The sequence below is a fragment of the Hemiscyllium ocellatum genome, chromosome 35, assembly GCF_020745735.1.
Source record: "Hemiscyllium ocellatum isolate sHemOce1 chromosome 35, sHemOce1.pat.X.cur, whole genome shotgun sequence".
Taxonomy (NCBI): Eukaryota; Metazoa; Chordata; class Chondrichthyes; order Orectolobiformes; family Hemiscylliidae; genus Hemiscyllium; species Hemiscyllium ocellatum.
The window spans coordinates 15,586,792-15,658,880 of record NC_083435.1 but is presented as its reverse complement, the minus strand read 5'-3'; the positions used below and the strand labels follow the sequence as shown (position 1 = coordinate 15,658,880).

At 48.9% G+C, this 72,089-nt stretch overlaps 1 protein-coding gene across 2 annotated transcripts; it reads right to left on the bottom strand.

Annotated features, from left to right (window-relative positions):
• Positions 1-16,573: 16,573 nt before the first annotated feature.
• On the bottom strand, positions 16,574-58,939 carry LOC132832665 (E3 ubiquitin-protein ligase TRIM39-like). Of its 2 annotated transcripts, XM_060850744.1 has the most exons (6): positions 58,098-58,939; positions 46,929-47,024; positions 33,644-33,877; positions 23,514-23,536; positions 19,277-19,389; positions 16,574-17,246 (listed from the first exon to the last, which is right to left on the bottom strand). In XM_060850744.1, exons 1-6 carry the CDS (start codon positions 58,506-58,508, stop codon positions 16,693-16,695), a joined length of 1,431 nt encoding a protein of 476 aa, XP_060706727.1. In that variant the 5' UTR covers positions 58,509-58,939; the 3' UTR covers positions 16,574-16,692. The 2 variants fall into 2 exon arrangements, with proteins under 2 accessions (XP_060706727.1, XP_060706728.1); XM_060850745.1 differs by lacking the exon at positions 33,644-33,877.
• Positions 58,940-72,089: the final 13,150 nt, after the last annotated feature.

Below are 72,089 nucleotides of genomic sequence, written 5' to 3'. Positions count from 1 at the left end.
CCTGTCAGGTAATTCTGTGGCCCAGAGCGCTCAAACCCTTGGAGGACAGTCATACGGACTGGGCAGGGTGGTCGGTGTTGGGTTTGCCATTTCCACTGCCTCAGGGCGAGTGCCAGGAGCTCCCTCTAGTTCGCTCCTTCCTGCAGCAGGAGAAAACAGAACACCATTTCTCTAGGCCACTCCAGATAGCATTCAATAATCAAGCACATTGCTGGGAGCCTGGAGTCACGTGTAGGCCCAGACTGAGTAAGGGCGGTAGGTTCCCTTCCCTAAAGGACATGAGTGAACCAAAAGGGGTCTTGATGATGATTGAGCTTCTGGTGACATCACCGGGGAAGCCAGCAGGAACATCCAATAAAACGGGCAAATGCTTCATAATGATCTGACCTGTCTTGTAGCTGGAGCTCCAGGAAGACTTATTTCTAAGTATGAGTTTGTCTTTAATGAATCGAATCAATTATATGAACTAATAAATTAAAAACCAATTTCAGAAATTAGTGTCCCAGGATCTCAACCTGGTCATGTGGATGACTCACTCAGAAATATTACTGCCATGCTACCGCCTCCTCAGTGTGATCAGTCTAAATTTGGACTCCATGGTGGCTAGTTTCTATTGAAGTATGTGGTGTAACAAGCCATGATTCTCTGCAGCTGACTATATTGGTAGAGTGGTCCGAACACTAACCGGGGTTAGCTGCTGCCCATTGTAAGGGTTACTGCTGGCATCACCTTCAAGGTGCCAATCTAGCGAGCCACACGCAATCCGACTCCTCTCCTGCAGGGTGACGACATCATTCTCACACTGCTGTGCTGTGTAATCAGTACCACATCTGAAAAAAAACCCATCTGATTCACCGATGTCCTTTGGGGAAGGAAACTGCCATCCTTACCTGGTTTGGCCCAAATGTGACTCCAGACCCACTGCAATGTGGTTGACTCTTTACAGCCCTCTGGGCAGTTAGGAACAGGCAATAAATGTTGGCCTAGCCAGTGACAAACACTTCCCATCAGTGATTTTTTGTTTAGAAAGGCAGTCACAACTACCCAACTGCTGACTGTTTTGTAGCAGCCTTCAGATCACAGTGTCATGTGTGAGGCACTGTTTGTCGTAGGAGGTTTCTGGCAGTGTCTCAGCGAGTGTCGGGATTGGTGATGTCCAGTGTGATGGAGGAAAACCAGCCCGTAGGCTTTTAGAAGAGGGCCTTGCCTTAAGGGGATTGCACTCTGCTGCGGTATCAATGGTGCAATATTGTTGCTGAGACCAAAACAGGATCTTCATGCTTGACCTCACTCCTTTCAGATCCTGCAAGATAGAATCCATACAGAGTGGAAACAGGCCCTTTAGCCCAGCAAGTCCACAACGACCCTCCAACCCATTCCCCCTACCCTGTTACTCCACATTTACCCCTTACAAAAGCACCTAATCTAGGCATCCCTGAACACTATGGGGAAATTTAGCATGGCCATTTCACCTAACCTGCAGGTCTTTGGACTGTGGGAGGAAACCCACGCAGATACGGGGAGAACGTGCAAACTCCACACAGACAGTCACCCGAGGCTGGAATCAAACCCGGGTCCCAGAGACTGTGAGGCACCAGTGCTAACCACTGAGCCATTGTGATCCTGATCTGTTCTTCCACCTGTAACCATGTGATAACATCATACTGGGTTACGCACTTGCCCACATTAACCCTTTCAAACACTCCCCGCCTAATATTACAAGGGACAGCTCTTTCAAATCAAAGTCTGTCAGACTGTCAGATTCCAAATAAGCAAGCAACGTGGTTGACTCTTAACTGCCCTCTGGGCAGTTAGGAACAGGCAATGAATGTTGGCTTAGCCAGTGACAAACACTTCCCATCGGTGATTTTTTTTCAGAAAGGCAGTTACAACCACCCAACTGCTGACTGTTTTGTAGCAGCCTTCAGATCACAGTGTCGTGTGTGAGGCACTGTTTGTCGTAGGCACTGTTCGTTTATTCTAAGAAAATGAAACTTGCTGGGACTCAGCGTGGCCAACTTTCAGTTCAACAGAGGTCTGTGTTTTAAAATTACTAACTGCCAGCCGATGTGTACAATCCAGGATTAACCGTGTCAACTCATCACATCAAATCCAACACGGTGTTGTCTTTCTGACAACAATAAAACATTCTGGTGACATGGGTTGGGTTTTGGTGACAATGTTTTGGGTGTATCTCCTTCTCAGCAATGGTTGTCTCTCCTACCTTCCTGTAAAGTGACGCAAGCCCAAACACGCCAAGGTGTGTCGTGAGGTATTATCCTTTTCGTTAAACAAACATGAAGACTTTTCAAATGCTACTCCAGCTTTTAGTTATAGGGTAACAATTATTTTATTATTAGGGCAGTGTTTCTTAATTTTCTCAACTTTTGCATAGGAATCATGTTGAGTTCATTCTAAACGCTGTAGAATGAGAGAGGAGTCAGAATAGGCTGAGGTTAGAAATGCGTTGGATGGAGCTTACCAAGATGATATAAATTGAAATTGAAAGGAAAACACATCTTCTCTTTACTAAAGAGAAACAAGAAATCAAAACTACTCATCCTGCACTCATCTGGACTGACACCAAGAAACCAAACTTGGAAAGGGAACACCTTTGGGTGGAACTGAGAAATAAGAAAGGGATGATCGATTACCTTCTTGGGATTACGTTATAGGCCCCATAATAATCAGAGGAAAATTGAGAAACAAATTTGTAAGGAATCTCAGTTATCTGTAAGAATAATAAGGTCGCTATGGGAGGGGACTTTAACTTTCCAAACATAGACTGGGGCTGCCACAGTGTTAAGGGTTTAGACCATAAGACATCGGAGTGGAAGTAAGGCCACTCGGCCCATTACGTCCACTCCGGTTTAGATGGAGAGGAATTTGTTAAATGTTTACAAGAAAATTTTCTGATTCAGTATGTGGATGTACCTACCAGAAAAGATGACTGAGGTGTCAGTGGGGGAGCACTTTGGGGCCAGCGACCATAATTCTATTAGTTTTAAAATAGTGATGGAAAAGGATAGACCAGACCTAAATGTTGAAGTTCTAAATTGGAGAAAAGCCAATTTTGACGGTATGAGGCAAGAACTTTCAAAAGCTGATTGGAGGCAGATGTTCGCAGGTAAAGGGACGGATGGAAAATGGGAAGCCTTCAGAAATGAGATAACGAGAATCCAGAGACAGTATATTCCTGTCAGGGTGAAAGGGAAGGCTGGTAGGTATAGGGAATGCTGGATGGCTAAAGAAATTGAGGATTTGGTTAAGAAAAAGAAGGAAGCATGTGTCGGGTATAGACAGGATAGATCAAATGAATCCTCAGAAGAGTGTAAAGGCAGTAGGAGTATACTTAAGAGGGAAATCAGGAGGGCAAAAAAAAGGACAAATAGAGTTAAGAAGAACTAAAGGGCTTTTACAAGTACATTAGGAACAAAAGGGTAACTCGGGAGAGAACAGGGCCCGCAAAGATCAGGCGGCCTTTGTGTGGAGCTGCAGGAGATGAGGCAGATATTAAACGGGTAGTTTGCATCAGTATTTATTGTGCAAAAGGATATGTAAGATATACAATGTAGGGAAATAGATGGTGACATCTTGAAAAATGTCCAGATTACAGAGGAGGAAGTGCTGGATGTCTTGAAATGCATAAAAGTGGATAAATCCCCAGGACCTGATCAGGTGTACCCGAGAACTCTGTGGGAAGCTAGAAAAGTGATTGCTGGGCCTGTTGCTGAGATATTTGTATCATCGATAGTCACAGGTGAGGTGCCGGAAGACTGGAGGTTGGCAAACGTGGTGCCACTGTTTAAGAAGGGTGATAAGGACAAGCCATGGAACTATAGACCGGTGAGACTGACCTCAGTGGTGAGCAAGTTGTTGGAGGGAATCCTGAGGGATAGGATGTACATGTATTTGCAAAGGCAAGGACTGATTAGGGATAGTCAACATGGCTTCGTGCACGGGAAATCATACCTCACAACCGTGATTGAGTTTTTTGAAGAAGTAACAAAGGAGATTGATGAAGGCAGAGCAGTAGATGTGATCTATATTGACTTCACTAAGGCGTTTGATAAGGTTCCCCATGGGAGACTGATTAGCAAGGTTAGATCTCACGCAATACAGGGAGAACTAGCCATTTGGATACAAAACTGGCTCAAAGGTAGAAGACAGAGGGTGGTGGTGGAGGGTTGTTTTTCAGACTGGAGGCCTGTGACCAATGGAGTGCCACAAGGATCGGTGCTGGGCCCTCTACTTTTTGTCATTTTCATAAATGATTTGGATGTGAGTATAAGAGGTATAGCTAGTAGGTTTACAGATGACACCAAAATTGGAGGTGTAGTGGACAGCGAAGAGGGTTACCTCAGGTTACAACAGGATCTGAACTAGATGGGCCAATGGGCTGAGAAGTGGCAGATGGAGGTTAATTTAGATAAATGTGAGGTGCTGCATTTTGGGAAAGCAAATCTTAGCAGGACTTATACATTTAATGGTAAGGTCCTGGGGAGTGTTGCTGAACAAAGAGACCTTGGAGTGCAGGTTCATAGCTCCTTGAAAGTGGAGTCGCAGGTAGATAGGATAGTGAAGAAGGTGTTTGGTATGCTTTCCTTTATTGGTCAGAGTATTGAGTACAGGAGTTGGGAGGTCATGTTGCGGCTGTACAGGACATTGGTTAGGCCACTGTTGAAATATTGTGTGCAATTCTGGTCTCCTTCCTATCGGAAAGATGTTGTGAAACTTGAAAGTGTTCAGAAAAGATTTACAAGGATGTTGCAAGGGTTGGACGATTTGAGCTACAGGGAGAGGCTGAACAGGCTGGGGCTGTTTTCATGGAGCGTCGGAGGCTGAGGGGTGACCTTATAGAGAGAGTTCCGAAGAGATTCCGAGGCAATGGAATGAAAAGGAAGCAGTATTTTTTTTAATGCAAAGAAGCAGTAATTTAACCTGTACAGATAATCAATCATGTGCTGGGGGGTAAGTCCTGACTGAACATGTACCTCACAGGCAGCTTTACTCAAAGACCTGTCTTGTTTCTAACTGAGCAAGCTTTTGCATGCCTCAAGCAAGCTTTCCACTGAGTTAGGCCCCATTGAGTCAGCAACATTACAGGGCAACCCGTAACCTAGCAGTGAGGAAGGAATAATCCCAGGAGACCCTAAAGTGGTCAGAATGAGAGACACAGAGAAACAGAGAGAGAGAGAGATGGCAATAGAGACACAGAGAGTGAAGGGGAGAGGGACACAAAGGCAGAGAGTGAGATGATGAGAAAGAGAAACACAGGGAGAATAAGACAGGAAGAGAGAGACTTGGATTCCCAACAGTGTGGAAACAGGCCCTTCGGCCCAACAAGTCTACACTAACCCTCCAAACAGTAACCCACCCAGGCCCATTCACCTACCACATATTTACCCCTAACTAATGCACCTAACTCTATGGGCAACTTAGCCATGACTGATTCACCTGACCCGCACATCTTCGGACTGTGGGAGGAAACCGGAGCACCCGGAGGAAACCCGCGCAGACACGGGGAGAATGTGCAAACCCCGCACAGACAGTCGCCCGAGGTGGGAGTCTAACCCAGGCCCCTGGTGCTGTGAGGCAGCAGTGCTAACCACTGAGCCACCGTGCTGCCCCTGTAAAATGCTCACATAGTCAGAGTGAAACAAAATGGCATCAGGACAGCAAAATGCAGAAACATCGTTAAGGGGGAGACACCCAGCGAGTGATGGATCAGGGAAGTTTTTTTTTCCCTCGCTGGCCAGGCCAGTATTTATTATCCATCCCTAACTGCCCAGCGGGTAGTTGAGAGTTAGCCGCGTTGCTGGAGTTGCAGGTTAGGATGGCGACTTCCTTCCCAACAGGATATTAGTGAATATCAGATTTAATGACAAATGCTTGCCAAATGCAAATTCCACCACCTGCTGTGATGGGATTTGAACATGAGTCCCCAGAGAGAGAGACAGAGAGAGAGAGAGAGAGAGACAGACAGACAGACAGACAGACAGAGAGAGACGGCGAGAGAGAGAGAGAGAGAGAAAGACACAGAGAAATAGTCAGGGAGAGACATACAGAGTGATAGAGAGAATGTGGTAGAGAGAGAGGGGACAGAAATAGACAAGGAAAGGTAGAGAAAGTGATAGATGGAGAAATGTGGTAGAGAGAGACAGAGAAATAGATAGAGAGAGACAGTGGTGGATAGAGGGAATGTGGTAGAAGAGAGACAGAGAGAGAGAGAGAGAGACATAGAGAAATATACAGGGAAAGACGCAGAGAGTAATGGGTGGGAGAACATGGTAGAGAAAGAGTTGAGAGTGTGATGCTGGAAAAGCACAGCTGGTTAGGCAGCATCCAAGGAGCAGGACAGTCGACGTTTCGTGCAGAAGCTCTTCATCTTGTAGAGAGTGACAGGAAGACACACGGAGAAATAGACAAAGGAATACACACAGAGAGACACAGAGTGATGATTAGAGGGAATGTGGTCGGTGGGGGGGGGAGAGAGAGAGAGAGAGAGAGAGATAGAAAGACAGTGAAATAGACAGGAAGGTACGAAGGGCAAAAGACAAGGAGAGAGAAGAGACAATGACAATGAGACACAAAGTGTGAAACAAGGGGAGGGAGATTCACATTGCAATGAAGACAGTGAGGCTCAGAGAGGGAGAGACAGAGAGGCTCAGAGAGAGAGACAGTGAGGCTCGGAGAGGGAGAGAGAGAGAGGCTCAGAGAGGGAGAGACAGAGAGGCTCAGAGAGGGAGAGACAGAGAGGCTCAGAGAGGGAGAGACAGAGAGGCTCAGAGAGGGAGAGGCTCAGAGAGGGAGAGACAGAGAGGCTCAGAGAGAGAGACAGTGAGGCTCGGAGAGGGAGAGAGAGAGAGGCTCAGAGAGGGAGAGACAGAGAGGCTCAGAGAGGGAGAGACAGAGAGGCTCAGAGAGGGAGAGACAGTGAGGCTCAGAGAGGGAGAGACAGAGAGGCTCAGAGAGGGAGAGACAGAGAGGCTCAGAGAGGGAGAGACAGAGAGGCTCAGAGAGGGAGAGACAGTGAGGCTCAGAGAGGGAGAGACAGTGAGGCTCAGAGAGGGAGAGAGAGAGAGGCTCGGAGAGGGAGAGAGAGAGAGGCTCAGAGAGGGAGAGACAGAGAGGCTCAGAGAGGGAGAGAGAGAGAGGCTCAGAGAGGGAGAGACAGTGAGGCTCAGAGAGGGAGAGAGAGAGAGGCTCAGAGAGGGAGAGAGAGAGAGGCTCAGAGAGGGAGAGACAGTGAGGCTCAGAGAGGGAGAGACAGAGAGGCTCAGAGAGGGAGAGACAGAGAGGCTCAGAGAGGGAGAGACAGAGAGGCTCAGAGAGGGAGAGACAGAGAGGCTCAGAGACTGGACAGAGAGGCTCAGAGAGGGAGAGAGAGAGAGGCTCAGAGAGGGAGAGACAGTGAGGCTCAGAGAGGGAGAGAGAGAGAGGCTCAGAGAGGGAGAGAGAGAGAGGCTCGGAGAGGGAGAGAGAGAGGGGCTCAGAGAGGGAGAGAGAGAGAGGCTCAGAGAGGGAGAGAGAGAGAGGCTCAGAGAGGGAGAGAGAGAGAGGCTCAGAGAGGGAGAGACAGTGAGGCTCAGAGAGGGAGAGACAGTGAGGCTCAGAGAGGGAGAGACAGAGAGGCTCAGAGAGGGAGAGACAGAGAGGCTCAGAGAGGGAGAGAGAGAGAGGCTCAGAGAGGGAGAGAGAGAGAGGCTCGGAGAGGGAGAGAGAGAGAGGCTCGGAGAGGGAGAGACAGAGAGGCTCGGAGAGGGAGAGAGAGAGAGGCTCAGAGAGGGAGAGAGAGAGAGGCTCAGAGAGGGAGAGAGAGAGAGGCTCAGAGAGGGAGAGAGAGAGAGGCTCGGAGAGGGAGAGAGAGAGAGGCTCGGAGAGGGAGAGACAGAGAGGCTCGGAGAGGGAGAGACAGAGAGGCTCAGAGAGGGAGAGAGAGAGAGGCTCAGAGAGGGAGAGAGAGAGAGGCTCGGAGAGGGAGAGAGAGAGAGGCTCGGAGAGGGAGAGACAGAGAGGCTCAGAGAGGGAGAGAGAGAGAGGCTCAGAGAGGGAGAGAGAGAGAGGCTCGGAGAGGGAGAGAGAGAGAGGCTCAGAGAGGGAGAGAGAGAGAGGCTCAGAGAGGGAGAGAGAGAGAGGCTCGGAGAGGGAGAGAGAGAGAGGCTCGGAGAGGGAGAGAGAGAGAGGCTCAGAGAGGGAGAGAGAGAGAGGCTCAGAGAGGGAGAGAGAGAGAGGCTCAGAGAGGGAGAGACAGTGAGGCTCAGAGAGGGAGAGACAGAGAGGCTCAGAGAGGGAGAGACAGAGAGGCTCAGAGACTGGACAGAGAGGCTCAGAGAGGGAGAGAGAGAGAGGCTCAGAGAGGGAGAGAGAGAGAGGCTCAGAGAGGGAGAGAGAGAGAGGCTCAGAGAGGGAGAGACAGTGAGGCTCAGAGAGGGAGAGAGAGAGAGGCTCAGAGAGGGAGAGACAGTGAGGCTCAGAGAGGGAGAGACAGAGAGGCTCAGAGAGGGAGAGACAGAGAGGCTCAGAGAGGGAGAGACAGAGAGGCTCAGAGAGGGAGAGACAGAGAGGCTCAGAGACTGGACAGAGAGGCTCAGAGAGGGAGAGAGAGAGAGGCTCAGAGAGGGAGAGACAGTGAGGCTCAGAGAGGGAGAGAGAGAGAGGCTCAGAGAGGGAGAGAGAGAGAGGCTCGGAGAGGGAGAGAGAGAGGGGCTCAGAGAGGGAGAGACAGAGAGGCTCAGAGAGGGAGAGAGAGAGAGGCTCAGAGAGGGAGAGACAGAGAGGCTCAGAGAGGGAGAGACAGTGAGGCTCAGAGAGGGAGAGACAGAGAGGCTCAGAGAGGGAGAGAGAGAGAGGCTCAGAGAGGGAGAGAGAGAGAGGCTCGGAGAGGGAGAGAGAGAGAGGCTCAGAGAGGGAGAGAGAGAGAGGCTCAGAGAGGGAGAGAGAGAGAGGCTCGGAGAGGGAGAGAGAGAGAGGCTCGGAGAGGGAGAGACAGAGAGGCTCGGAGAGGGAGAGACAGAGAGGCTCAGAGACTGGACAGAGAGGCTCAGAGAGGGAGAGAGAGAGAGGCTCAGAGAGGGAGAGAGAGAGAGGCTCGGAGAGGGAGAGAGAGAGAGGCTCGGAGAGGGGGAGAGAGAGAGGCTCGGAGAGGGAGAGACAGAGAGGCTCAGAGACTGGACAGAGAGGCTCAGAGAGGGAGAGAGAGAGAGGCTCAGAGAGGGAGAGAGAGAGAGGCTCAGAGAGGGAGAGACAGTGAGGCTCAGAGAGGGAGAGAGAGAGAGGCTCAGAGAGGGAGAGACAGAGAGGCTCAGAGAGGGAGAGACAGAGAGGCTCGGAGAGGGAGAGAGAGAGAGGCTCAGAGAGGGAGAGAGAGAGAGGCTCGGAGAGGGAGAGACAGAGAGGCTCGGAGAGGGAGAGAGAGAGAGGCTCAGAGAGGGAGAGAGAGAGAGGCTCGGAGAGGGAGAGACAGAGAGGCTCAGAGAGGGAGAGAGAGAGAGGCTCAGAGAGGGAGAGAGAGAGAGGCTCGGAGAGGGAGAGAGAGAGAGGCTCGGAGAGGGAGAGACAGAGAGGCTCGGAGAGGGAGAGACAGAGAGGCTCAGAGAGGGAGAGACAGAGAGGCTCAGAGAGGGAGAGACAGTGAGGCTCAGAGAGGGAGAGAGAGAGAGGCTCAGAGAGGGAGAGACAGAGAGGCTCAGAGAGGGAGAGACAGTGAGGCTCAGAGAGGGAGAGAGAGAGAGGCTCAGAGAGGGAGAGACAGAGAGGCTCAGAGAGGGAGAGACAGAGAGGCTCAGAGAGGGAGAGAGAGAGAGGCTCGGAGAGGGAGAGACAGTGAGGCTCAGAGAGGGAGAGAGAGAGAGGCTCAGAGAGGGAGAGAGAGAGAGGCTCGGAGAGGGAGAGAGAGAGAGGCTCGGAGAGGGAGAGACAGAGAGGCTCGGAGAGGGAGAGACAGAGAGGCTCAGAGAGGGAGAGACAGAGAGGCTCAGAGAGGGAGAGACAGTGAGGCTCAGAGAGGGAGAGAGAGAGAGGCTCAGAGAGGGAGAGACAGAGAGGCTCAGAGAGGGAGAGACAGTGAGGCTCAGAGACTGGACAGAGAGAGAGAGAGGCTCAGAGAGGGAGAGACAGAGAGGCTCAGAGAGGGAGAGACAGAGAGGCTCAGAGAGGGAGAGACAGAGAGGCTCAGAGAGGGAGAGACAGAGAGAGGAGGAACAAGTGACAGAGAGTGAATGTTATCTTTGCTATCTCATTAATACCCTCCTGGAAGAGAGAGCGCTCCACAATAAGCCACTTGGAAATATTTTGGTCAAACCAAATGATGTGACAGACAAACCAATCAAGGAGGGAGGTGTTCAGGTACGCTGTCGAGAAAGAAACTATGGGATGTTTTAACACAGTGCGAATATATCAGATGCGAGCATTAACCCAACATTGACTGGAATTGAAAACAACAAATGCTGGAGATCACAGTGGGTCATACAGCATCCACAGAGAGAGAGCAAGCTAACGGTTCAACTCCAGATGTCTCTTCATCAGACAAATACTGTCACTATCACAAAGGACTTCAGGGACAAGACGTTAAGCTGCATACGTGCAAGGCACTGAGGAAATCACTCAGGTCTGGGGAAGAGTAAAGCTCTCTCTACACTGTCTCCATCAAACACTCCCAGGACAGGGACAGCACGGGGTTAGATACAGAGTAAAGCTCCCTGTACACTGTCCCCATCAAACACTCCCAGGACAGGGACAGCACGGGGTTAGATACAGAGTAAAGCTCCTTCTACACTGTCCACATCAAACACTCCCAGGACAGGGACAGCACGGGGTTAGATACAGAGTAAAGCTCCCTGTACACTGTCCCCATCAAACACTCCCAGGACAGGGACAGCACGGGGTTAGATACAGAGTAAAGCTCCTTCTACACTGTCCCCATCAAACACTCCCAGGACAGGGACAGCACAGGGTTAGATACAGAGTAAAGCTCCCTCTACACTGTCCCCATCAAACACTCCCAAGACAGGGACAGCATAGGGTTAGATACAGAGTAAAGCTCCCTCTACACTGTCCCCATCAAACACTCCCAGGACAGGGACAGCACGGGGTTAGATACAGAGTAAAGCTCCTTCTACACTGTCCCCATCAAACATTCCCAGGACAGGGACAGCACGGGGTTAGATACAGAGTAAAGCTCTCTCTACACTGTCCCCAAACATTCCTAGGGACAGGGACAGCACGGGGTTAGATCCAGAGTAAAGCTCCCTCTACACTGCCCCCATCAAACACTCCCAGGATAGGGACAGCACGGGGTTAGATACAGAGTAAAGCTCTCTCTACACTGTCCCCAAACATTCCTAGGGACAGGGACAGCACGGGGTTAGATCCAGAGTAAAGCTCCCTCTACACTGCCCCCATCAAACACTCCCAGGATAGGGACAGCACGGGGTTAGATACAGAGTAAAGCTCCCTCTACACTGTCCCGCATCAAACACTCCCAGGACAGTGACAGCACGGGGTTAGATACAGAGTAAAGCTCCCTCTACACTGTCCCCATCAAACACTCCCAGGGACGGGGACAGCACGGGGTTAGATACAGAGTAAAGCTCTCTCTACACTGTCCCCATCAAACACTCCCAGGACAGGGACAGCACGGGGTTAGATACAGAGTAAAGCTCTCTCTACACTGTCCCCATCAAACACTCCTAGGGACAGGGACAGCACGGGGTTAGATACAGAGTAAAGCTCCCTCTACACTGCCCCCATCAAACACTCCCAGGATAGGGACAGCACGGGGTTAGATACAGAGTAAACTCCTTCTACACTGTCCCGCATCAAACACTCCCAGGACAGTGACAGCACGGGGTTAGATACTGAGTAAAGCTCCCTCTACACTGTTGAAGAAAACACTCTTCAAAAATGTAGAACAGCGCCCTCTAGTCTGTCCTTTTCTGGCAAATATTTTCATTTCTCATTTTGACGTCGCTGAAATTTGTAACTTAATGCAAAGTGGAGTCAGTTCTGTCCTGTAGTCCATGTCCATGTCTGTGTGTGCGTATCTATGTCTGTGAGTGTGATTTTGTGTGTGTGTGTTTCTGTGTGTGTGTGTGTGTGCGTGTGTGTTTCTGTGTGTGTGTTTGTGTGAGTGTGTGTGTGTTTGTGTGCGTGTGTGAGATTGGTTGTATGTGTCATAGAGTCATTGAGATGTACAGCACAGATACAGGCCCACTCATCCATGCCAACCAGATATCCTAAATTAATCTGGTCCCATTTGCGAACATTTGACCCCAATCCCTCTGAGCCCTTCCTATTCATATACACAACCAAATGCCTTTTAAATGCTGTAATTGTACCAGCCTCCACCACTTCCTCTGGCAGCTCATTCCATTCACGCACCACTCTCTGTGTGAAAAAGTTGCCCCTTAGGTCCCTTTTGTATCTTTCCCCCCTCACCCAAAACCTACTCTGTCTAGTTTTGGACTCCCCAACCATGGGGGCAAGACCTTGGCTATTCACCCTCATGATTGTACAAACGTCTATAAGGTCACCCCTCAACCTCCTGTGCTCAGTGGTTAATAGTTCCATCCTATTCAGCCTTTCCTTATCGCTCCAACCTTGGCAACATCCTTGTAAATCTTTTCTGAAACCTTTCACGTTTCACAACATCTTTCCAATAGGAAGGAGACCAGAATTGCATGTAATATTCCAACAGTGGCCTAACCAATGTCCTGTACAGCTGCAACATGACCTCCCAACTCCTGTACTCAATACACTGACCAATAAAAAAAAGCATAACAAATGCCTTCTTCACTATCCTATCTACCTGCGACTCCACTTTCAAGGAGCTATGAACCTGCACTCCAAGGTCTCTTTGTTCAGCAACACTCCCTAGGACCTTTCCATTATGTGTATAAGTCCTGCTAAGATTTGCTTTCCCAAAATGCAGCACCTCGCATTTATCTGAATTAAACTCCTTCTGCCACTCCTTGGCCCATTAGCCCATCTGATCAAGATCCCATTGTAAACTGAGGTAACCCTCTTCACAGTCCACTACACCTCCAATTTTTATGTCACCTGCAAACTTACGAACTGTACCTCTTATTTAAATTATTTGGATGTGAGCATAAATGATGTAAAACAGTGGACCCAGCACCGATCCTTGTCGGATTCCACTGGTCACAGGCCTCCAGTCTGACAAACAGCTCTCCACCACCATCCTCTGTCTTCTACCTTCGAGCTAGTCCTGTATGCAAATGGCTTGTTCTCCCTGTATTCCGTGAAATCTGACCTTGCTAATCAGTGTCCCATAGGGAATCTTGTCGAACACCTTACTGAAGTCTATACAGATCACATTTACTGCTCTGCCCTCATCAATCCTCTTTGTTGCTTCTTCAAAAAACTCAATCAAGTTTGTGAGACATGATTTCCCACACACAAAGCCATGTTGACTATCCCTAATCAGTCCTTGCCTTTCCAAATACATGAACATCCTGTCCCTCAGGATTCCCTCCAACAACTTGCCCACCACCGAGGTCAGGCTCACCGGTCTATAGTTCCCTGGCTTGTCTTTACCGCCCTTCTTAAACAGTGGCAGCACGTTTGCCAACCTCCAGTCTGCCGGCACCTCACCTGTGACTATCTATGATCGAAATAACTCAGCAAGGGACTCAGGAATCACTTTGCTAGCTTCCCACAGAGTTCTGAGGCACACCTGATCAGGTCCTGGGGATTTATCCACCTTCATGCATTTTAAGACATCCAGCTCTTCCTGCTCTGTAATATGGACATTTTTCAGCATGTTGGTATTTATTTCCCAAAGTCCTGAACCGTCCATATCCTTCTCCACAGTAAACACTGATGCAAAACATTCACCTAGTAGCTCGCACATACAGTGAGGTTCCACACATAAGCTGCCTTGTTGATCTTTAAAGGTAGGGGTGTGTGTGTGTGTGTGTGTGTGTGTGTGTGTGTGTGTGTGTGTGTCTGTTAGAGAGAGAGAGAGAGCCAGAGAAAGAGAGACCTGTCCACCCTACCTCTTGCAAAAATGCCGTCCCATATTCCCAATTCCTCCGCCTCCGCCGTATCTGCTCGCAGGAGGACCAGGTCCACCACAGAACACACCAGATGGCCTCCCCCTTTAGAGACACAATTTCCCTTCCCATGTGGTTAAAGATGCCCTCCAATGCATCTCGTCCACATCGCCACCTCCGCCCTCAGACCCCACCCCTCCAACCGTAACAAGGACAGAACGCCCCTGGTGCTCACCTTCCACCCTACCAACCTTCGCATAAACCAAATCATCCGCCGACATTTCTGCCACCTCCAAAAAGACCCCACCCCCAGGGATATATTTCCCTCCCCACCCCTTTCCACTTTCTGCAAAGACCGTTCCCTCCGTGACTACCTGGTCAGGTCCACACACCCCTACAACCCACCCTCCTATCCTGGCACTTTCCCCTGCCACCATAGCCACTGTAAAACCTGCGCCCACACCTCCTCCCTCACCTCCATCCAAGGCCCTAAAGGAGCCTTCCACATTCATCAAAGTTTTACCTGCACATCCACTAATATCATTTATTGTATCCGTTGCTCCCGATGCGGTCTCCTCTACATTGGGGAGACTGGACGCCTCCTAGCAGAGCGCTTTAGGGAACATCTCTGGGACACCCGCACCAATCAACCACACCGCCCCATGCCCCAACATTTCAACTCCCCCTCGCAAACTGCCGAGGACATGGAGGTCCTGGGCCTCCTTCACAGCCGCTCCCTCACCACCAGACGCCTGGAGGAAGAACGCCTCATCTTCCACCTCAGAACACTTCAACCCCAGGGCATCAATGTAGACTTCAACAGTTTCCTCATTTCCCCTTCCCCCACCTCACCCTCGTTCCAAACTTCCAGCTCAGCACTGTCCCCATGACTTGCCCTACCTGCCTATCTCCTTTTCCACCTATCCACTCCACCCTCTCCTCCCTGACCTATCACCTTCATCCCCTCCCCCACTCACCCATTGTACTCTATGCTACTTTCTCCCCACCCCCACCCCCCTCTAGCTTATCTCTCCATGCTTCAGGCTCTCTGCCTTTATTCCTGATTTCGCTGCCCGTTGGATGCTGCCTGAACTGCTGTGCTCTTCCAGCACCACTGATCCAGAATCTGGTTTCCAGCATCTGCAGTCACTGTTTTTACCTGTTTGTATGTGTGTTTGTCTGTGTGCATGTGCGTGTGCCTGTGCCTGTGCATGTGTGTGTGTGTATGTGTGTGTCTGTGAGTGAGAGTCAGAGTGTGTGTGTGTTTGTGTGAGAGAGAGACAGAGAGAGAGAGAGAGAGCCTGTGTGTGTGTCTGTCTGTCTGTGTTTGTGTGCACGTACATGTGCCTGTGCATGTGTGTGTGTGTGTGTGTGTCTGTGAGTGAGAGTCAGAGTGTGTGTGAGAGGGAGACAGAGAGAGAGAGAGTGCCTGTGTGTTTGTGTGCGCGCGTGTGTGTCTGTGAAAGAGAGTCAGAGTGTGTGTGTGTGTATATGTGTGAGAGAGACAGAGAGAGAGTGCCTGTGTGTTTGTGTGCGTGTGTGTCTGTGAGTGAGAGAGAGAGAGAGAGAGCACATGTCTGTATGTGTGTGAGTGAGAGAGAGTGTGTGAGAGAGAGAGAGAGCGCACGTCTGTGTATGTGTTTGTGTGTGTGTCTGTGACTGTATGAGAGAGAGCGTATGTCTGTGTGTGTGTGAGTGAGAGAGAGTGTGTGTGAGACAGAGAGAGAGAGAGAGAGAGAAAGCCTCTGTGCTTCAGTGTGCTTGTGTGTGTGTGTGTGTGTGTGTGTGTGTGTGTGCGTGTGTGTGTGTCTGCATGTGTGCGTGCGAGTGTGTCTGTGAGTGAGAGTGAGTGAGTGTGTGTGTGTCAGAGAGACAGAGAGAGAGAGCCTATGTGTTTGCATGTGCCTGTGCGTGTGTGTGTGAGTGAGAGTGCGTGTGTGTGTGTGTGTGTGTGTGTGTGTATATGTGTGTGCAAGAGAGACAGAGAGAGAGAGAGAGCCTGTGTTTGTAAGCGTGTGTGAGAGAGAGAGAGCTTGTGTGCTTGTGTGTGAGAGAGAGAAAGCCTGTGTATGTGTGAGAGCCTGTGTGTGTGTATGTTGTGTGTGTGCGAGAGCCTGCATATGTATATGTGTGTGTATGAGAGCTTACATAAATATATTTATATATATATATATATGTGTGTGTGTGTCTGTCTGTCTGTCTGTAGGAGTAGCATTCCTCTTCTCTAGAACACTGTTGAGGAAACCGTTGATTTGAGGATAGAGGGGTAAAGGAGTCTTCCCATTAGCACAATGATTGGGGATGCAGTCCCTCCCAGCACAGAGGGTGTCAGATTGAATGTAGGGCTCACCACTCTCGGAGCTTGCCTTGAACCTAGAGTGTTCCACCTTGGAGACAGAGTCCCAGCTGTTGGACAGTATCCAAGGAGTCATGGCACCTTTAGCTTCAGAATCCAGCGAGTGGGAAATCGCCAAGAAACCAACCCCACCCCCCACCTTCCCCCCGCAACCCTCCTATTCAAAGCCCCTCCTACAAGTGACAGCCGGCAACGTCTCAGGTGTGCCTTATATTCTTTATTTTCGAGATGCATGGGACAGCAACCAACTCTTACTCTGCGCTGGGGAGGGACCACCTTTGACCTTCCATTGCCCGTCCCTTTCTGAGCCCCTCTCAACCCTCACAAACACAAATGGAACAGCTTCAGGATCTCTGCCTCGGCCGTTTCCAGGCTGGGCAGGGGCAGAGCGAAGGGGTAGAGTTTCTCTTGGAAGCGATGGAAGAAGGTGTAGAGATGGGACATGTCAGAGGCGCTGTAGAAGGACAGCTGACCCTCATCGTAGTCCAGGTAGATCCCCAGCCTGTCGGGCCTGCCCTCGGAGCAGCACAGGGAGCCAGCACTGTCCCGGGCGCCTTCAGCCGCGTGCACCTTCCCGTTCCACAGCCGCACCGTCCAGAAGCCGTTGGCGGGAGTCAGCGGCACGTCGTCGTGCCTGCTCGCCATCTCACTAGCCACCCCGACGATCCAGCCGGCCATGCCGTCCACGTCCAGCTCCCAGTAATGCCGGCCCCAGGCGAAACCCACCCCTCCCAGCACCGCGGCATGGAAGCTGAACCGCTTAGCGCTCTCCGGCAGCTGCTTGAACCTGGAGCGGCGCTTCACCATGGTGTGGTCCTTGGACAGCACGAGGCCGGGGTTGGCTGTGTCCGGGTCAAAGGTCACGGCAGCTGGCACTGGGGGCACATACACATACACAGGGCAAAGACACGTCAGTAACGGTGAGAGAGTTTACCGCCACACATAAAAGGTGCGCCGCGAGGATAGGGAGAGGTGATCCACTCAATGGGTTATGGGGTTGTGAAATTAGTTAGGAACAGGAGTTAGTTATTCAGCCCCTCCAGCGTGTTCCACCATTCACCAAGGTCATGGCAGATCTGTGCCTAACTCCATCTACCTGCCTCTGGAGCATATCCCTCAGTGCCTTTCGGCACTGCACCTTGATCAATCCAACAAACCAATAGTGTTCCCAATGGAGCATGCTCTACAGCATTATAACGTAAGGCCATGGCAGATCATCTCGGCACAGTAATGGTGCCCCACACACACACACACACACACACATAGACACTCACAGTCGGCTACATGCATGCACACAGATACAGACATACATACTCAAACACAGACACACACTGACTGACAGACAGACACGCGCACACACATACACAGACACTCACAGTTGGCTACATGCACGCACACAGATACAGACATACATACTCAGACACAGATACACACTGACTGACAGACACACACGCACACCAATACTCACAGTCGGCTACATGCACACACACAGACACAGACATACACACTCAGACACAGACACACACACACACGCACACATATACTCACAGTCGGCTACACGCATTCACAAAGATACAGACATACTCACACAAACACACACACACTCAGACACAAGACACACACTGACAGACAGACAGACATACAGATACTCACAGTCAGCTACACGCATTCACACAGACACAGACATACTGATACAGACACATACTCAGACACAGACATACACTGACAGACAGACACACGCACGCACACAGATACTGACAGTCAGCTATACACACACAGACATACTCACACACAAACACACACAGACACGCACTGACAGACACATATACTCACAGTCAGCTGCACACGCTCACACAGACATACACACACTCACCCACACACACACACACAAGCACTGACAAACACATAACAAACTGATAATGGCCAAATGATCTATTTCCAATGAAAGCAAAACATTTCAGATGCTGTGGATCTATGGATAAAATGCTGGAGAAACTGAGCAGGTCTGGTGGCATCTGTGGAGAGAGAAACAGAGTTCACCTGAAACAGGGGTGGAGGAGTGGCGGGGCGTGGGGGGTGGGGAAGGTGGAGGAGATGGTCGTGCAGAGCGTGGAAGAACAGGTGAGATGGAAATTCAGGGAAGTATGCTGCAGAGTGATATGTGGGCATGTGACGGCTGATGGGACTGGTTTGATTGATACAGGGATATAGCATGGATTTGATGGGCCAAACGGCTTTTCTTCTGTGCTGTGAAGACCCTGCATCGCTCTTCGATGCATGTGAGGGGTTTGTTTATGTTCACCTGAGGGATGGGAGGGTTGGAGAGGAGGGGTGGTGATCTTCGAGGGTCTGAGAAAAGGTACCTTTGTCCCCATGCAGCACTGCTCAAAGGCTCTGGACTCGGAGTGAAACCCAAAATCCTCCGAGGCAGAGACCAGAGTGCCACTGAGTGGGGGCTGGGTGTCAAAGGCTGATAAAGCAGGTTCAATGGGTTCCTAGAGAGTTCAAAGGGGTTTGGAATCTAGTGGATATATGGGCAGACACGTGATACCATGGAAACAGATGGGCTTTTGGTCCTATCCCTCTGTACTGAATGCAACTTTATTTTTCTTAGTTAAGCGTCGAGTGGACTTCTGGTCTTATATTTAACTTCACTTAACTAGACGTAACACTATAGGATTGCACTGGCATTTACAACGCTCGGTATTAAATAGAAATACACCTGCGTCACAATGCGACAGACATTCGTTTGCCCTGAGGCTCTCTTTATAAACTTTAGCTCAGAATAAACCAGAATGGTGGCACTTAAACCTGCAAGATGATGGTGTCGAGCTGAATTTGGCGTGGCGTGCTCGCTACGTGAGCGGTGCCCTGGGAATCCACAAGACCAGAGGGAGCTACGTACCTGGGCTGATGACGCTCAGCATCTGTTTCCACACTGCGTACTGAAGAGGGCCCTTATACTCCCCCAAACTCAGCTCGGGAGGCTGCAGGATCGGCTCGTTGTGTAAATCAGTCCTGAAAAAGGCAGCAACACGATTGGGTAAGTCGTCGTTGCAACATCTCCTCACAACTGGAGTTGTATTTCAACGAAAGCGCAGAGCCTTTTATTTATATTATCCAATCGTGGTGACGGAGGTACGTGCTATGTGACAATGCAGTCGCTTTAACAAGGGTATGGTGTCTTTGGGTTTTTTTTCAAGAGTGGTTGTAAAGGCAGAGGTGCCGAAATGTCTGGAAATGTCGACTTTAAACAATGGCAGGGGAGTTCTCCCAGTTTCTTTCCAGTTTGTTTTAGTTGTAACAGGTAGTCAGAAGCTGCTAAAGTACAAACAAGGTTGCATGCTTCAGCAGATGACTCTTGACTGGCTTCTGTCTCTGAAATCCTTCTTTCCTATAAGGAAACATGTTTGTTTAGATTCCCTACTTGGGCCCAACTTGGGCGGCACGGTGGCACAGTGGTTAGCACTGCTGCCTCACAGCGCCTGATACCCGGGTTCATTTCCCAACTCAGGCGACTGACTGTGTGGAGTTTGCACGTTCTCCCCGTGTCTGTGTGGGTTTCCTCCAGGTGCTCCGGTTTCCTCCCACAGTCCAAAGATGTGCGGGTCAGGTGAATTGGCCATGCTAAATTGTCCGTAGCGTTAGGTAAAGGGTAATATGTAGGGGTATGGGTGGGTTGCGCTTCGGCGGGTCGGTGTGGACTTGTTGGGCCGAAGGGCCTGTTTCCACACTGTAAGTAATCTAATCTAATCTAAAGTCCGCACCAACCCTCCAAAGAGTAACCCACCCAGACCCATTTCCCCTCTGACTAATGCACTTAACACTATGGGCAACAAAGAACGGACAATTTACCTGACCTGCACATCTTTGGACTGTGGGAGGAAACCCACGCAAACCCGAGGAGAATGTGCAAACTCCACACAGAGAGTCACCCAAGGCTGGAATCGAAACTGGGTCCCTGGTGCTGCGAGGCAGAGGTGCTAACCATTGAGCCACCGTGCCACCCATGTGGATTTACCTTTTCACCAAGGGGTGTGTTTATGGGATGTTACTGGACTGTAACAGCTCCTTAGTTAAGTTGGTGTATCGGGTCAGTTTTTAGTTTTCCAATGGTTAAGTCATTCGAAATTTGGCTTTTTTTTGTTCGTGTTTCTACTGTAGTGTTTGAATAAATTCTGTTTTGCTTAAAGCTGAGTGGTTTGTCCAGCTGCATCGCACCTGGAATATCCACTTCACATCTGCCTTTAACATGAGAAAAAGTTAGGTGTGGGCTATCTTCTAAAAATATTTTGAGGGGAGAGGGTCTGTTCTGGTCCATAACAGCTGCCCCCATCTCCAAATGCCCCTTGGAGTGATTGGCTTCCAAGGACTGTTTCAGAGGGCAGTTAAGAGTCAAATACATTGCTTTAGGCCTGGAGTCACATGTCAGATTGGCAAGGGTAACAGGTTTCCCTCCCTGAAGGTCATTGGAGCCATGGAGTCCCTACAGTGTCAAAGCAGGCCATTCAGCCCATCAGGTTCACACTGACCCTGTGAAAAGCATCCCTACCCAGACCCATCCTCCTACGCTCTCCCCATAACCTTGCATTTCCCATAATCCGCCCTGGGCACTATGGGTAATTTTAATGGCCACCCCACCTGACCTGCACATCTTTGGGCTGTGGGAGGAAGCGGGAGCACCCGAAGGAAACCCATGGGGACAACACGCAGACCCCACACAGACAGTCACCCAATGGTGGAAGGGAACCCAGGTCCCTGGCACCCGTGAGGCAGCGACACTGCCCACTGAGCCAGCACGCCCCCCTGGGCTTTACTGAGCACCAGTTTGAGGAGACACCAGTTATCATTACACAAGCTTTCTGCCCACTCCACTGTCATTGATTTCACGTTTGACTGCCTGCTCTGAGAGGATTTGAACCTTTATCCCCAAAACATTAAAAACCAAAACAAAAAGAAAGAACCGCAGACACTGGAAATCTGAAACGAAAACCAAAGTTGCTGGAAAAACCCAGTGGGGCTGTGGAGAGAAAGCAGAGTTAACGTTTCACGTCTCGATCTGATGGCAGCTCGGAAAAGGTGGTGTGAATGCGCTGAAAGGGTGGTATGTGCGGGTGAGGGTGGTGTGAGGAGAAGGTGGTGTTTGGTAAAGAAATGACCGATAGATAGAAATGGAGCTGAAAGAGAGAGACCAGAGGCTGGTCAGACAATGGAAAGGACAGTGATGAGTCAGGGAGCTAAAAAAGCTGCATTGGGGGATGACGTGGTGCTGAAAGCAGTGCATGTTGGGGTGGCACGGTGGCTCAGTGGTTAGCAATACTGCCGCACCAGAGCCTGGGTTCAGTGCCACCCTCGGGCAACTGTCTGAAAGGTTTAAACATTCCCCCTGTGCCTGCATGCATTTCCTTCGGGTGCTCCAGTCTCCTCCTAGGTTAGATGGATTGGCCATGTTGAATTATGCCATATTCTCCAGGGATGTGCAGGCTGGGTGGATTAGCCATGGCAAATGCAGAGTTTCGTGGGATGGAGTGGGTCTGGATGGGATGTTCTTTGGAGGGTCAGTGTGGCCTCTATGGGCCGAATGGCCTGTTTTCCACAATGTTGCGATTCTATGTCCTATTTGGGATGGGGGTAGGTAAACGACATGGAAGAAGATTTCCCATGTGGGTTCCCAAGTGGAAAATGAGCTGCTGCCTGGGATTCTGACCCAGCGACAGTGAAGGAGTGGCAATATATTTCCAAGTCGGGATGGTGAGTGGCTTGGAGGGGAACTTGGAGGTGGTGGTGTTCCCATGTATCTGCTGCCCTTGCCCTAGATGGAAGTGGTTGAGAGTCTGGAAGGTGCTGTCTAAGGAGCTTTGATGAATTTATGCAGTGCACCTTGTAGATGATGCACACTGTTGCCACTGTGCACCAGTGGCAGATGTAGTGGATGTTTGTAGATCACACAATTGCTTTGTCCTGGATGGTGTCAAGCTTCATGAATTGTTGGAGCTGTACCCATCCAGGTAAGTGCGAAATATTCCATCACACTCCTGACTTGAGCCATGTAGATGGTGTATAGACTCTGGGGAGTCAGGTGGTGAGTCACTCACTGCAGTATTCCTAGCCTCTGACCTCCTCCCTAAGGTACACGCACTAACACATGCGCGCACATACACAAATATACACACACTAACACAAACACACAAATACACATACACAGTAACACACACACACACACACAAATACACACATACAGTAACACACACATACACACGTTCAAATACACATACACAGTAACATGCACACACTAACACACAAATACACACACACAAACACACAAATACACATACACAGGAACATGTGCACACACACACACAAATACACACACATACAGTAACACACATACACACAAATACACATACACAGGACACACACATACAGTAACACACACATATACACACACACACACAAATATGCATACACAGTAACATGCACACACACACACAAATACACACATATACACAAACACACAGATACACAAACACACTAACACATACAGAATAACACACACACACAAATACACATATAGAATAACACACACACACAAATACACATACACAATAACACACGAACAGACAAATACACATACACAGTAACACACATACAAACACACAAATACACACATACAGTAACACACACATATACACACATTCAAATACACATACACAATAACACACTAACACATAAATACACATACACACTAACACACAAATACACACACACACTAACACACACATACACAATAGCACACTAACACACAAACACACACTCACTAACACAAATACATACACAATAACACACTAACACACAAATACACATACACAATAACACACACATACACACACAAATACACACACTAACACACACATACACAATAACACACTAACACATAAATACACATACACACTAACACACAAATACACACACACACTAACACACACATACACAATAGCACACTAACACACAAACACACACTCACTAACACAAATACACACACATACACAATAACACACTAACACATAAATACACACACACAAAGATACAGTAATGGACACTCTTGTAGTTGAAATGGAGGGATGTTTTATGTAGTTACCTACCTTTGAAGAATACTCTTGGTATCCTATATACATAAAAATAACACAATTAATAAACTGTTCACAGCAGTAAGGAAAGAAAATGGCCACAATTAGATATTTACTGATGTTTACAGCACAGCTCCAGCTGTGGAGATTCAGGAGATTGCTTTGGGAACTTGCTTCAGACAGTGATTGCACCATTCAAATATTTAGTATGTGCACAACTACTCTCACCCAGCCTCCAGAGCAAGGGAGTGAAGACAATACTAACCAACTGAGAGAAGCAGACAAGGAGTCAATGCATCTCAAGCAGCACTGCGTGAGTATCAGCCAAACTCTGTGAATACCACTGTAGTGATTGTAACAAGGTCAGCCAGGGGATACCTCATAGAATAGGAGTTCCCTGATTGGGGCTGTTACCCTGGTCCAGTCAGGGAGTCCTGGCTGATGGATATAAACAGGACTGTCAGAGATTCTGTTCACTCTGGGAGCCTGCTCTGAGGGAGCTGGGTCAGGGTCAAGGACTCACCGTGTGTAAATAAAGAGGGATTTGTGACGGGCTATCAGCCTCAGTGGAGTCTTTTTCAGGAGCAACAACATGAAAGAATGGCCCAGGAGGAATTCGCTCGTAACAATCGCCTTTGAGTCGGGGTAATCATTTCTGGCGTCCTGCCACTATTCGCAGAGGCTTGACTCATTCGATCCTGCTGCCAAAGTCGAGACCAAGTATGTGGAAAGAATGTGTTTTTTGTTTCCAGGCAAACTGTATTGAAAAGCAATGAGTCATTCTCCTGACAGCTTGTGGACCTGCAGCTTTTTCAGTTATTAGGAGCCTGACTTTCCCTGAGGCACCAAATACAAAAACCTTGCAAGAGTTGACAGATTTAGTTAAAGGAATATTATGACCTCAAGCCTCCTCTAATGGTGATAGGCTGTCGGTTTTACTCTGCAGTTCGAGAACCAGGGAATCTGTGTTGGGATTTCTGAGGCGGTTAAGGTGACGGGCAGAGGTGTGTGACTTTGATTTAGCCCTTTATTCGTGGCTGAGACACCGTTTGGTATGTGGGATTAACGATGCAGAAGTACCCACTAGCTGAAGCCCAACTGGACTTCAGACAATCTCTACTTTCGGCATTTTCCAATGACAAAGCCAATTGTAGTGCCTATGAATTGTAGGGTATTCTGATGGAAGTGGCCACCCTTGCGAAGCCCACTGAGCTTGAGGGGACATGATGAGTGAAGGCAATTGCATAGCCTCACTCAGCACATATCCTGTACAGAGGGACTGTAGATCAGCCCCCAGCAAAACTCCAAAACAAATGGATCCAGGCCAGCAGGCCAATGTATTTGCCAGTGGTGTGCAGATGCGTGACATCAAAAAAGTCTCCCGAGTCCTAAATGGAGTAAGAGAACTCATACCCAGGAGAGTGCACACCCCGGAGAGTCCACCTATATCTGGTTTAGAACAGTTACATTGTTTTGATTGCTTAGTGACATCCAAACCAGAAGCAAACGTCTGGTTAAATGGTCACCCGGCTCGAATGGAGGTTGATACCGGTGTGGTTGTATCAGTGATCACATTCTTTAATAAAATTTACTCTGGATTCCAATCCTTAAGTTTGCATAAGGCCTCGCTTCGGCTGATAGCCTACACTGGGGAGCCATTACAGATGATGTGTACAACTTCACTTCCTGTCTCTTAGGAGAAGCAGGTTTTTCAGTTACCACTGATTGGAGTGGAAGGCCCGGACCCAGGCTTGACGGGGCGAGAGAAAGATTCACCCTCAACATTAGAAAATGTCCCAATTAAATATCCTGAAGATTTGCAGGACTATCAGAGGAGCCGAGGGCAGCTTGTGCTGTTGACCAGGAAGCAATTCCCCGATCCTGCAAGGCCCCGCCCAGTGCCCCTTTGCCTTATGGGCGAAAGTAGAGGCAGAAACCCAGAGGCTGGAATCATCAAACCAGGCCGGTCTGTGGATTGGGCAGCACCGATCATACCGATTGTGAAGTCTGATGGGTCAGTTCGCCTTTGTGAGGATTTTAAACAAAGATAAATATCCAATCCTTTGCACAAAGGATTTAAATACAAAGCTAGTGGTGGAAGAGGGGGGTTGTGCTGTCCTTCATGAAGCTGAACATGAGCCATGTGTACCTGGGGTTAGATGAGAATTCCCTGACGTATGCTACCATTAATACCCAGAAGGCTTTGTACAGGCCTACGAGACTCCCAGTTGGGGTATCATCAGTCTGTTCTGTTTTCCAGAGAATGGTGGAGAATGCTTTACAAGGTCTACCCCATGTCGCCATTTATCTGGAGGATGTGCTAATAACAAGGAAGACCAATAAGGAGCAGTCAGATAACTTGGACATAGTCTGTAGATGTTTCTCCAAGGCAGGTGTATTCCAAAGAAGGGAAAAAAATGCATGTTCCAAGCACCCCCAAGTGACCGACTTGGGCGACAGAGATGGCAAGACAGCGTTACATCTCCTGGAAGATAAGGGGAGGGTGAGCAAAGGAGCCCTGGCCCCCACATCTGTATCAGAGCTGAGCTCTTTCTTTGGGTGAGTGGGTTATTACGGAAAGTTCACACACAGCCTGGCCTCCATCCAGTTATGTTTGTATCAGCTCTTTAACAGGGAGTCAGCCTTGGAAATGGTGGCGTAAACAGTCATAGCTTTCAGGGAAGTGAAGAAACAGCTCGCCTTCTCTGAGTGTTAGTACATTGTGATCCCAAGCGAGACCTGGTGTTGAAATGCAAGGCGTCCCCGTGTAGCATCAAGGTACCACTAGCCAAGAGGTGGCCCAATGGAGAGGAGCACCCAATAGCATTTGCAGCCAGGACGATGGCTAATGTAGCGTGTAAATATGCCCAGATAGCGAAAGCAGGTTTGGCGGTTCATATTTGGAGTCACGAAGGTCCACCAATACCTTTACAGGCATTAATTTGTGATTATAACAGACCACAAACTCCTGCTCCTCAACGTAAAGAAGGCAAGGCAGTGCTGCTCATAGTATCCCAGCAAGCCCACATTGACCCTCCGAAGAGTAACCCATGCAGACCCATCCCCTTACCTTATATTTACTCCTGGATAATGCACCCAACCTACACATCCCTGAACACTATGGGACAATTTAGCATGGCCAATCCACCCAACCTACACATCCCTGAACACTATGGGACAATTTAGCATGGCCAATCCACCCAACCTACACATCCCTGAACACTATGGGACAATTTAGCATGGCCAATCCACCCAACCTACACATCCCTGAACACTATGGGACAATTTAGCATGGCCAATCCACCCAACCTACACATCTATTGGACTGTAGGAGGAACCCAGAGCACCTGGAAGAAGCCCACACAGACACAGGGAAAATGTGCAAACTCCACACAGACAGTCACCCGAGGCTGGAATAGAACCCCGGTCCCTTGCACTGTGAGGCAGCGTTGCTAACGACTAAGCCACCGTGACACCCCTCATAGCTCCAGATTGAATCTAGTGGTAAACTCTAATACCAAGTGCCTATAATGACAAGTTGAGTCACTGTCTGGGAGGCCAAGTATCCACATACGGGTGCATTGAGCTCCCTCCCACTGGGAGGTACACCGCTGGAGACAGCACCACTGAGAATCTCAGTCATGGTTTTAAATATTCTGGACCCACCTCCAAAAAATATCAGAGCCAAAAGTATCAGAGCTCGGACGCAGAAAGATCCTGAACAGGCCAAACTGAAACCGCTGGCAGTGATGGGAGAAACCAAAGGACAGGCACAACTAGGACGGAAACCTTGTACAGGACGGCAAATTATGACAAGGAGCAAGAGGGACAGTCCTAAGCAGAGGTCACTGCCAGATACTGGCTGTTCTCCACCAGGGGTTTCCAAGAAAAGATGTCAGGGGGAGGTGATGACCGTCGGCCAGGGTCGGATGCAGGACAAGGCCGTGGTGGTGGGGCAACACCCAGAGTGCCGACAAGGACAAGGATTAGCACCAGTAGCTCACCCACATGCGTGGGAATGGCCGTGGATACTTTGGCCTTACACACTTTGACTCTGCCAGTCCTTTCATGGGCTCAATGTTCTCAGTCGCTCTGGACACCCAAACAAAGTGGTCGGAGAGGTGCATTGAGTCCGTTCATCAAATACTGGCCGATGAAATAAAAACTGTAAGCATCGTCTCTAATATACAGGCTCCCAGAGGCGGCCCACCGTTTAGCAGCAGGGAATTTGAGTATTCCCAAAAGTCAAATGGCATTCGACACATACAGACAGCTCCATACCAGCCATCATCCAACAGTCCAGCAGAAAGAGCAGCCCAAACTTTGAAGGAAAGTGTAAAGAAACATTGTACAGCACCATCCAAATTGACCAAATACCCCCTAACAGCACTGTGTAATTACCCCGAACAATACTGTGTAATTACCCCCCTAACAGCACTGTGTAATTACCCCCTAACAGCACTGTGTAATTACCCCCTAACAACACTGTGTAATTATCCCCTAACAACACTGTGTAATTACCCCCTAACAGCACTGTGTAATTAACCCTAACAGCACTGTGTAATTACCCCCTAACAGCACTGTGTAATTACCCCCTAACAACACTGTGTAATTACCCCCTAGCAGCACTGTGTAATTACCCCCTAACAACACTGTGTAATTATCCCCTAACAACACTGTGTAATTACCCCCTAACAGCACTGTGTAATTACCCCTAACAGCACTGTGTAATTACCCCCTAACAGCACTGTGTAATTACCCCCTAACAGCACTGTGTAATTATCCCCTAACAACACTGTGTAATTACCCCCAACAGCACTGTGTAATTACCCCCTAACAGCACTGTGTATTTACCCCCTAACAGCTCTGTGTAATTACCCCCCTAACAGCACTGTGTAATTACCCCCCCAACAGCACTGTGTAATTACTCCCTAACAGCACTGTGTAATTACCCCCTAACAACACTGTGTAATTACCCCCAACAGCACTGTGTAATTATCCCCTAACAGCACTGTATAATTACCCCCTAACAGCTCTGTGTAATTACCCCCCTAACAGCACTGTGTAATTACCCCCAAACAGCACTGTGTAATTATCCCCTAACAGCACTGTGTAATTACCCCCTAACAGCACTGTGTAATTATCCCCTAACAGCACTGTGTAATTATCCCCTAACAGCACTGTGTAATTACGCCCCAAACAGCACTGTGTAATTATCCCCTAACAGCACTGTATAATTACCCCCTAACAGCTCTGTGTAATTACCCCCCTAACAGCACTGTGTAATTACGCCCCAAACAGCACTGTGTAATTACCCCCCTAACAGGACTGTGTAATTACCCCTAACAGCACTGTGTAATTACCCCCAAACAGCACTGTGTAATTTCCCCTAACAACACAGTGCTGTTTGGGGGTAATTACACAGTGCTGTTAGTGGTAATTACACAGTGCTGTTAGGGGGGTAATTACACAGTGCTGTTAGGGGTAATTACACAGTGTTGTTAGGGGGTAATTACACAGTGCTGTTAGGGGTAATTACACAGTGTTGTTAGGGGGTAATTAAACAGTGCTGTTAGGGGGGTAATTACACAGTGTTGTTAGGGGTAATTACACAGAGCTGTTAGGGAGTAAGTACACAGTGCTGTTTGGGGGTAATTACACAGTGTAATTACTCCCTAACAGCTCTGTGTAATTACCCCCAAACAACACTGTGTAATTACTCCCTAACAGCTCTGTGTAATTACCCCTAACAACACTGTGTAATTACCCCCCTAACAGCACTGTGTAATTACCCCTAACAACACTGTGTAATTACCCCTAACAGCACTGTGTAATTACCCCCAAACAACACTGTGTAATTACCCCCCAACAGCACTGTGTAATTACACCCTAACAGCACTGTGTATTTACCCCCAAACAACACTGTGTAATTACCCCCCAACAGCACTGTGTAATTACACTCTAACAGCACTGTGTATTTACCCCCCTAACAGCACTGTGTAATTATCCCTAACAGCACTGTGTAATTACCTCCTAACCGCACTGTGTAATTACCCCCTAACAGCACTGTGTAATTACCCCCCTAAAAGGAAAGTGTAACTACCCCCTAACAGCACTGTGTAATTACCCCTAACAACACTGTGTAATTACCCCCCTAACAGCACTGTGTAATTACCCCTAACAACACTGTGTAATTTCCCGCTAACAGCACTGTGTAATTACCCCCCTATCAGCACTGTGTAATTACCCCCTAACAGCACTGTGTAATTACCCCCCTAACAGCACTGTGTAATTATCCCTAACAGCACTGTGTAATTACCTCCTAACCGCACTGTGTAATTACCCCCTAACAGCACTGTGTAATTACCCCCCTAAAAGGAAAGTGTAACTACCCCCTAACAGCACTGTGTAATTACCCCTAACAACACTGTGTAATTACCCCCCTAACAGCACTGTGTAATTACCCCTAACAACACTGTGTAATTTCCCGCTAACAGCACCGTGTAATTACCCCCCTATCAGCACTGTGTAATTACCCCCTAACAGCACTGTGTAATTACCCCTAAACAGCACTGTGTAATTATCCCCAACAGCTCTGTGTAATTACCCCCTAAGAGCACTGTGTAATTATCCCCAAACAACACTGTGTAATTCCCCCCTAACAACACTGTGTAATTACCCCCCTAACAGGACTGTGTAATTACCCCTAACAGCACTGTGTAATTACCCCCTAACTACACTGTGTAATTACCCCTAACAGCACTGTGTAATTACCCCCTAACTACACTGTGTAATTACCCCCTAACAGCACTGTGTAATTACCCCCCTAACAACACTGTGTACTTACCTCTTAACAGCTCAGTGTAATTACCCCCTAACAACACTGTGTAATTACCCCAAAACAGCACTGTGTAATTACCCACTAACAGCACTGTGTAATTACCCCCCTAACAGCACTGTGTAATTATCCCCAACAGCTCTGTGTAATTACCCCCTAACAGCACTGTGTAATTATCCCCTAACAGCACTGTGTAATTATCCACAACAGCTCTGTGTAATTACCCCCTAACAGCACTGTGTAATTATCCCCAAACAACACTGTGTAATTACCCCTAACAGCTCTGTGTAATTATCCCCTAACAGCACTGTGAAATTACCCCCAACAGCTCTGTGTAATTACCCCAAACAGCACGGTGTAATTACCCCCCTAACAGCACTGTGTAATTACCCCTAACAGCTCTGTATAATTACCCACTAACAGCACTGTGTAATTACCCCCTAATAGCACTGTGTAATTACCCCTAAACAGCACTGTGTAATTATCCCCAACAGCTCTGTGTAATTACCCCAAACAACACGGTGTAATTACCCCCCTAACAGCACTGTGTAATTACCCCTAACAGCTCTGTATAATTACCCACTAACAGCACTGTGTAATTATCCCCAACAGCTCTGTGTAATTACCCCCTCACAGCACTGTGTAATTACCCCCTAACAGCACTGTGTAATTACCCCTTAACAGCTCTGTGTAATTACCCCAAACAGAGCCGTGTAATTACCCCTAACAGCACTGTGTAATTACCCCTAACAGCACTGTGTAATTACCCCCTAACAGCATTGAGTAATTACTCCCCTAACAGCACTGTGTAATTACCCCCTAACAGCATTGTGTAATTATCCCCAACAGTTCTGTGTAATTACCCCCTAACAGCACTGTGTAATTATCCCCAACAGTTCTGTGTAATTACCCCCTAACAGCACTGTGTAATTATCCCCTAACAACACTGTGTAATTACCCCCAAACAGCACTGTGTAATTACCCACTAACAGCACTGTATAATTACCCCCCTAACAGCACTGTGTAATTACCCCCTAACAGCACTGTGTAATTACCCCCTAACAGCATTGTGTAATTACCCGTAACAGCACTGTGTAATTACCCCCTAACAGCACTGTGTAATTACCCCTAAACAGCACTGTGTAATTACCCCTAACAACACTGTGTAATTACCCCCCTAACAGCACTGTGAAATTACCCCCAACAGCTCTGTGTAATTACCCCAACAGCTCTGTGTAATTACCCCCTCACAGCACTGTGTAATTACCCCCTAACAGCTCTGTGTAATTACCCCAAACAGAGCCGTGTAATTACCCCTAACAGCACTGTGTAATTACCCCTTAACAGCACTGTGTAATTACCCCTTAACAGCACTGTGTAATTGCCCCCATACAGCACTGTGTAATTACTCCAGCATCACTGCGTAACTACCCCTTGCAGCTTTGTGTATTTACCCCATAACAGCACTGTGTAATCACCCCCAAACGACACTGTGTAATTACCTCCTAACAGCATTGTGTAATTACCCCCTAACAACACTGTGTAATTACCCCCTAACAGCACTGTGTCATTACCCCCTAACAGCACTGTGTAATTACCCTAACCGCACGTGTAATTACCCCCCTAACAGCACTGTGTCATTACCCCCAAACAGCTCTGTGTAATTACCCCTAACAGCACTGTGTAATTACCCCCCTAACAGCACTGTGTCATTACCCCCTAACAGCACTGTGTAATTACCCCTAAACAGCACTGTGTAATTCCCCCCTAACAACACTTTGTAATTACCCCCAAACAGCACTGTGTAATTACCCACAAACAGCACTGTGTAATTACCCCCCTAACAGCACTGTGTAATTACCCCCTAACAGTACTGTGTAATTACCCCTAAACAGCACTGTGTAATTACCCCCCTAACAACACTTTGTAATTACCCCCAAACAGCTCTGTGTAATTATCCCCAAACAGCACTGTGTAATTACCCCCTAACAGCACTGAGTAATTACCCCCAACAGCTCTGTGTAATTACCCCTAACAGCACTGTGTAATTACACCCTAACAGCACTGTGTAATTACCCCTAACAGCACTGTGTAATTACCCCCAACAGCACTGTGTAATTACACCCTAACAGCACTGTGTAATTACCCCTAACAGCTCTGTGTAATTACCCCTAACAGCACTGAGTAATTACCCCCAACAGCACTGTGTAATTACCCCTAACAGCACTGTGTAATTACCCCCTAACAGCTCTGTGTAATTACCCCAAACAGAGCCGTGTAATTACCCCTAACAGCACTGTGTAATTACCCCTAACAGCACTGTGTAATTACCCCTTAACAGCACTGTGTAATTGCCCCCATACAGCACTGTGTAATTACTCCAGCATCACTGCGTAACTACCCCTTGCAGCTTTGTGTATTTACCCCATAACAGCACTGTGTAATCACCCCCGAACGACACTGTGTAATTACCTCCTAACAGCATTGTGTAATTACCCCCTAACATCACTGTGTAATTACCCCCAAACAGCACTGTGTAATTACCCCCTAACAACACTGTGTAATTACCCCCAACAGCACTGTGTAATTACCCCCTAACAACACTGTGTAATTACCCCCAACAGCTCTGTGTAATTACCCCCTAACAACACTGTGTAATTACCCCAAACAGCACTGTGTAATTACCCCCAACAGCACTGTGTAATTACCACTAACAGCACTGTGTAATTACCCCCAACAGCTCTGTGTAATTACCCCCTAACAACACTGTGTAATTACCCCCAACAGCTCTGTGTAATTACCCCCTAACAACACTGTGTAATTACCCCAAACAGCACTGTGTAATTACCCCCAACAGCACTGTGTAATTACCCCCAACAACACTGTGTAATTACCCCAACAGCTCTGTGTAATTACCCCCTAACAACACTGTGTAATTACCCCAAACAGCACTGTGTAATTACCCCGTTACAGCTCTATAATTATCCCCAACATCACTGTGTATTTACCCACTAACAGCACTGTGTAATTATCCTCAAACAGAACTGTGTAATTACCCCCTAACAACACTGTGTAACTATTCCCCTACCTACACTGTGCAATTACTCCCCCAGCACCTCTCTATAGTTGCCCCCTAATCAGGCTGTAGACAGATCTTCCTCCATAAGGGGTGAGATTTACAGTTGTGAGCTCACTAAGATCTTCTCCAGGGCTCTGGTGATGAATAGTAATTGTTGGCGTATTCCCACAATACCCTGCCCCTGAATTGATGTCAGTTTCCCATGTCATACAGAGTGTCGGTCCTCACCATCAGTATTTGGTTCTGATCTTCGGTGTGGATCAGACACTTTATCTCATCGATCAACCTCTCTATGGAGCTGCTTCTCTTCGAGATGAGACGTCGGTTACCCTCCAGGGAGTGCAACAAAACCTCTGACTCCCTCTTCAGTTTCTCTGTCAGCGCACACTCCTGCTCCTGCAGGAATTGGTGCAGTTTGCTGAACTCTGCCTCAATGTTTTCCTGAAGACCCTTCACCAGCTCCTACAGGTGAAGAGGGAGTGTATTGGTGAGTATATCCTCAGCAGTGCAGATAGATGAAGTATTATGCAGCAGAAATGCCAGAGAGTGGAGTCTGTAGTTCAGTGCAAGCATTCAAAGACCAACAAGATAAAGAGCAAACCATACCATCAACAAACACTCCCAGGACAGGGACTGCATGGGGTTAGATACAGAGTAAAGCTCTCTCTACACTGTCCCAATCAAACACTCCCAGGACAGGTACAGCACGGGGTTAGATACAGAGTAAAGCTCTCTCTACAGTATCCCCATCAAACACTCCCAGGACAGGGACAGCACGAGGTTAGATACAGAGTAAAACTGTCTCTACACTGTCCCCCATCAAACACGCCCAGGACAGGGACAGTATGGGGCTAGGTACAGAGTAAAGCTCCCTCTACACTGTCCCCCATCAAACACTCCCAGGACAGGTACAGCACGGGGTTAGATACAGAGTAAAGCTCTCTCTACAGTATCCCCATCAAACACTCCCAGGACGGGTACAGCACGGGGTTAGATACAGAGTAAAGCTCTCTCTACAGTATCCCCATCAAACACTCCCAGGACGGGTACAGCACGGGGTTAGATACAGAGTAAAGCTCTCTCTACAGTATCCCCATCAAACACTCCCAGGACAGGGACAGCACGAGGTTAGATACAGAGTAAAGCTCTCTCTACAGTATCCCCATCAAACACTCCCAGGACAGGGACAGCACGAGGTTAGATACAGAGTAAAGCTCTCTCTACAGTATCCCCATCAAACACTCCCAGGACAGGGACAGCACGAGGTTAGATACAGAGTAAAACTGTCTCTACACTGTCCCCCATCAAACACTCCCAGGACAGGGACAGTATGGGGCTAGGTACAGAGTAAAGCTCTCTCTACACTGTCCCCCATCAAACACTCCCAGGACAGGGACAGTATGGGGCTAGGTACAGAGTAAAGCTCCCTCTACACTGTCCCCATCAAACACTCCCAAGACAGGGACAGCACGGGGTTAGATACAGAGTAAAGCTCCCTCTACACTGTCCCCATCAAACACTCCCAGGGCAGGGGCAGCACAGGGTTAGATACAGAGTAAAGCACCCTCTACACTGTCCCCATCGAACACTCCCAGGACAGGGACAGCACGGGGTTAGACACAGAGTAAAGCTCCCTCTACACTGTCCCCATCAAACACTCCCAGGGCAGGGACAGCATAGGGCTCGGTACAGGGTAAGGCTCTCACTACAGTGTCCCCATTAAACCCAGGACAGGGAAAGCACGGGGTTAGATACAGAGTAAAGCTTCCTCTACACTGTCCCCCCATCAAACACTCCCAGGACAGGGACAGCACGGGGTTAGATACAGAGTAAAGTTCCCTGTACACTGTCCCCCATCAAACACTCCCAGGACAGGGACAGCACGGGGTTAGATACAGAGAAAAGCTCCCTCTACACTGTCCTCATCAAACACTCCCAGGACAGGGACAGCACGGGGTTAGATACAGAGTAAAGTTCACTGTACACTGTCCCCCCATCAAACACCCCCAGGACAGGGACAGCACGGGGTTAGATACAGAGTAAAGTTCCCTGTACACTGTCCCCCCATCAAACACTCCCAGGACAGGGACAGCACGGGGTTAGATACAGAGTAAAGTTCCCTGTACACTGTCCCCCATCAAACATTCCCAGGACAGGGACAGCACAGGGTTAGATACAGAGTAAAGCGCCCTCTACACTGTGCCCATTAAACACTCCCAGGACAGGGACAGCATAGGGCTCGGTACAGGGTAAGGCTCCCACTACAGTGTCCCCATTAAACCCAGGACAGGGAAAGCACGGGGTTAGATACAGAGTAAAGCCCCCTGTACACTGTCCCCCATCAAACACTCCCAGGGCAGGGATAGCACGGGGTTTGATACAGAGTAAAGCTCTCTCTACACTGTCCCCCATCAAACACTCCCAGGACAGGGACAGTATGGGGCTAGGTACAGAGTAAAGCTCCCTCTACACTGTCCCCCATCAAACACTCCCAGGACAGGTACAGCACGGGGTTAGATACAGAGTAAAGCTCTCTCTACAGTATCCCCATCAAACACTCCCAGGACGGGTACAGCACGGGGTTAGATACAGAGTAAAGCTCTCTCTACAGTATCCCCATCAAACACTCCCAGGACAAGGACAGCACGAGGTTAGATACAGAGTAAAGCTCTCTCTACAGTATCCCCATCAAACACTCCCAGGACTGGGACAGCACGAGGTTAGATACAGAGTAAAGCTCTCTGATGGGGATACTGTAGAGAGAGCTTTACTCTGTATCTAACCTCGTGCTGTCCCAGTCCTGGGAGTGTTTGATGGGGATACTGTAGAGAGAGCTTTACTCTGTATCTAACCTCGTGCTGTCCCTGTCCTGGGAGTGTTTGATGGGGATACTGTAGAAACACTCCCAGGACAGGGACAGCACGGGGTTAGATACAGAGTAAAGCCCCCTGTACACTGTCCCCCATCAAACACTCCCAGGGCAGGGACAGCACGAGGTTAGATACAGAGTAAAGCTCCCTCTACACTGTCCCCCATCAAACATTCCCAGGACAGGGACAGCACAGGGTTAGATACAGAGTAAAGCGCCCTCTACACTGTCCCCATCGAACACTCCCAGGACAGGGACAGCACGGGGTTAGATACAGAGAAAAGCTCCCTCTACACTGTCCTCATCAAACACTGCCAGGACAGGGACAGCACGGGGTTAGATACAGAGTATAGTTCCCTGTACACTGTCCCCCCATCAAACACTCCCAGGACAGGGACAGCACGGGGTTAGATATAGAGTAAAGCCCCCTGTACACTGTCCCCCATCAAACACTCCCAGGGCAGGGATAGCACGGGGTTTGATACAGAGTAAAGCTCTCTCTACACTGTCCCAATCAAACACTCCCAGGACGGGTACAGCACGGGGTTAGATACAGAGTAAAGCTCTCTCTACAGTATCCCCATCAAACACTCCCAGGACAGGTACAGCACGGGGTTAGATACAGAGTAAAGCTCTCTCTACAGTATCCCCATCAAACACTCCCAGGACAGGGACAGCACGAGGTTAGATACAGAGTAAAACTGTCTCTACACTGTCCCCCATCAAACACTCCCAGGACAGGGACAGTATGGGGCTAGGTACAGAGTAAAGCTCTCTCTACACTGTCCCCCATCAAACACTCCCAGGACAGGGACAGTATGGGGCGAGGTACAGAGTAAAGCTCCCTCTACACTGTCCCCATCAAACACTCCCAAGACAGGGACAGCACGGGGTTAGATACAGAGTAAAGCTCCCTCTACACTGTCCCCATCAAACACTCCCAGGGCAGGGGCAGCACAGGGTTAGATACAGAGTAAAGCTTCCTCTACACTGTCCCCCCATCAAACACTCCCAGGACAGGGACAGCACGGGGTTAGATACAGAGTAAAGTTCCCTGTACACTGTCCCCCCATCAAACACTCCCAGGACAGGGACAGCACGGGGTTAGATACAGAGTAAAGTTCCCTGTACACTGTCCCCCATCAAACATTCCCAGGACAGGGACAGCACAGGGTTAGATACAGAGTAAAGCGCCCTCTACACTGTCCCCCATCAAACACTCCCAGGGCAGGGATAGCACGGGGTTTGATACAGAGTAAAGCTCTCTCTACACTGTCCCCCATCAAACACTCCCAGGACAGGGACAGTATGGGGCTAGGTACAGAGTAAAGCTCCCTCTACACTGTCCCCCATCAAACACTCCCAGGACAGGTACAGCACGGGGTTAGATACAGAGTAAAGCTCTCTCTACAGTATCCCCATCAAACACTCCCAGGACGGGTACAGCACGGGGTTAGATCCAGAGTAAAGCTCTCTCTACAGTATCCCCATCAAACACTCCCAGGACAGGGACAGCACGAGGTTAGATACAGAGTAAAGCTCTCTCTACAGTATCCCCATCAAACACTCCCAGGACAGGGACAGCACGAGGTTAGATACAGAGTAAAGCTCCCTCTACACTGTCCCCCATCAAACATTCCCAGGACAGGGACAGCACAGGGTTAGATACAGAGTAAAGCTCTCTCTACACTGTCCCCATCGAACACTCCCAGGACAGGGACAGCACGGGGTTAGATACAGAGTAAAGTTCCCTGTACACTGTCCCCCATCAAACACTCCCAGGACAGGGACAGCACGGGGTTAGATACAGAGAAAAGCTCCCTCTACACTGTCCTCATCAAACACTCCCAGGACAGGGACAGCACGGGGTTAGATACAGAGAAAAGCTCCCTCTACACTGTCCTCATCAAACATTCCCAGGACAGGGACAGCACAGGGTTAGATACAGAGTAAAGCTCTCTCTACACTGTCCCCATCGAACACTCCCAGGACAGGGACAGCACGGGGTTAGATACAGAGTATAGTTCCCTGTACACTGTCCCCCCATCAAACACTCCCAGGACAGGGACAGCACGGGGTTAGATATAGAGTAAAGCCCCCTGTACACTGTCCCCCATCAAACACTCCCAGGGCAGGGATAGCACGGGGTTTGATACAGAGTAAAGCTCTCTCTACACTGTCCCAATCAAACACTCCCAGGACGGGTACAGCACGGGGTTAGATACAGAGTAAAGCTCTCTCTACAGTATCCCCATCAAACACTCCCAGGACGGGTACAGCACGGGGTTAGATACAGAGTAAAGCTCTCTCTACAGTATCCCCATCAAACACTCCCAGGACAGGGACAGCACGAGGTCAGATACAGAGTAAAACTGTCTCTACACTGTCCCCCATCAAACACTCCCAGGACAGGGACAGTATGGGGCTAGGTACAGAGTAAAGCTCTCTCTACACTGTCCCCCATCAAACACTCCCAGGACAGGGACAGTATGGGGCTAGGTACAGAGTAAAGCTCCCTCTACACTGTCCCCATCAAACACTCCCAAGACAGGGACAGCACGGGGTTAGATACAGAGTAAAGCTCCCTCTACACTGTCCCCATCAAACACTCCCAGGGCAGGGGCAGCACAGGGTTAGATACAGAGTAAAGCACCCTCTACACTGTCCCCATCGAACACTCCCAGGACAGGGACAGCACGGGGTTAGACACAGAGTAAAGCTCCCTCTACACTGTCCCCATCAAACACTCCCAGGGCAGGGACAGCATAGGGCTCGGTACAGGGTAAGGCTCCCACTACAGTGTCCCCATTAAACCCAGGACAGGGAAAGCACGGGGTTAGATACAGAGTAAAGCTTCCTCTACACTGTCCCCCATCAAACACTCCCAGGACAGGGACAGCACGGGGTTAGATACAGAGTAAAGTTCCCTGTACACTGTCCCCCATCAAACACTCCCAGGACAGGGACAGCACGGGGTTAGATACAGAGAAAAGCTCCCTCTACACTGTCCCCCCATCAAACACTCCCAGGACAGGGACAGCACGGGGTTAGATACAGAGTAAAGTTCCCTGTACACTGTCCCCCCATCAAACACTCCCAGGACAGGGACAGCACGGGGTTAGATACAGAGTAAAGTTCCCTGTACACTGTCCCCCATCAAACACTCCCAGGACAGGGACAGCACAGGGTTAGATACAGAGTAAAGCGCCCTCTACACTGTGCCCATTAAACTCTCCCAGGACAGGGACAGCATAGGGCTCGGTACAGGGTAAGGCTCCCACTACAGTGTCCCCATTAAACCCAGGACAGGGAAAGCACGGGGTTAGATACAGAGTAAAGCTTCCTCTACACTGTCCCCCATCAAACACTCCCAGGGCAGGGATAGCACGGGGTTAGATACAGAGTAAAGCTCTCTCTACAGTATCCCCATCAAACACTCCCAGGACGGGTACAGCACGGGGTTAGATACAGAGTAAAGCTCTCTCTACAGTATCCCCATCAAACACTCCCAGGACAGGGACAGCACGAGGTTAGATACAGAGTAAAGCTCCCTTTACACTGTCCCCATCAAACACTCCCAGGGCAGGGACAGCATAGGGCTCGGTACAGGGTAAGGCTCCCACTACAGTGTCCCCATTAAACCCAGGACAGGGACAGCACGGGGTTAGATACAGAGTAAAGCTCTCTCTACAGTATCCCCATCAAACACTCCCAGGACAGGGACAGCACGAGGTTAGATACAGAGTAAAACTGTCTCTACACTGTCCCCCATCAAACACTCCCAGGACAGGGACAGTATGGGGCTAGGTACAGAGTAAAGCTCCCTCTACACTGTCCCCCATCAAACACTCCCAGGACAGGTACAGCACGGGGTTAGATACAGAGTAAAGCTCTCTCTACAGTATCCCCATCAAACACTCCCAGGACAGGGACAGCACGAGGTTAGATACAGAGTAAAGCTCCCTCTACACTGTCCCCATCAAACACTCCCAAGACAGGGACAGCACGGGGTTAGATACAGAGTAAAGCTCCCTCTACACTGTCCCCATCAAACACTCCCAGGGCAGGGGCAGCACAGGGTTAGATACAGAGTAAAGCACCCTCTACACTGTCCCCATTGAACACTCCCAGGACAGGGACAGCACGGGGTTAGACACAGAGTAAAGCTCCCTCTACACTGTCCCCCATCAAACACTCCCAGGACAGGTACAGCACGGGGTTAGATACAGAGTAAAGCTCTCTCTACAGTATCCCCATCAAACACTCCCAGGACAGGGACAGCACGAGGTTAGATACAGAGTAAAGCACTCTCTACACTGTCCCCATGAACACTCCCAGGACAGGGACAGCACGGGGTTAGACACAGAGTAAAGCTCCCTCTACACTGTCCCCATCAAACACTCCCAGGGCAGGGACAGCATAGGGCTCGGTACAGGGTAAGGCTCTCACTACAGTGTCCCCATTAAACCCAGGACAGGGAAAGCACGGGGTTAGATACAGAGTAAAGCTTCCTCTACACTGTCCCCCCATCAAACACTCCCAGGACAGGGACAGCACGGGGTTAGATACAGAGTAAAGTTCCCTGTACACTGTCCCCCATCAAACACTCCCAGGACAGGGACAGCACGGGGTTAGATACAGAGAAAAGCTCCCTCTACACTGTCCTCATCAAACATTCCCAGGACAGGGACAGCACAGGGTTAGATACAGAGTAAAGCGCCCTCTACACTGTGCCCATTAAACACTCCCAGGACAGGGACAGCATAGGGCTCGGTACAGGGTAAGGCTCCCACTACAGTGTCCCCATTAAACCCAGGACAGGGAAAGCACGGGGTTAGATACAGAGTAAAGCCCCCTGTACACTGTCCCCCATCAAACACTCCCAGGGCAGGGATAGCACGGGGTTAGATACAGAGTAAAGCTCCCTCTGCACTGTCCCCATCAAACACTCCCAGGGACAGAGACAGCACGGGGTTAGATACAGAGTAAAGCTCCCTCTACACTGTCCTCATCAAACACTCCCAGGACAGGGACAGCATAGGGCTCGGTACAGGGTAAGGCTCCCACTACAGTGTCCCCATTAAACCCAGGACAGGGAAAGCACGGGGTTAGATACAGAGTAAAGCCCCCTGTACACTGTCCCCCATCAAACACTCCCAGGGCAGGGATAGCACGGGGTTAGATACAGAGTAAAGCTCCCTCTGCACTGTCCCCATCAAACACTCCCAGGGACAGAGACAGCACGGGGTTAGATACAGAGTAAAGCTCCCTCTACACTGTCCTCATCAAACACTCCCAGGACAGGGACAGCATAGGGCTCGGTACAGGGTAAGGCTCCCACTACAGTGTCCCCATTAAACCCAGGACAGGGAAAGCACGGGGTTAGATACAGAGTAAAGCTCCCTCTACACTGTCCCCCCATCAAACACTCCCAGGACAGGGACAGCACGGGGTTAGATACAGAGTAAAGCTCCCTCTGCACTGTCCCCATCAAACACTCCCAGGGCAGGGGACAGCACGGGGTTAGATACAGAGTAAAGCTCCCTCTGCACTGTCCCCATCAAACACTCCCAGGGCAGGGGACAGCACGGGGTTAGATACAGAGTAAAGCTCACTCTACACTGTCCCCATCAAACACTCCCAGGGACAGCACGGGGTTAGATACAGAGTAAAGCTCTCTCTACACTGTCCCCCATCAAACACTCCCAGGACAGGGACAGCACAGTGTTAGATACAGAGTAAAGCTCACTCTACACTGTCCCCCATCAAACACTCCCAGGACAGGGACAGCACAGGGTTAGATATTGAGTTACATCCTGTTGACATTCACCCTGTCAATCCTGCTCAGAATCCACAAAACCCACAATGATTTTTCTAAACTCCATTGAGGATCGGGCCATACTGCTCATCTCTCCCCAGGAGACAAACGTCTTCATCCCAGCATCTATGGAGTGAATCTGCCCTGACCTATGTCCAATAAAAACAAAATCCTTGTTTATTAACTACAGTTTGTGAGGGGCAGATTGAATAGTTTGGGACTGTGTTATTGTTGGGGAGAAGGGAACTGAGAGGAATTTTGTGTGAGGCTTTTAAAAGCATGAATGGTCGAGACAAAGTAGATAGGCAGAAGGGTGGCACGGTGGCTCAGTGGTTAGCGTTGCTGCCTAACAGGTTCGATTCCAGCCTCAGGGTGACTGTCTGTGTGGAGTTTGCACATCCTCCCCATGTCTGCGTGGGTTTCCTCCAGGTGCTCTGGTTTCCTCCCACAGTCCAAAGATTCAATTGCCTACAGTGTAGAAACAGGCCCCTCGGCCTAACAAGTCCACACAGACCCATCTCCATCTGACTAATGCACATAGCAATATGGGCAATTTAGCACGGCCAGTTCACCTGGCCTGCACATCTTTGGACTGTGGGAGGAAACTGAAGTACCCAGAGGAAACCCACACAGATACAGGGAGAATGTGCAAACTCCACACAGACAGATGCCTGAGGCTGGAATTGAACCTGGGAGCCTGGTGCTGTGAGGCAGCAGTGCTAACCACAGTGCCACCCCGGCATGCAGGTTAGTTTATTTGCCCATAGTGTTCAGGGATGTGTAGTTAGGTGCATTTGTCAGGGGAATGGGTCTGGGTGGGATACTCTTCAGAGAGTTGATGTGGACTTGTTGGGCCAAATGGCTTGGCTTCCCACTGTAAGGACTCTATTCTATGAAGCTTTGTCTGCTCATAAAAGAATTAACAATGAAAGGGCATTGATATAAAGTGATTTCCAAAAAGACGCAAGGGAGATGTGAGCAAAATCTGATTCATTCAGTGAGTAGTTAGTGTAAACAAGGCACTGCCTGGAAATATAGTGGATGCAGGATCCACTGAGGCCCTCATGAGGGCACTGGATAGTTAGCTCAATTGGACAGGAGCGCAAGATATGGGGAAAAGGCAGGAGATTAGCACTGGATAATACAACCAGTAACAGGCACTTGGGCTGAATGGCCTCCTTCTGATTGTAACTATTCTGTGATTCTATTTAATATTGATGATGTGGAGGTGCCAGTGTTGGACTGGGGTGGACAAAGTTAAAAATTACAGGACACGAGGTTATAGTCCAACAGATTTATTTGGAAGTACTAGCTTTCGGAGCGCCGCTCCTTCGTCAGGTGGCGAGTGGAGCAGGATCTTAGGACACAGAGTTTATAGTCTGACCTTGCCCCACCTTGCTTCGAAAACGGGGACTTCCAAATAAACCTGTTGGACTAGATCCTGGTGTGGTGTGATTTCCAATTTAATATTGAGGCAAAAGCTGTGCACAGTACTCGAGTTACGTCCTCACCAATGCTCTGTACAGTCATTGTCAGAGTGAGAAAGATTAGATTAGATTATTTACAGTGTGGAAACAGGCCCTTCGGCCCAACAAGTCCACACCGACCCGCCGAAGCGCAACCCACCCATACCTCTACATATACCCCTTACCTAACACTATGGGCAATTTAGCATGGCCAATTCACCTGACCCGCACATCTTTGGACTGTGGGAGGAAACCGGAGCACCCGGAGGAAACCCACGCAGACACAGGGAGAACATGCAAACTCCACACAGTCAGTCGCCCAGGTCCCTGGCGCTGTGAGGCAGCAGTGCTAACCACTGTGCCACCGTGCCGCCCTTCTTTAATGCTGTCTTTAATATTCATAGAACACAGAACAATACAGCGCTGAACAGGCCCTTCGGCCCTCAATGTTGCACCGACCTGTGAACTGATCTAAGCCCATCCCCCCAATACTATCCCATCCCCATCCACGTGCCTATCGAAGGATTGTTTAAATCTCCCTAATGTGACTGAGTTAACTACATTAGAAGGTAGGGCATTCCAAGCCCTTACCACTCTCTGCGTAAGGAACCTGCCTCTTAAATCGATCGCCCCTCAATTTGTAGCTATTCCCCCTCGTACATGCTGATATCATCATCCTCGGAAAAAGACTTTCACTGTCTGCCCTATCTAATCCTCTGATCAGCTGTATGTCTCTATCAAATCCCCCCCTTAGCCGCCTTCTTTCCAATGAGAACAGACTTGTAATAAAGACCAACATTAAGGACTGCTTGTTGAACCTACGTAGGAACCTTTTGGGATACAAAAAGGAAGCATCTTGGATACTGGAAATCTCAAATAAGAGCCAAAACTAAGCTGGAAGAAAACTCAGCAGTGACATTTTCCTTTGATACTGCCACCCGTAGATTTCTGCAGTCTGTCCGATTCAAAATGATTTGAGTTGATTTTATTTATTGGTGTCACATGTGCCTGAGTACAGTGAGAGATTTTGTGCACGACAGGCAGATCATACCATACAAAGTGTTAGGAGAACAGGGCAAGGAATACAATGTAATGGCTGCACAGATGGCGCACAGAGAACAAGGTCAACATTACATTTAAAATTTGAGAGATCCATTGAGAAGTCTAAGAAACAGCAGGGAAGGAGCTACTGTTGAATCTATTGGCACGTGTGTTTAAACTTTTATATTTTCTGGATGTAGGCTGGTTCGCTGAGCTTGAAGGTTCATTTCCAGATGTTTCGTCACCCTACTAGGTAACATCTTCAGTGGGCCTCAGGCGAAGCACTGCTGATAATTCCAGCTTTTCTATTTATATGTTAGGGTTTCTTTGGGTTGGTGATGTCATTTCCTGTGGTGATGTCATTTCCTGTGGTGAAGTCACTTAGAGTCGCAGAGTCATAGAGATGGACAGCATGGAAACAGACCCTTCGGTCCAACCCGTCCATGCCGACCAGATATCCCAACCCAATTTAGTCCCACCCAGCCCATATCCCTCCAAACCCTTCCTATCCATATCCACATCCAAATGCCTCTTAAATGTTGCAATTGTACCAGCCTCCACCACATCCTCTGGCAGCTCATTCCATACACGTACCACCTTCTGCATGAAAACGTTGCCCCTTTGGTCTCTTTTATCTTTCCCCTCTCACCCTAAACCTATGCCAAGGGACTCCCCCACCCAGGGGAAAAGACTTTGTCTATTTATGCTATCCATGCCCTCATAATTTTGTAAACTTCTGTAAGGTCACCCCTCAGTCTCCGACGCTCCAGGGAAAACAGCCCCAGCTCGTTCAGCCTCTCCCTGTAGCTCAAATCTTCCAACCCTGGCAACATCCTTGTAAATCTTTTCTGAACTCTTTCAAGTTTCACAACATCTTTCCGATAGGAAGGAGACCAGAATTGCATGTAATATTCCAACAGTGGCCTAACCAATGTCCTGTACAGCCGCAACATGACCTCCCAACTCCTGTACTCAATACTCTGACCAATTAAAGAAAGCAGACCAAACGCCTTCTTCACTATCCTATCTACCGGCTTTCAAGGAGCTATGAACCTGCACTCCAAGGTCTCTTTGTTCAGCAACACTCCCTAGGACCTTACCATTAAGTGTATAAGTCCTGCTAAGATTTGCTTTCCCAAAATGCAGCACCTCGCATTTATCTGAATTAAACTCCATCTGCCACTTCTCAGCCCATTGGCCCATCTGGTCCAGATCCTGTTGTAATCTGAGGTAACCCTCTTCTTGTCCACTACACTTCCAATTTTGGTGCCATCTGCAAACTTACTAACTGTACCTCTTATGCTCACATCCAAATCATTTATGTAAATGATAAAAAGTAGAGGGCCCAGCACTGATCCTTGTGGCACTTCACTGATCACAGGCCTCCAGTCTGAAAAACAACTCCTCCACCACCCTCTGTCTTCTACCTTTGAGCCAGTTCTGTATCCTGTAGTTCTCCCTTTATTCCATGAGATCTAACCTTGCTAACCAGTGTCCCATGGGGAACCTTGTCGAACGCCTTACTGAAGTCCATATAGATCACATCTACTGCTCTGTCCTCAGCAATCCTCTTTGTTACTTCCTCAAAAAACTCAATTAAGCTTGTGAGACATGATTTCCCATGCACAAAGCCATGATGACAATCCCTAATCAGTCCTTGTTTTTCCAAATACATGTACATCCTGTCTCTCAGGATTCCCTCCAATACCTTGCCCACCACTGAGGTCAGGCTCACCGGTCTATAGTTCCCTGGCTTGTTCTTACCACCCTTCATAAACAGTGGCACCACATTTGCCAACCTCCAGTCTTCTGGCACCTCACCTGTGACTATCGATGATACAAATATCTCAGTAAGAGGCCCAGCAATCACTCCTCTAGCTTCCCACAGAGTTCTCGGGTACACCTGATCACGTCCTGGGGATTTATCCACTTTTACCCATTTCAAGACATCCAGCACTTCCTCCTCTGTAATCTGGACATTTCCTGTTCTTTTTTTCTCAGGGGGTGGTAGATGGGGTCTAACTCGGTGTGTTTGTTGATAGAGTTCCGGTTGGAATGCCACGCTTCTAGGAATTCTAGGAATTTATATTTTCTGCCCGATGGAAGAGGTTGGAAGAGATGATAACTGGGGTGGGAAGGATCTTTGATGATGTATGATACTTTGCGTTCTGTTTCCTGGTTGCCGAAGTGGACAACCTCAAATTCTCCTCCATCTGCCAATTTTATGCCCCCATCCACAACCCCTCCCTACACCCCACCCACTTCACTCCATCCCCAACCCTCTCTCTCACGACCAAACTTAGCAAAGTAAAGACTTACCGTCGTCTTGGTGATCTGGATTCCCTGGGAGACCTGCGCCTCACAAAACTCCTCCAATTTCCTCTCCAGGAATCCAACGGAGTTCTCCAACTTGTGCTATGGGGAAAACGAAGGGAGCGTCATCAGATTACGGCAGATCCACACCTTAATGTTCGATTAACTCTCCATTCCTGCTTGATGTTGTGCTCTCAACTTTCTTGGCTACCCAAGTATTGAGAATACTGCTCTGATGTCCCGCGGTCTCTGGGTATCAGCACTTACACACAAACAAGAAATAAGTGGAGGCCTCCTCCTCCATTCAATAAGATCGTTGTTGATCTAATTTTAACCTCAGCTCTTCATCCCAGCAGAGCATGGAGTAATCTTTTACCACTTACATTGTCCCGATAAAATTTGCTCTGTACCTGTAGGTTGGACTCTTCATCTCCTTGATTCACACCTGGACTGAGTAGGTTACCAAATACAACTCTCTAATGCAGTGTTTAAGACCTTGTATGGTTTATATCCATTTTCTAGATTGGTGTCTTGTCACTCACTGATCTAAGAGTCATGTGATCAGTTAACACTTCCTGGTGTGGATGAATCTTTTACCACCTTATCCATGGTTATGGCAGGGAATTTTAGCTTTCCAAGCATAGACTGGAACTACCATAGTGCTAAGGGCTTGGATGGAAAGGAATTTGTTAAGTGTGTACAAAGGTGCTGGGTCCAATGCTTTTTTTGACATTTGTATAAATGATTTGGATGTGAACATAGGAGGTATAGCCAGTAAGTTTGCAGATGACACCAAAATTGGAGGTGCAGTGGACAGCGAAGTAGGCTGCCTCAGATTACAACAGGATCTTGATCAGATGGGCCAATGGGCTGAGAAGTGGCAGATGGCGTTTAATTCAGATAAATGTGAGGTGCTGCATTTTAGAAAGGCAATTCAGGGCAGGACTTATACACTTAATGGTAAGGTCCTAGGGAGTGTTGCTGAACAAAGAGACCTTGGAGTGCAAGTTCATAACTCCTTGAAAGTGGAGTCGCAGATAGATAGGATAGCGAAGAAGGTATTTGGTATGCTTTCCTTTATTGGTCAGAGTATTGAGTGCAGGAGTTCGGAGGTTATGTTGCAGCAGTACAGGACATTGGTTAGGCCACTTTTGGAACACTGCGTGCAATTCTGGTGTACCTGCTACAGGAAGGATGTTGTGAAACTTGAAAGAGTTCAGAAAAGATTTACAAGGATGTTGCCAGGGTTGGAGGATTTGAGCTACAGGGAGAGGCTGAACAGGCTGGGTCTGTTTTCCCTGGAGAGTCAGAGGCTGAGGGGTGACCTTACAGAGGTTAATAAAATTATGAGGGACATGGATAGGGTAAATAGACAAGGTCTTTTCCCTGGGGTGGGGGAGACCAGAACGAGAGGGCATAGGTTTAAGGTGAGAGGGGAAAGAAATAAAAGAGACCTAAGGGGCAACGTTTTCACACAGAGGGTGGTACGTGTATGGAATGAGCTGCCAGAGGATGTGGGGGAGGCTGGTACAACTGCAACATTTAAGAGACAGCTGGATGGGTATATGGATAGGAAGGGTTTGGAGGGATATGGGCCAAATGTTTGCAAATGGCGCTAGATTAGGTTGGGATATCTGGTTGACATGGACGGGTTGGACCGAAGGGTCTACTTCTGTGCTGTACATCTCTATGACTCTAGTCCACATACAAAGTCAGAAAGTTTCCTTCAAGAAGGTGCAAAACCTGACCTCCCCTTGGGAAATAAAGCAGGAGAGGTGACTGATGTGTCAGTGAGGGAGCACTTTGGGGCCAATGTTAAAACTAACAATTATGGGCATAGTGATGGAAGAAGGTTAACCAGATCTCAGAGTGAAGACCCCTGTGCACAGTCCCCTCAAACACCAGGGCAGGTATGGCACAAGGAATAGATACAACACTCCCAGGACAGGGACAGCATGGGGTTAGGTACAGAGTAAAGCTCCCTCTACACTGTCCCCCATCAAACACTCCCAGGGCAGTGGCAGTACAGGGTTAGATACAGAGTAAAGCTCCCTCTACACTGCCCCCATCAAACACTCCCAGGGCAGTGGCAGTACAGGGTTAGATACAGAGTAAAGCTCCCTCTACACTGTCCCCATCAAACACTCCCAGGACAGGGACAGCACAGGGTTAGATACAGAGTAAAGCTCCCTCTACACTGTCCCCATCAAACACTCCCAGGGCTGTGGCAGTACAGGGTTAGATACAGAGTAAAGCTCTCTCTACACTGTCCCCATCAAACACTCCCAGGGACAGGGACAGCACGGGGTTAGATACAGAGTAAAGCTCCCTCTACACTGTCCCCATCAAACACTCCCAGGGACAGGGACAGCACGGGGTTAGATACAGAGTAAAGCATCCTCTACACTGTCCCCCATCAAACACTCCCAGGACAGGGACAGCACGGGGTTAGATACAGAGTAAAGCACCCTCTACACTGTCCCCCATCAAACACTCCCAGGAACAGGGACAGCACAGGGTTAGATACAGAGTAAAGCTCCCTCTACACTATCCACATCAATCACTCCCAGAACAGCGACAGCACGGGGTTAGATACAGAGCAGAGCTCCCTCTACACTGTCCCCATCAAACACTCCCAGGGACAGGGACAGCACGGGGTTAGATACAGAGTAAAGCTCCCTCTACACTGTCCACATCAAACACTCCCAGGACAGGGACAGCACAGGGTTAGATACAGAGTAAAGCACCCTCTACACTGTCCCCATCAGACACTCCCAGGACTGGGACAGCACGGGGTTAGATACAAAGTAAAGCTCTCTCTACACTGTCCCCCATCAAACACTCCCAGGAACAGATAACACGGTGTTAGATACAGAGTAAAGCACCCTCTACACTGTCCCCATCAAACACTCCCAGGGACAGGGACAGCACGGGGTTTGATACAGAGTAAAGCTCTCTCTACACTGTCCTCCATCAAACACTCCCAGGACAGGGACAGCACGGGGTTAGATACAGAGTAAAGCACCCTCTACACTGTCCCCATCAAACACTCCCAGGACAGGGACAGCACAGGGTTAGATCCAGAGTAAAGCTCCCTCTACACTGTCCCCCATCAAACACTCCCAGGACAGTGACAGCACGGTGTTAGATACAGAGTAAAGCTCCCTCTACACTGTCCCCCCATCAAACACTCCCAGGACACTGACAGCACGGGGTTAGATACAGAGTAAAGCTCCCTCTACACTGTCCCCATCAGACACTCCCAGGACAGGGACAGCATGGGGTTAGATACAAAGTAAAGCTCTTTCTACACTGTCCCCCATCAAACACTCCCAGGAACAGGGACAACACGGTGTTAGATACAGAGTAAAGCTACCTCTACACTGTCCCCATCAAACACTCCCAGGACAGGGACAGCACGGGGTTAGATACAAAGTAAAGCTCTCTCTACACTGTCCCCCATCAAACACTCCCAGGACAGGGACAGCACAGGGTTAGATACAGAGTAAAGCTTCCTCTACACTGTTCTCCATCAAACACTCCCAGGACAGGGACAGCACGGGGTTAGATACAGAGTAAAGACCCTCTACACTGTCCCCCATCAAACACTCCCAGGACAGGGACAGCACAGGGTTAGATACAGAGTAAAGCTCAATCTACACTGTCCCCCATCAAACACTCCCAGGACAGTGACAGCACGGTGTTAGATACAGAGTAAAGCTCCCTCTACACTGTCCCCCATCAAACACTCCCAGGAACAGGGACAGCACGGGGTTAGATACTGAGTAAAGTTCCTTCTACACTGTCCCCATCAGACACTCCCAGGACAGGAACAGCATGGTGTTAGATACAGAGTAAAGCTCCCTCTACACTGTCCCCCATCAAACACTCCCAGGACAGGGACAGCACGGGGTTTGTGTAATGGGGGTTTATACACAGGCACCATTCTGCATCAGTCAGTCACTCTCTGGAAGTGTGTAAGACTGAGCTGTGTGGAGCACAGTGAGTGAGATCCCTGCCGTGCTGGGCTGAGTTTGAATTTAGTTGTTCGTGTGTGATGTGGTGAGCAGCCTTTGGTGCATCGAGTGCAGCACCTTCTGCAAGTGCGGCCTCTGCAGTGCGGTGGTCGGGTGAGTGCATACTGTGCGTCTCCACTTGGACCTCTGTATTGTTGAGGTGGCCTGTTTTAGAGCCTGACTCTTGGTCAGCTCAGTGACACGTACGCAATGGGAGCGCTGCTGTGTCTCAGTGCAGTGTCACACACAGACTGTGGCTCACATTTCCTGCAGCCTCCACAGCTCTGTCCTGACACCAGAAACCAGTGCCACCGACAGCCCAAAGTTGTACTATTTGAAAGAAATATTCAGCAGAGAGAGGGGGGAAGAGTGTGTGCTGTAAACATTCTCCTGATGGTATCAGGCCCCATTCAGAATCAGGCAGGGAGTGAAAGAGCCTTTGAGGGGGCCATTCGGCCTATCACACTGATACTGGCCCTTGGGAGCATCAATGAGACACTTGACCACCCCCTTCCACTAAAGCATCGCACTAAGGGAGGCTATATTTGCAGGCAGTGCTATTTTTGTGAAACCTTTGGGAAATCCAATGGGTTTTGTCTATCCCGCAGCTGAGTCCACACTGTACGTGCATGGGTATTTATAAATGGAATCTTAATCGAGCAGCTCTCTTCAAGGGGAATTGTTTGCTAAGAATGTGTGGAGACTCCTGGCAAAAAAGGTTGGATTTCCAGGCCTGAGGTGTCCAGAGCTATTGTCACTGCCCGCAAGATTTGAAGGTCTTCATTCGTGATCTTTGGAGTACACTGTCTGCGGTGCGAAGTGTGGAAAATCCTCCAATTCACCATTCTGTAGTTAACCATCGAACCCCCTACAGTGTGGAAACAGGCCATTCGGCCCCACAAGTCCATACTGACCCTCCAAAGAGTAATCCACCCAGACCCGTTCCTCGACTCTCTGTGTGAGGACTTCTGACCGTGTGTCTTTTTTTATTGCCTGTCTCATAAATGCTGCAAGTGCGGGAAATCTGAATCACAGTCAGAGAACGCTGGAGAAACTCTGAGGGGTCTGGCAGCATCCAAGGGGAGTAAGAAGCCATTTCTGGTCTGATATGCCACTTCTTCAGAAGCCTTCAGAAGTATTTATTGCCAGCTCACTGTTGGCTTAGACTTTGGGAAATACAACTACCATCGACTCTATCTATACCTGTCATTGTTTTACAAACTTCTGTGTAAGCTTCTATTAGCTTTAGCTGAAGGAGAAATACTGAAATGATGTATTGTACCTCTATGCCCAAGGGCATTTGTTGCAAACATCTGAACTGGAGAAGAGGGTTTTTTTTAAATAAGCATTTGCCGGCATCTTTGTTTCTCATTCCGATCGGGGAATGCTTGGAAATTAATGGGTAAACGCGATTGGTCGGAACAATAACTTCCTATAAACAAAAACAGAAATTGCTGGAGGAACCCAGCAAGTCTGGCAGCATCCTCAAACAGAAAGCAGAGTTAACATTTCGAGTCCAGTGACTCTTCATCAGAACTTGTAACTTTCCAAAGTTGGTTTTCCATCCCCTGCTCTCCCCTCATCGCATGGGATGAGTATATTGCATGTCAGTATCTAGCAGCAGGGAGCAGCAGCAGTGTATACATGCCTTGTAATAACGTCAGAGAGTCACACAGCATTGGAAACAGACCCTTCAGTCCAACCAGTCCACGCTGAACATAATCCCAAACTAATCCCACAGTCTCTTCTGCCTGCTCCTAGCCCATATCCCTCCAAACCTTTCCTATTATCTATTCAAATATCTTTTAAACATCGGTAACCACATACACCACTTCCTTAGGAAGCTGACTCCACACACTCATCAACATTTTTGGTAACTTACACAAAAAAAAACTCAATCAAGTTGGTGAGGTATGATTTTCCACACACAAAACCATGCTGACGAACCCTAGTCAATTTTTGCTTCTCGAAATGTCCTTTTATAATCACCTCCAACAAGTTACCCACAACCAAAGTCAGACTCACAGGTCTGTAGTTCCCCGGTTTCTCCCTCCAACCTTTATAAACTACATGAGCCACCCTCGAGTCATCAGACACCTCACCCAGAGTGATAGATGATGCTAATGTTTCTGGAGGGGGGGTCACATAATTTCTCCTCTTTGTCACTCTGTGTAAAATATTTGCCTCTTATGTCTTTCTTAAATCTCTCTCTGCTTCAAAACATACCCCTTAGACTTGACATTTCCCACCTTCGGGAAATACAACTACCATCGACTCTATCTGTACCTGTCATTGTTTTATAAACTTCTGTCGGGTCACCCCTCGGTCTCCTACGCTGCAGTGCAAAGTTCCCGCCAATCCAGCCTTTCTCTATAACTCAAACCTCCTGTACCTGGCAACATCCTGGTAAATCCCTTCCGAACCACCTCCAGCTTAATAATATCCTTCCTATAACAGGGCAACCAGAAATAGACACAGTACTCCAGAAGAGGCCTCACTAATAATAAACTTCAACATAATGTTCCAACTCCTATACTCAAAGGCCTGAGCAACTATTGAAAAACTTCAAAATGACACAAACTTTAAAGAATTATTAGATTAGATTAGATTACTTAGATCAGATTAGATTAGATTACTTACAGTGTGGAAACAGGCCCTTCGGCCTAACAAGTCCACACAGACACGCCGAAGCGCAACCCACCCATACCCCTACATTTACCCCTTACCTAACACTACGGGCAATTTATCCTGGCCAATTCACCTAACCTGCACATCTTTGTGACTGTGGGAGGAAACCGGAGCACCGGGAGGAAACCCACGCAGACACGGGGAGAATGTGCAAACTCCACACAGTCAGTCGCCTGAGGCGGGAATTGAACCCGGGTCTCAGGCGCTGTGAGACAGCAGTTATGTATCTGAACCACGAGGTCCCTCAGTTTCAGAACCCTATTCAAGGCCCGAGCATTAACTGTATAACTCCTACCCTCGGTTGTTGTACCAAACTGCAACATTTATCCAGACTGAACTCCATCTGCCATTTTTCAGCCCATTGTCCCATTTGATCAAGATCCTTTTGTAACCAGCCTCACTCTCTACTGTGCCACCAATACTGGTGTTGTCACAAACTTACTAACCGCGCCTACTAGATTCTCATCCAAATCCTTTATATAAAAGACAGAGAGAAGAGGACCCAGAACCGAGCCCTGTGGAACACCACTGATGATAGGCCTCCAGTCCGAAAAGCAACCCTCCACCATTACTCTCTGCTTCCTGCTGTTCAGCCAATTACATATCCAATTGGCAAGCTCACCCTAAATCCCATGTTACCTAACTTTACCAGTTAGTCTACCATGCGGAAACTTTAGATCAAAGGTTTTACAAAAATGCAAATAAACAACATCTAATGCTGTGGCATCATCAACATTTTTGGTAACTTCCACTAAAAAAAACTCAATCAAGTTGGTGAGGTATGATTTTCCACACACAAAACCATGCTGACGAACCCTAATCAATTTTTGCTTCTCGAAATGTCCATAAATCCTATCTTTTATAATCACCTCCAACAAGTTACCCACAACCAAAGTCAGACTCGCAGGTCTGTAGTTCCCCGGTTTCTCCCTCCAACCTTTCTTAAACAACATGAGCCACCCTCGAGTCATCAGGCACCTCACCCAGCGTGATAGATGATGCTAATGTTTCTGCAGGGGAGTCTTGTAATTTCCTCACTTTGTCCACAGGAGCACAGAAGTGTGACAGTGCGGGGAAAAGCATTCAGCTCATCATAGAATCCCTACAGTGTGGAAAGGAGCCATTTGGCCCAACAAGCCCACACTGACCCTCCCAACAGTACTCCACCCAGACTCATTTCCCTACATTTCCCCTGACAATGCACCTATCCTGTGCACCCCTGAACACTATGGCCAAATCACCTTCACCTGCACACCTTTGGATTGTGGGAGGAAACTGGAACAACCCACGCAGACATGGGGGAGAATGTGCAAACTCCACACAGACAGTCGTCCAAGGCTGGAATTGAATCCAGGTCCCTGGCGCTGTGAGGTGGCACTGAGGTACAGTGCCACCATGTCAGCATTCTGGTCCTCCAATGAACATCACAGCAATGTGTCAATCTCCTACCGTTTCCCCAACCCCTGGCACATTGTTACCATCCAAATGACCATCCAGTTCCCCTCGAGGTAAAAGGCACCCGCCACTCGTCTTATCTACACCCCTCATGAATTTATAAACCTCGAGAAGGATCCCCCCTCAATATCCTATGCTCTAGTGAAAATCATCTCCAGCCTCTCCTCATAACTCAACGTTGCCCATTCGCAGCAACGTCCTGGTAAATCTCTTCTGAACAATCTCCAATTTAATAATATCCTTTCTATTAAAGGCAGACTAGAACTGGGCACAGCACTCCAGAACAGGCCTCACCAATGACCTATAGAATGTCAATATGACGTCCCAACTCCTGTCGTCAAAGGTCTGAGCAATAAAGGCAGGCGTGCTCAACAGCTTCTTAAACACCATGACGACATGTGACACAAACTTCAGAGAATTGTATATTTTGCAACACTACCCAAGGCCCGACTTTTAATTGGGAATGCTCAGTCTCTTGTTAGTTTCACCAAAATGCAACACCTCGCATTTACCCAAATTACACTCCATTTGCCATGTCTCAGCCCATTGACCAGTTGATCAAGATCTCTTTGCAATCTTAGATAAGGTCCTTCACTATAGACTATACCACCAATTTTGTCATTGGTTCATTTTAAGTGAAATTAAAGTCATGAGACCATATGTCGGGGTAGCAGTAGAATTTCGAGCCGGACAAGAGATGATCAAAGATGGCTTGATACTAGTTGTGTGAAGTTGAGGATCGACAGATAGAGTGCTTTGATTCATCAAGTGATTTGAAATTAAAATCTGAATTCAATCAGTAAATCCGGGGTTGAGATCTAGTTTGGGTGATGACCGTCCACAGTCACTGGGGAAAAAAAGATCATCTGGATCACTACCAGGGGACTGAAATTAACTGAGCTTGCCCAGTTTGGTCAAACCAGCGTCGAAATCCAGACCCACGATAACTCTGCTGCCTCCTAGCTCAGCAAAGCACTCACTTCGAGAGATGGTTAGGACTCGAGAACAAATTAAAAATTGTGTTAAAATCAGGTGGAAACAACTTGCTTTTGCCTCAGCAGAGACAGGATGTTACTTCCATTCCGGACTGAAAAGGGGACAGCTGAAATAAAACAAGGTACTGGGGTTGAGGATCTGTACGTAGTGCAGAGGCAGCAGGTTGTGACAGTTCCTGCCTGAACCTTCCATCTGTTTAAACCAACATCCTCAGGTTTCATTGGCTCCATCAGCTTCCATGCTGCCATTTACGATTCACTACAGACGGCTAGTGTTCCTCAGTGACAAGCCTCATCCACATCTCTCAGCCTCATTTCGTACCTGAGGAAGGATGCTCCACATCTGGGGTTTTTCCCTGTCTGATTCCTCTACGTATGTAGAGAGAGACTGGAATGATCAGGACTGTACACACTGTACTTCGGAAGAATGAGGGAGGATCGCAGAGGAACCTATAGAATTCTAACAGGGGGTGAACGCCGGAGAGATGTTCCCAATGACTCAGGAGCCCAGGACTAGGGGCTAACAGTCTAAGGATGCGGGATAGGCCATAGATGACTGGGATGAAGTGAAATGTCTTCAACCAGAGAGTGGGATCCCCTCCCACAGAAAGGGATAAATCACCAGCTGTTTTAAGGAAGGAGGTGTATATAGTTGTAGAGTCTTTGATTCATACAGCACAGAAACAGATCCTTCAGTTCAAATGTCACACACACCCAACTCACACCCACACACTCATACCCACACTCACACGCATGGTCACCCACCCACACCCACACATAGACATACCCTCACCGACATAGACTCACACCCACACCCAGACACACGCCCAAAGGCTCACTCACACCCACACACACCCACATACACTCATAGCCACACTCTCACACACCCAACTCACACCCTCACACAAACCCACACACTCATACCCACACTCACACACACACGCACACCCACCCACACTCACACACACACACACACACGCACCCGCACCCACACTCACACACACCCACACCTACACTGACACACACTCACACCCACACACTCACACAGGCCCACACACACTTATACCCACATTCACACGTACATCCACCCAACCCACACACACAAACCCACACACATTCATACCCACACTCACACACAGCCAACTCACACCCACACACACCCACATACACTCATAGCCACTCTCACACACCCAACTCACATCCACACACACACACCCACACACTCATACCCACACTCACACGCATGCTCACCCACCCACACCCACACATAGACATACCCTCACCAACATAGACTCACACCCACACCCAGACACACGCCCAAAGGCTCACTCACACCCACACACACCCACATACACTCATAGCCACACTCTCACACACCCAACTCACACCCTCACACAAACCCACACACTCATACCCACACTCACACGCACGCACACCCACCCACACTCACACACAGCCCACTCACACCCACACACACCCACATACACTCCTATCCACTCTCACACACCCACACACACACACCTACACACACCCACATACACTCATAGCCACACTCTCACACACCCAACTCACACCCTCTCACAAACCCACACACTCATACCCACACTCACACGCACACACACAGACATACCCTCACCGACATACACTCACACCCACACCCAGACACACGCATACACAGACACTCACCCACCCACACACCCACACAGACATACCCTCACCAACATACACTCACACCCACACCCAGACACACCCACACACCGCAAAGGCTCACTCACACGCGCGCACACACACAGACACACACACAGAGACACACACACATACACACACACGCACACAGACACACACAGACAGACACACACAGAGACACACACACACACACACAGACAGACACACACACACAGACACACACACAGACAGACACACACAGACACTCATGCTCTGACACAACTCCTACAAAGTGCTCCAGGTGAAGCCTGAAGGAGGTAAATCCGTGGAGCTATCCCCTTATAAGTCAGCCCTACCTTGCAGACAGTGTAGGCTTCCTCCACTGCTATCAGAGTCGTGCTGCTCCTGTCCTGACCCTGTGGCAGGCAGGATGGACACACCAGCCTGAGGTCCTTGGAGCAGAAGAAACGTGCCTGCTGACCGTGGAGCGAGCACCTCTGTCCACCCAGCCCGGCCCCATCCTCCTGCAAGGTCAGACTCCGCAGGCTGGCCACAAGGGTCACCAGCAGCTGGTTGGGCATCAGCTCCCTCCTGGGGAAGCACTGCCCACACTGGGGGCAGGAAACCTCAGCACCGGTACCCCCAGTGTCCCACCACTCCAGGACACAGCCTTTGCAGAAGTTGTGTCCACAGTCCAGGGTGACGGGCTCGGTGTACATCTGGGCACAGATGGTACAGCTCAGGTTCTGGTTCAGACTCTGTGCCATAGGCACTGTGGGTGTGTGTCTGTGTCTGTGTGAATGTATGTGTGCGTCTGTGTCTGTGTGTGGGTGTGGAGGCGTGTGTCTGTGTCTGTGTGTGTCTGTGTCTGTGAGTGGGTGTGCATGCGTGTGTCTGTATCTGTGTGTGTGTCTGTGAGTGGGTGTGCGTGCGTGCGTGTGTCTGTGTTTGTGTGTGTGTCTGTGTGTGTGTGTGTGTGTGTCTGTGTGTGTGTGTCTGTGTGTCTATGTGTGTGTCGGTGATGTGTGAGTGTATGTGTCTGTGCGTGTATGTGTGTGTGTGCGCGCGCGCGTGTTTGTCTGTGAGGCTCAGTCCCTGTCTGCAGGCACTCTGTGTCTGTAGGTGTGTATGTGTGCGTGCCTGTGTATCTGTGTCTGTGAGGCTCAGTCCCTGTCTGCAGGCACTCTGTGTGTGTGTGTATGTGTGAGTGTGTGTGTGACTTAGCACCAAAAGCCACTGTTTGTATTTTTAGACATCGCACTTCCTGCTTTCACTCTGAGTACAGTCCAGTGTGACCAGTGACACAGCAGCTAAAGAAACATTACCCACCTGCTCTTTCTGAACTCACTGCCCCACATCAGGTCATTCCATTTCCACATTATAGTGCAACAAGACAACATTATCCACTTTTAAAATTAACTATCAGGCATTGTAGACTTTCTCTACACTGTCCCCATCAAACACTCCCAGGACAGGGACAGCACGGGGTTAGATACAGAGTAAAGCTCACTCTACACTGTCCCCATCAAACATTCCCAGGACAGGGACAGCACGGGGTTAAATACAGAGTGAAGCTTCCTCTACACTGTCCCCATCAAACACTCCCAGGACAGGGACAGCACAGGGTTAGATACAGAGTGAAGCTTCCTCTACACTGTCCCCATCAAACACTCCCAGGACAGGGACAGCACAGGGTTAGATACAGAGTGAAGCTTCCTCTACACTGTCCCCATCAAACACTCCCAGGATAGGGACAGCACGGGGTTAGATACAGAGTAAAGCTTCCTCTACACTGTCCCTATCAAACACTCCCAGGACAGGGACAGCACGGGGTTAGATACAGGGCAAATCCTCCTTCACATTTCCAGAGATTAATGACTGGTCTCTCACTGGGAATCACAAACCCGGAAATGAAACCTTGGAAGAGCTGGTTCTGGGGCCCTGTGACTGTCGGGAAGGGGAAGTCATGGGTGATTAGCACTGCCTGTGGTGCTGTACGGGCTCTCCAAGGCCAAGCTAGAAAGCTGCCTCCCTTATTGTTCGCCCTGCCTGTGCTCTGCAGTCATGGGCTTGCTGGCGTGAATAAGAGAATAAGAGAGCCACCTCTCTCCTCCATCCCCAGTCTGTAGTGAGGAAGGATAAACCACTGTGCAGTCTAATCCTCTGAAGTTGTCAGCTTGGGTCTGTTGGTGTAGGCTAGACAGGGTCTCTGTTATCTGGGGAACAGGAGCACCAGACCCACTCCCAGCTGCTGTTGCTCCTTCAGCTCCTAAACAGATTGCTGACCCGAATCCCAACGTCAGTGGAGGGGAGGCCATGAAAGTGAACGCCTCACCCGTTCGAAAGCGCAGCAACAGTGTGTGGCTGGAGCCCACCACCCTCCACAAGGATAGATGCCCCGCTGCTTTTGGCTACAAGGCGAAGGGCAAAGTCAATGCCCGTTCTGATCTGGCGATGGAACATTAACGTGCTACCCCAAAAGGATGGAAGAATCGTACATTAACAAGTGCACATCTCTATGACACCACGATAACACTTCCTAACGTGTTAAAAAGTGTATATGTGGAGTCATAGAGAGGTACAACACAGAAACAGACCTTTCGGTCCAACCCGCCCATGCTGACCCAGATATCCCAACCTAATGTTGTCCCACCTGCAAGCACCCGGCCCATATCCCTCCAAACTCTTCCTATTCATAGACCCATCCAAATGCCTCTTAAATGTTGCAATTGTACCAACCTCCATCACATCCTCTGGCAGCTCATTCCATACACGTACCACCCTCTGTGTGAAAAAGTTGCCCCTTAGGTCTCTTTTATATCTTTCACCTCTCGCCCTAAACCTATGCCCTCTAGTTCTGGACTCCCCCACCCCAGGGAAAAGACTTTGTCTATTTACCCTATCCACACCCATCATGATTTTGTAAGGTCACCCCTCAGCCTCTGACGCTCCAGGGAAAACAGCCCCAGCCTGTTCAGCCTCTCCCTGTAGCTCAAATCCTCCAACCCTGGCAATGTCCTTGCAAATCTTTTCTGAACCCTTTCAAGTTTCACAACACAAGGAAGATGGTGGCCTTGCTATCACGGACACATGGCCTAATAGAGGCAGAAAAGAAATTCAGCTTGACACTCTTCAATAGAGTCAGAGAGTCACACGGACCCTTACTTATAACTAGTCCACACTGACTATGGACCCCAACTAAACCAGTCCCACCTGCCTGTGCATAGCTCCAAGCATTTCTTGTACATGAACTCATCCAAATGTATTTTAAACATTGTTGCTGAACCCACATCCACCACTTCCTCTGACAGTTCATTCCACACGCGAACCACTCCCTGTGTAGAGTAAAAGGTGCCCCTCACATCTGTTTAAAATCTTTCTCCTCTCAACTTAGGAATATATCCCCTGCTCCTGAACTCTCCCACCCTCGGGAATAGACCCTTGCCATTCACCTAACTGGCAGCACAGTGGCTCAGTGGTTAGCACGACTGCCTCATAATGTTAGGGACCCGGGTTCGATTCCAGCCTCAGGTGACTGTCTGTGTGGAGTTTGCACATTCTCCCCGTGTCTGCATGGGTTTCCTCCGGGTGCTCCGGTTTCCTCCCACAGTCCAAAGGTGTACTGGTTAGGGTGGATTGACCGTGCGAAATTGCTCAATTGAGTGTAGGTTGGGTGCATTATTCAGGGGTAAATATAGAGAATGGGGAATGGGTCTGGGTGGGTTACTCTGCAGAGGGTTGGTGTGGACTTGTTGGGCCGAGTGGCCTGTTTCCCCACTAAAGGAGTTCCATGATCTCTGCCCCTCACGATTTTATAAAGTTCAGCCTCCTACACTCCATTGAAAAAATCCCCAGCTTTTCCACGCTATTTTTATATCATGAAAATCAGGCTGTCACATGCATGTTTAACCAACCTGTTCACTGATGCTTTGCATATCCCAAGCAAAAAAGGCAGGATTATGAACCAGGGCCTCCTGACTCAGAGGTATGGACACTTCCACTGCACCATTCTACAGAAACGGCAACATGATTTTATCCGTCACGGGTCTGATGTACCATTGCAGTCTTTCAGTCAACCATCACAACATTACCTCAAATCCTTGACTGCCCATCCTACAATCGACACTCCTCAACTTACCTCCTAATACAGGAGGAGCTGGATAGAGCGGACCTGGAGAAGATGTCTCCACTAGTAGGAGAGACTGGGACCCAAGGGCACACCCTCAGAGTGAAGGGACGACTCCTTAGGACTGAGATAAGGAGGAATTTCTTCAGCTGGAGGGTGGCAAATCTGTGGAACTATGACGATATTATGGCTTTAAGAACTGTAGTTTGCCAATTTTTTTCAAAGAGAGGTTTTATGACAGAAGTGATGTCTATTTAAATCTAATAAACAACTTGTGAGGCTTTGGATTCTTTTTTAAAAGGGTTGGAACAATAGAAGCAGCTTGGCTGGGTGGGATCAACTTGCCCCAGAGCAAGAACTTTTGGTTTTAGTTTCTCAGGAGCATTTGCTGTGGTCTTGAAGCTAGAACTGGAGAATTTTGATGTGAGACAATCCATTTTACTGATTATTCTACTGCCACAGGTGTATTTATATGATGTTACTATATTGCAAAAGTCTGGAATAAAATAATCTATTATTCTGTTAACTTTTCAAATCAAGTTAAGTTATTCCAATCCCTTCTTCCTTTAGCTGTATTTTAACCTTAATATCTGAAAGAAGTGTCAAAAGCCTGGAGATCCGAGTCAAAAAGTATGGCGCTGGAAAAGCACAGCCGGTCAGGCAGCATCCGAGGGGCAGGAGAGTCAACGTTTCGGACATAAGCTCTTCATCAGAGTTTCTGATGAAACGTTAACTCTCCTGCTCCTCGGATGCTGCCTGACCCGCTGTGCTTTTCCAGCGCCATACTTTTTTGACTCGGATCTCCAGCATCTGCAGTCCTCACTTTCTCCAACGAATGGAGTGTGTTTTGCTTCTTGCCAAGTAGTTTGGCCAATCGAATTGCAGCCAGAAAGCAACGCCCTGTCACTTGCCTTTAAAATAAGAAAAAATGAAGATTTCGGCTATCCTCTTAATATATTTTGAAATGGTTTGGTCTGGGCCATAACAGAACTCATTGCCTCAGAGGATTGTGGAGGTCAATTCATGCACTGTCTTCAAGACAGAGGTAGCTAGTATGTTGGATTAGTAAGGGGATCGAGGGTTATGTGCAGAAGGTAGAAGAATGGGGTTGGGGGTCATATCGACCATGTCCAAATAGAGGAACAGACTCAATGGGCCGAATGGCCAAATTCTGTTCCTATGTCTCGTGAGATTTATGACTTAATGAAAACATAACTTTGCAGGTGTTGGAAATCTGAAACAGACACAGAAATTGCTGGAGAAACTCAGCACGTCTGGCATTACCTGAGGAGAATTTTGAATTGAATTAAATTGAATTGTCACATGTACCGATACACATTGAAACGTTTTGTCTTGCGAGCAGTACAGGCAGATCACAGAGTTAAGTGGCACAGATAAGTAAATAATAGGTAAACAGCGACAATAACAAAAACACAGGGACAGGCAAATGTTAAGAGTTTGTGAGTCCATTCAGTATTCTAACAACAGTAGGGTAGAAACTGTTACGAAACTGGGTGGTGGGTGTGTTCAGGCTTCTGTACCTTCTCCCCCAATGGTAGAGGTTGTCGAAAACATTGCCAGGGTGGGATGGATCTTTGAGAATGCTGGTGGCCTTTCCCTGACAGCGGGCCTGGTAGATGGAATCTATAGATGGGAGGTTGGCCTTTGTGATTGTCCGGGCCAAATTCCCCACTCTCTGTAACCGTCTCCGATCCTGAATGGTACAGTTGCCATCCCAGGTAGTGGTACATCCAGACAGAATGCTCTCGATGGCACACCTATGCAAGTTGGCAAGGGTAGTCACCGTCATGCCAAACATCCTCAGCTGCCTGAGGAAGAAGAGACGTTGTTGGGTCCTTGGAACCAGTGCGTCCACATGAAGAGTCCAAGAAAGCTGGTTGTGGATGACCACTCCCAGGAGAGAGAGAGAGAGAGAGAGAGAGAGAGAGAGAGAGAAACACAGAGTTCATGTTTCAAATCTGATACACTTCTTCTAAAAGTTGTTGGAAAGTAGTTAATTTTTTTACACTCTTGACAAAGGCGCAGGCAGAATCAGAGGGAAGACAGTGTAAGGACCCAGTGCCAACACTGGTGACAGAAAACAAAAGATGTGAGATGGGGGTAAATGAATGTGTGAAAGAGAGAGATTTGACGCTCAGTCATAAGTGTAAACAAGACACAAACATAACGTGGTTGTCAGGCAGATGGGGAGAGGGTGGTAAGGAGGAAGACAATGTAAGAGAAACGAACAGATATAACACAGTCAATGAAGTTATGGAGCTCAATGTTCAGATCTTGAAGCTATCAAGGACCTAAATGGGAAAATGATGTACAGAAACTGAAAGTGCTGGAGAAACTCAGCAGGCTCTGGCAGCTTCTGTGGAGACAGAGAGAAACAGAATTAACGTTCTGAGCCCGCTGACTGTCTGTCAGAGTTAGATCACTTCCCACAGATACTGCCAGGCCTGCTGAGCTTCGCCAGAAATTGCTGTTTCTGTTCCTGTTCTCCAGCATCTGCAGTTTTCGGTTAACGTTCCTCGCATTCGTGCTGTGTTTTGGTGCAATGTTGGGCTCTGAGTTTCCATGGCGAAACACACATTCACACACATGATTCGGAGATGCCGGTGTTGGGCAGGGGTGTACACAGTTAAAAATCACACCACACCAGGTTATAGTCCAACAAGTCGGACATCCACCTGATGAAATAGCAGCGCTCCGAAAGCTAGTGCTTCCAATTAAACCTGTTGGACTGTAACCTGGTGTTGTGGGATTTTTAACTATTCACACACATGACAGCCAAGAGCTGTACATGACGATACAGACTGCGATGTCATTTCAATTCCTGGCTGACCAGGAATTTTACTTCCCCACACCCACCCCACTCCCAACTCTCAGCACCTGCAGGTTGGAAGAATTTTCCAAGCTGATTCTCAGCCACGTGTACAGGCAAGTCCTCGAAAACTGCGATGATAATTCCTCAGCGAAGGGCTGTCACTCTCCCCTCCTCTCTGGAGTCAGCTCTTTTGTCCATGTTTAAACCAAGGATGTAATGGGGTCCTGTCCGGACTTGTCCTACCTGCCTAGCTCCTTTTCCACCTATCCACTCCACCCTCTCCTCCCTGACCTATCACCTTCATCCCCTCCCCCACTCACCCATTGGACTCTATGCTACTTTCTCCCCACCCCCACCCTCCTCTAGCTTATCTCTCCACCCTTCAGGCTGTCTGCCTTTATTCCTGATGAAGACTTTTGCCCGAAATGTCGGTTTTCCTGCTCCTCGGATGCTGCCTGAACTGCTGTGCTTTTCCAGCACCACTCTAACCTAGACTTTGTACAGGACACTCTGCCGAGGACATGGAGGTCCTGGGCCTCCTCCAGCGCCCTTCCCTCGCCACCCGACGCCTGGAGGAAGAACGCCTCACCTTCCGCCTCGGAACACTTCAACCCCAGGGCATCAATGTGGACTTCAACAGTTTCCTCATTTCCCCTTCCCCCACCTCACCCCAGTTGCAAACTTCCAGCTCAGCACTGTCCCCATGACTTGTCCTGTCTGCCTATCTTCTTTTCCACCTATCCACTCCACCCTCTCCCCCACTCACCTATTGTACTCTATGCTACCTTCCCCTACCCTCCTCTCTGACCTATCATCTCATCCCCACCCCCACTCACCCAGTGTACTCTTTGCTACCTTCCCCACCCTCCCCTCTGACCTGTCACCTCCATCCCCACCCCCATCCACCCATTGTACTCTTTGGTACTTTCTCCACCCCCACTCCCCCCCCCCCCCCCCACCCCCATTTATCTCTCCACTCTGCAGGCACCCTGCCTATATTCCTTAATGAAGGGCTTTTGCCCAAAACATCGATTTTCCTGCTTCTGAGATGCTGCCTGACCTGCTGTGCTTTCCCAGCACCACTCCTTTTCGTAGACTCTGGTTTGCAGCCTCTGCAGTCCTTGTTTTTACCTCGTTGACGTATCTGAGCGATTTTCCACCAAGTCGGATAGACGCCAGTGTTGTAGCTGTACTGGAAGAGTTAGGCGAGACACATGGACCACACATCTTCAGCAGTTTTGCCGGAATGTTGTCAGGGCCCGTAGTCTTTGCAGTATCCACTGTCTCCGACCATTTCTTGACATCACATGGAGCGAATCGAATTGACTGAAGGCTGGTGTCTGTGGTGGTGGTGGGGCCCCCTGGAGAATGCTGAGACAGACCATCCACTTGGGTACAGATAGGTGCACATACCTTCACTTTGTTCTCCGTTCCCTGTCTTTCCTTTTGCCGCAAAAATCGACAAACATTAATATGTTAGAATCATTTTCTCTTGTAAATTCCCAGTCATAGTCATGCACCATCCCAATGTGGGCATGTATCCACGTGTCTACTGATGCCTAGTCAAAACCCAGCAATCAAGATCATTGTAGGGGTACCTTCACCACACAGTCCACCGCGGTTAAAAAGATGAAGAAAAATCAATTTTAAAAGTGTATTCCTTTAAACGTGCAAATTCTGCTCATGCCTTACACTGCCTGATAGAGGCAGAAACGCTCACATCATTGTATATGGAGGCCCAAGCATACAAGGCTCTGGAGAAAGTGAGGACTGCAGATGCTGGAGATTAGAGTCGAGAGTGTGGTGCTGGGAAAACACAGGCAGCATCCGAGAAGCAGGAAAATCGACGTTTCGGGCAAAAGCACTTCATCAGGAATGAGTCAGCTCTTCCTGATGAAGGCATTTTGATCGAAACATCGATTCTCCTGCTCCTCGGATACAACGCCATGGGATTCGAGCGCTGGAAAATGGCGTGGGGATAGTCAGGTGGTTGTTTTTGACTGACAAGGTCCCGATTGGCTGAAAGACCTCTCGTTGCTGGAGAGGTCTGTGACCCTTCGACTCTCAGAATCTCAGCTCATTCCAAAGTTCCTCGCAGCTGATAGAATGCTCTCAAGGTGGATTCACTCCCAGAGGTGTTCCACAGGGATCGGCGCTGGGTTGGTCATTCATGGAAATGATGTGGATGAGAATGTTGGAGGCACGGTTAGTTAGTTTGTGGATGACACCAACATTGTTGTTGGAGTGGACAGTGAAAAAAGTCATCTAAGATTACAAAGGGATTTTGATCAGTTGGGTGAATGGGCTGAGGAAGGGCAGATGAAGTTTAAATCTAGATAAGTGTGAGGAATTGCATTTTGGTACACTAATCAAGAGCAGGACTTACACAGTTTACCATAAGACCATAAGACATAGGAGTGAAAGGAAGGCCATTCGGCCCATCGAGTCCACTCCACCATTAATCATGGCTGATGGGCATTTCAACTCCACTTACCCGCATTCTCTCCGTAGCCCTTAATTCCTTACAAGATCAAGAATTTATCAATCTCTGCCTTGAAGCCATTTAGCGTCCCGGCCTCCACTGCGCTCTGTGACAATGAATCCCACAGGCCCACCACCCTCTGGCTGAGGAAATGGCTCCTCATTTCCATTCTAAATTGACCCCCTCTAATTCTAAGCAGTACCCGTGGGTCCTAGTCTCCCCACTTAATGCCCAATTTCTTAGCGTCCACCCTTTCTAAGCCATGCATTACCTTGTATAGTAGGGCCTTGGGTAGAAGACAGAACCTAGGGGTTCAGGTACATAATTCTTTGAAGTCTGTGTCACATGTACACAGGATGGTTAAGAAGGCACACTTGTCTTCATTGCTCAGACCTTTGAGTAAAAGAGGTTTGAATGTCATGTTGAGGTTGTACAAGACATGGGTGAAACCTCTTCTGGGATACTGTGTCCAGTTCTGGTCGCCCCTGTTATAGGAAGGACATTATCAACCTGGAGAGGGTTCAGAAAAGATGTACCAGGGTGTTGCCAGGTATGGAAGGTTTGGGTTTTAAGGGGAGACTGGATAGGCTGGGACTTTTTGTCACTGGGCAGTAGGAGACTGAGGTATAGATAAGGTGAATGGCAATTGTCCTTTCCCTAGGGTGGGGGATTTCAAGATCAGGGAGCACATCTTTAAGGGGAGAGGAGAGAGATTTTAAATAAGACACGAGGGGCAATTTTTCACACAGAGCGTGGTTCGTGTGTGGAAGGAATTTTCAGAGGAAGTGGTGGATGCGGGTAGAGTCACAATGTTTAAAAAGACACTTGCGTAGGTTTATGAAGAAGATAAGTTTGGGGGAGGATATGGGCCGAACGCAGGCAGGTGGGACGAGTTTAGTTTCGATCCACATGGCCTGCGTTGTGCGGCTCTATGACTACAAGACCCAGCGTCCAAAGCAAGAGTCCACAAACAGGAATCTATTAATAATCAAACAGACTTCTTTTTTAAACTAAGAGACGTCACAACGGGGTTTGTGGTTTATAAATCGGTCAGGGCCTCAGCAGTTCCTTTTGGATTTGAATTAGCATTTTTTTATGTCCCCCTGAACTGGAAGATGGGCTCTCTGTTTTGATGTGTCTGCGCTTCAAGATTGCAAACAGAAGCTCCGGCCTGCAGACATAACAGATGAGCTGAGGCCAACATCCCGCACACTTCAATTCATTAGCCTGTCTCTCAGCGTGGGACGTCTCTCAAGTTAACTCCACGAGGTGCGTCATGCTTTGTTCCGCATTTGACGCAGAAGGTGTGTGGCGATATTCGAAATCCACCCTCCATGGTTCTCATGCCTTTGTGGGCGGCACGGTGGCAAGCACCGCTGCCTCACAGCGCCTGAGACCCGGGTTCAATTCCCGCCTCAGGCAGACTGTCGGTGTGGAGTTTGCACACTCTCCCCGTGTCTGCGTGGGTTTCCTCCGGGTGCTCCAGTTTCCTCCCACAGTCCAAAGATGTGCGGGTCAGGTGAATTGGCCATGCTAAATTGCCCGTAGTGTTAGGTAAGGGGCAAATGTAGGGGTATGGGTGGGTTTTGCTTCGGCGGGTCAGTGTGGACTTGTTGGGCCAAAGGGCCTGTTTCCACACTGTAAGTAATCTAATCTAATGCTTCATGTGTTGTTGCGATGGAAGGGCATTCCAATGATTAACTCTTAAAGATGTCTGGCCGAATGACAGGATGCAGTATCCTTCAGATACAACGGAATTGGGTTGGAATGGAATGGAATCTCCGTGACTGGATAAACTGCGATGAGGGACAACGTGAGTTCCATTTAAGGCACTTTGGAGGAGAATGAAACGTGAATCAAATAGAGTGTTGCTGGGAAAGCGCAGCCGGTCAGGCAGCATCTGAGGAGCAGGAGAGTCGACGTTCCGGGCATCAGCTCTACATCAGGAATCTTTGCCTCTGATCTCCAGCATCTGCAGTCCTCACTTTCTCCTGGGATAATGAAGCAGCCTGGAAAAGCCTTTCTTTCTGACTGGGTAGCGTCCACACACTAGCCCTGAAGCATGCCACTGCAGTTGAGCTCAGATGGGTAGTAGATGGATTTCTTTAAGGGGTCATTGGATGGAGGCTGCGAGGGGACTGGACCCCATCGCATTATCAAAGCTGCCAGAGACATGGGCTGGGCCAATTACCCCATTTCCACATTGCAATCTTGTCGTAAATACCTTAAATCAAATTGAGATGTTCTGAGTTGTCATGGAATTATAGACTCCTTGTTCTTTAAAGCAACCCGTTCAGAGATTGTCAGTGAGCACGTCTGACACAGGTGGGATTTGTACCCCAGCACCTGTGGCCTGGACATTACCACTGCCCTGCGAGACCCTCCCTTGCCTGGGCTGTCCACTGTACTCTATTCTTTGTTGTAAGATAGTTCATTGGGCCGTGAGATTTATCAGTTAACAGGGGCGGGGAGTTTAGCTTGTGCAGACTGCTGATTCATCATAAAATCCCAACAGTCTGGAAACAAGCCATTCGGCCCAACAAGCCCACACCCACCCTCCAAAGAGGAGCCCACCCACACCCTATTACTCTACACTTATCCCTGTCTTAGGCACCAAATCCTCACATGACCAATTCACACGAACCTGCACATTTTTGGGTTAGATTAGATTCCCTACAGTGTGGAAACAGGCCCTTCGGCCCAACCAGTCCTCACCGACCCTCCGAAGAGTAACCCACCCAGACCCATTACCCTTCCACTAATGCACCTAACACTACCGGACAATTTAGCAAGGCCGATTCACCTGACCCGCACATCTTTGGACTGTGGGAGGGAACTGGAGTACCCGGAGGGAACCCACGCAGACATGGGGAGAATGTGCAAACTCCACACAGACAGTTGCCCGAGGCTGGGATCGAACCTGCGCTGTGAGGCAGCAGTGCTAACCACTGAGTCGCCATGCAGCTCCAAGAGTTTGGCTCAGGGCTGTCTTCTGTGGGGTTTTTTTGATTCCCTTCAGAGTGGAAACAGGCCATTTGGCCCAACAAGTCCACACCGACCCTCTGAAGAGTAACCCACACTGAGCCATTCCCCTACTCGGTATTTACCCCTGACTAATGCCTCTAGTACAATGGGCAATTTACCTGACCATACACATCTTTGGATTGTGGGAGGAAACCCACGCAGACACGGGGACAATATGTCAAATCCCGACAGTGTGAAGGCAGAGCATTTGACCCATTTTGGAGAAAGTGGCGGGTCAGATCGACAAAGTGCAGAGCTGGAGAAAGCACAGCCAGGCCAGGGACGTCAGCCTGTAACGTCGACTCTCCTGTTCCTCGGATACTGCCTGACGCGCTGCGCTTTCCCCAGCTCCACACTTCATTCACTCTGACATTTGGCCCGTCCAGTCCACACTGCCCCCCTCCCCCCCCCCGCCCCGAACAGCATCCCATCCAGATCCACTCCGTCCTTCCTCATCCCCAAAGCCCTGCATTTCCCCAGAACTAACCTACACATCCCTGAACACTATGGGACAATTTAGCACGGCCAATCCACCCTAACCTACACATCCCTGAACACTATGGGACAATTTAGCATGGCCAATCAACCCTAACCTGCACATCCCTAAACACTATGGGACAATTTAGCACGGCCAATCCACCCTAACCTAGACACCCCTGAACACTATGGGACAATTTAGCATGGCCAATCCACCCTAACCTACACATCCCTGAACACTATGGGACAATTTAGCACGGCCAGTCCATCCTAACCTGATCATCTTTGGATTGTGGGAGGAAACTCATGGGGGAGAAAGTGCAAACTCCGCACAGACAGTTGCCTGAGGCTGGAATCGAACCCTGCTCCCTGGTGCTGCGAGGCAGCAGTGCTAACCACTGAGCCACCCATTTAAAACCTCTGACGTGCTGCGTCAAGCATGGATTTGAACAGGAGCAATACCGTGGTCAAAGGGGAGCACAGAGGACTTCATTTGGATCGAAACTATTGAGATACGCCGGTTAATGTTGCTGGGTCATCAACATCGTATGAGACCATACGGGCTGCTCTCTCATCAGAGAGAAGCAACTGGCAGTGATTTAACCTGAGGGCCACCCGACGTCAGGTGAGGAAAGAGGTTAAGAAGGAGAGCCCTTCACATGGTAACCTCAAACCGGTGATGGGAATTGAACCCACACAGTTGGAATCACACTGCTCTGTGCTGCCAACTGAGCTAAAGCTGACTCCGAGCTAAAGGACACCCAGTGAAAACCTTTGGCCAGCATTCTATATTACCCTCATGTCACCAAGGACTAATTTCTGTTTTTAATTCAGGCAAATGCAGGAAGGAAAATGGAGTTATACAATACTTTAAGCATGTTGGTGTCAGCGTATGACTAATTATGAACATATTGAAGAAGACGCCACCTGGAGGTTGGAGGTCCAGGAACATGTCCAACCTTAGCTGACAACTGTTAGTCAAGGCGTTGGTTGATCTGCTTCAGTTTGATGGACAATTTGTGTGTGAGGGCTTCTGTTGAGTTGGTTGCCATCACCCTCCTCTTGTCAGCACACACCAGTAGTGCCAGGAGAACGCTCAACCATTAAATGGCCCATCTCCAAGTCCTCTGGTTATTACAAACATGGACTGGCACAAATAAAATCATATCTTTTTATTGTTTCCTCATTTTTAATGGGCTCGTCATCACCCTCCTCTCCCCACCCCCACCCCCTGTCTCGCAGTCCCTCATCACCCTCTCCCCTTCCTCTCCTCTTCCCTCCAGCCCCAGTCCTGGGTCTGACACCTCCACACTGTAACCCAGGCCCTCATTAGACTCGTGGAACCCAGCTCCCTTCCTCCTGGTGAACTGCCTGGAAGCCAGCACAGGGACAGGGAGTCAATCCAA

Coding starts and splice junctions, on each gene's coding strand:
- LOC132832665 (XM_060850744.1), bottom strand. CDS start 58,508: ATGGCACAGAGTCTGAACCAGAACCTGAGCTGTACCATCTGTGCCCAG. Junction 33,878..46,928: donor TCCAGATCACCAAGACGACG/GTAAGTCTTTAC, acceptor CTTCACCTGTAG/GAGCTGGTGAAGGGTCTTCA. Junction 17,247..19,276: donor GCTGAGCGTCATCAGCCCAG/GTACGTAGCTCC, acceptor ATGTGCCCCCAG/TGCCAGCTGCCGTGACCTTT.